The 51,876-nt window shown below is 39.4% G+C and overlaps 2 protein-coding genes across 2 annotated transcripts; both read right to left on the reverse strand.

Annotated features, from left to right (window-relative positions):
• Positions 1 to 8,846: 8,846 nt before the first annotated feature.
• Positions 8,847 to 19,643, reverse strand: nfil3-2 (nuclear factor, interleukin 3 regulated, member 2). The gene is made up of 2 exons (XM_036589641.1): positions 19,324 to 19,643; positions 8,847 to 13,149 (listed from the first exon to the last, which is right to left on the reverse strand). Exon 2 carries the CDS (start codon positions 12,471 to 12,473, stop codon positions 10,770 to 10,772), a length of 1,704 nt encoding a protein of 567 aa, XP_036445534.1. The 5' UTR covers positions 12,474 to 13,149; positions 19,324 to 19,643; the 3' UTR covers positions 8,847 to 10,769.
• A 7,568-nt stretch (positions 19,644 to 27,211) lies between these two features.
• Positions 27,212 to 31,714, reverse strand: nfil3-6 (nuclear factor, interleukin 3 regulated, member 6). Its single transcript, XM_036589428.1, has 2 exons — positions 31,403 to 31,714; positions 27,212 to 30,169 (listed from the first exon to the last, which is right to left on the reverse strand). The coding sequence occupies exon 2, from the start codon at positions 30,077 to 30,079 to the stop codon at positions 28,868 to 28,870; it is 1,212 nt and encodes a 403-aa protein (XP_036445321.1). The 5' UTR covers positions 30,080 to 30,169; positions 31,403 to 31,714; the 3' UTR covers positions 27,212 to 28,867.
• Between the last annotated feature and the right edge of the window lie 20,162 nt (positions 31,715 to 51,876).

The following is a 51,876-nucleotide window of genomic DNA, read 5'->3' on the forward strand; positions in this document are numbered from 1 at the left end:
AGTTATGGTGGCCCCATTTTAATATAAAGAAGAGAACTAATTTGAAACCTTCTGATTATGTTCTTTAAGGTTTTAAGGTTCTTCATATTCCAACGTCTCATTCACAGAAATGCTTCTTTAAAGGATCCTACATACACCAAGCATACTGTAAGGGTCTCATTCATAATTAACAGTGTAGACTATGTTGATGTAGCTAACTGAAACTCTGCTTGGAAACAATGACAATATGTCAATATGCCAATGTTAGCTTTGTTACATGACCAAAAACTACATCCGAACTCTCCTATAGTGTGACCATAGAAACATAAAAAAGTCATTTGAGATGAAAAATGATGTTTTCACAAAAACTGGGTTTTATGCTGCAATTTCCCATTAGTTTGAATGAAAATCCACCCCCCAGTGTTCTGTAACCTCACAACAGTAGTTACAAAAGAATGCATTTGTTGGCAGAGCATAGATAGGATACATTTTTTGGAATCCTTATAAGGCCCTCTAGCATTTCCACTGGTTCATTTGGCTAGTTAGTTTGTATTCTAATTCAGTTTGGCACTCATTCAGCATATCTTAGCTAAGGCAATCATTTTCTATGTCATTTTATTTCCTTACCTGTTTAACTAGTTTTGACTCATTCTGTACATGCTGTTCAGCATGTACAGCTATCACATTCAAGGAAGCAACCTCACAGGTACATGACGTTCATATGACCTGTTTCAAAACCAAACAAGCCATTATGCATTCACTCAGAGTCTATCAATCCTTCCGCAAACAAACGAGGCCAAAACAAACTGTTGCAACACAACACACATTGTGCGGATAAATTCTTTAAGGTACAGTCTGTGATTGTAGAACAACAAAGCAGTTGGAAGAACTAATAACTTAGTAACCTTAGGAAACATGTTTTGATACTGTTTTTGCACAATCACTGCAATTAACAATGCGATCAGAAGCTTTTTTATTGGCAATAATAATGGCAAAAAACATTTCCTTAGAGCTCTGGAAGCTTCAGAAAAGAATGGTATTTAAAATATATGGTATGCATGAAGGACTTTTCAAACCCATTTGTAGTTTAGAGATCCAGTGAAGCTTTTAAGTGGTGTACGTCACTATTTTACAATCAAAATGTGCTGACCTGTTTTTTCCCTTCAGTTTATACAAGTGTTTATTCATTCGTTCAGCATTACATAATTTTTTGTAATTGCCCAATTATATTATGTAACAGGAGTGCATAACTATTAATTACGATAGTAAATTAAGTAATGAGTTCCTGAATAGTGCAATAGTCTAAACACTGGCCCTATTGGCAGATCGCAAGTTTGATCCCTAGTGATGCCACAGCCATCCGTAGCTGGGAGTCCAAAAGAGCATAACTGGCCTCACTGTCTCTGGGGCAGTAGAATGGCCCACCCTCTCCTCACATCACTTACTGCTATGCAATCCAATGTGTGTCTGTTAGCTGACGTAACAGAACTAGCAGTTAGCAGTTAGCAGTTCTCCTCCAAGTGTGTTAAGCTGTCCCATAAGTTGAGCTGTCCAATGATGTTGCATTAGGGGCGTTGAAATTGGAAATTGGCCCCGACTATACGGTAACACACAGCTCTGCTAATAGCGACATAACCATGTCATAAAGATGTCATATGCTGTCATGAGTTGTTATGACACATTTTGCTCAGTAATGGTATCATTGTAATCACAAATGCCATATTTGTTGTAATTACAGATTATGTCACATGTTAATTTTTGCTAAGTGTACTCCAGGTAGCAGTCACAACAGCAAACATTACGTCATCTGTTATGATAATTATCAATAATGGTAACATTACACTGTTATATTACTGGACATAAGTTCATGACAGCATATGACATCTGCCATGATGTTTATGCCATGCTTATGTCAGTGTTATGTAACAGGGTTGACGTAAAGTTTAGAATTCAAATGATAATGAAATATGTACTCTTCTACTTACAAAAACAACTCGATTTGGCAGTGACTGCAATGCTATTGACTCAAAGGGAGTGTTCAGCTCCACTACCAAGTTTAATCAGGTGTGTTTGAGCAGTGTAATCACCAAACTGAACTGAACACTGGCCCCCAATCTGCACTTTTGACAAAATGCTCCACTTGTTTCAGTGGGCTGAGTGAGAAATGTTAGGAGCTTTATAGTGTTGTGGGTCTGGGAACTGAGCTTTGGTGGAGGGTGGGTTAAGTGCTGTCTCACTGTAGGCTGGGCAGGGAGACAGCAGTGATTCTGGCCAGCTCTCGGGCATTGCACAACACTGCAGTCTCCGCAGTGGAGGATCACCTCTTGCCAAAACACACACACACACACACACACACATACACACACACACACACACACACACAAAGAGGAGCAGAACAGGCTGCTTACACTGTATCCAACACTTTATTGTTTGATACATTATAAGCTTATTGTTTGGCTGCTATAATAAATTGTAATAATTTTGTAATAATACATCAAAACATACACTCTTTAAAAAGATGGTTGTTCAAATGTTCTTTAGTAAAGAAAGTTTTTCTTTATAGAACCATGAACACTCAGAGAATCCTTTGCAAGATTTAATGGTTCTTTGCATGGTGAAAGTTTCTTCACATGGAAGGAGAATGTGTTGTATATGGTTTTTTGAAAATGGTTCTATATAGCACCAAAAAAGATTCTTCTATTGTTTCAAGCTTGACATCGGCACAATAGAAGACCCCTTTTTGCTGCTATATAAAACTCAAAAGGGACCTTATACAACACATTCTCCAACCATGTGAAGAACCTTTCACCATACAAAGAACCATTTAATTTAGCTGAGCTGCCTCAAACTGTGAACCAAGACAAGGGAAAGCTTATACTTAACTAGGGTTTTTTTAACAATAGCCTAGCTAGCTAAAGCTATCTAGCTATCTGATAGCATACTAGTTTACCTAGAACAACCTCAATCAGCATAAAATTAAGCATGGGATATTCAAATGAGTTCATGAATATATAGCATTATATTATATAGCAGACTCATTATATAGCAGACTTTAAAGTACAAATGTTCACTTTGTAGGTATTCTTTTTCTCTGTAAGCATCCGTTTATCACTGCTATGACTGTGCTAATTTCAGTTAGTAACGAGATTCAGTCTCTATGGGATTTGCAGTGCCAAGTTAGCACCAAGCTAAAGGTTGGGTACCCTTTTCTACATTGAGTTTAATACTCTACAACTCTAGCATAACACTTTGATAGCTTGTAACACATGCGTGTAATATATTTTTACTTATATATTGCAGTTTTTCAGTTAATATTTTGGTAACCACTTAACTTAAACCCTGCGAGTGTTATTAGAGGAAACTGTTAGCCTGTTAGCTCTTAAAGAGTAGCTGTTTGTATTTTTCTGAAAAACAGAAATGAAATAAGTGTACAATTCATGCCCATTTAAACCATTCATGGAAACTTACAGGTCATTTAACTTTAGTAAGTAAGTGAACTCAACAATTGTTCTGATACATTGTAGCGTCGGCACAAAAGAAGACGCGGGAAACATTTCGGCCTGTGGCGGATGCCACAATATTTTATTCATGTGCAACCACTTGGCGCATTTGAACCATGTAAATTCAAAACATCATGTTTTTAGTTTCTTTCTGTTTTGTCATTAAAGGGCCTTTAGGGTTCTTCCATGAAACATTTACATTGACCTCACCATCTCCCATCGGCACAGGGCGGCTATTAAACAGAAGAGCTTGTTATTAGCAGGAAGTGAAAAATTACCGTTTATGGGTCTCTGCTAGTGGAATAGAAAATGAGGTCATGTCAACAACATGGAGAAGAGCCGCATTATGCTCCCACGTGTCTGCATGTGTGTGTGTGTGCACGGGCAGAGGGAGGGCTGTGGCAGGTGGAACAGTTTGGATTGGTGATGTTTATCTTTTCCTCTGCTTGCATAAAGAGGGCTAGATAACAGTGCATTTGCTCATTCTGCAGGATTTGATCCCCTGCCTGTTATCCCCTGTATTATAGCAGCGTGTAGAGCTTAGACAGAGCTTGGAAACACACGGGTTTACACTGTAAGTGTCTGGGAGGGAGCTCAAAGGCCTGCCTCTCTGGATTTTCTCCACTGTCACTGTACAGTAAATGGCAGCAATGCTGTGGCCTGTTCCAGAGTTCTTAGAAAAAAGTTGAAGCATTGTTCTACCTTAGGAAACAGCTCCAATATATACAGTACTGCACAAGAGTCAGAGGCCAGCCTTTCATTTATTTAATTTCCAGTCAAAACAATTTTTCATTGTCAGAAAAAACAGAAAACATATATTTTACAGAAAATTACACAGAAACCACAACAACTAAATATCAGGCTTTTTTTTTCAATATTTTTCAATAACGTTTTTCAAGGAAAATTACAAGGATATTTTTTCACATCTCTAAAGTTGTCTTACAAGTTGGATTCTCATGATGCTGACACTGGAAAAAGAATAGCTTGTACTTAATAGTTGTTTTGACTGGAAATGGAAAAGAAAAACAAAGGGTGGTCTCTGATGTTGCACATACAGCATCAGTAGTCATTTCATATTGCTGTGGTCATCATATCTTGCGTTAAACTTGAAACGAATGACTGCACCCAAGTTTATTTCTCAAAGAATGAAAAACATTTATGGAAGATTTCATATGAATAGAAACTAAGATCTAAACTTTCAATTCATTCATTTCATTCAAGATCATTGAATTGAACTTATACTGTCATAAAAAAAATCAAAACACTATTAAATTAAACATTTCTAATAAAAAAGGCATGTTTAAGGGAAGCTAAAACACTGCCCTTCAAAGCTAAATAGTCCAGTTAGGTACTTACTAAAGTCCAGTACTTAGAAATGTATGCATGTATATTTTCTTCTCCACTGAGTTCAGTTTTTCAGTGCTGGCTCTATCCATTAAGCAACATAAGCAGCGGCTTAAGGCCCTGCAGCCACCAGGGGACCCCCAACAACTTCTAGTTGAAAACTGTACCATTTTGTGGTCTGGAGCTGAAAAACAGAAAAGAAAAAGAGAAGATGAGAAGAAAAAGCTTAAAGATAAAAGTATGTGTTGTATTTGTGTAGCATTAATGCCATCTGTATGCAGGTAAGGCAAGTAGGGCAGTGTTATGTTGGCTTGTAGTTGGATAACGTGAAGTGGTTGATCTGGAGTCTGTCTAATGAAGCAGGTTCAACTTAGATTTTCTGACTGAGTTTCAGCTTTACAAAACAAACAGTGCGGTTGACTTGTTTTACAACTTCGGTAGCAACTTTCTCTGTTAATCAAGGTTTAGATACTCTGGCTGTAATTGATCCTCATCTGTGTGCACATGAAAATGTGAAGTTCATGACGAACAGACAATTGCGTAAAACACGAGGAGAAGTCGGCAAAGAATAAAAAAGAAAACATACCACCTAAATATGTAAGAAGTATTTATAATAGGAAAAAGCAACATTGGTCACTGCCACCAGGCCTAGACTGAACTAAGCTTAAAGTTAACGGGGTAAGCAAGGAATACTGCATGGTGAGACAGAGCCCTGGATCCAGAATGCTGAGAGGGTCATCTGTGATTTAAACTGTGACTTATTAAAACCCCAAACAAGCATCTAATCATTAGCAATTCACAAATTAGCCAGTTATAAATGTATAGAAGTTAGAGAACTTGTGGTAGTCATTGTTATTAGTTAGCGTCTAATTTTACAGCAATTCAGCTAGCAAAAAATCTTGCTTAGGGCCCCCAAAAGACTGGATCCTTTATTTACTTGCCATATTTGTCTCAATGTGAGCTCTACTGCCAAGGCAGATTCACTGTAAGTGATGTCTCACTTGGCCAATGAGACCATTTGTGATTCTGAGTCTGATTCTCTGTAATCTGATTCTCTTTGTTTGACTGTATTTGCTTTTGTTTCTGTCTGTCTGTGTCTGTCTCTCTGTCCTGCAGTTCTGTCCTGCTCCACTGACCTGCTGCCCCAGGCACAGAGGAGCAAGCCAGGTAATCCGAGAACCCCCTCCACGCTCCTAACTTTCCTCCATACAAGCCTCTTTATGATGCACAACCTCTCTCTCTTTCTCTTTCATTCTTTCACTCACCCTCCTTCCACCCCATCCCTCGCACCCTCCCTTCCACACTGACCTACTTTTCTACTGACCTGTTTATGCAAGCTCCCGCACGCTCCAATCAAATCGGAGGGAAAAAAGGGGAAGCGCAGCAGAATCCTGCCGTTGCCGGCGCCGTTGTTAGGGAATGTCACCTTGCCGATGCTGCAGATGCCGTGGCAACCGCGGCCAGAATGCTGCAAAGCTCAGGCTGCTGTAATACATGTAGGTGAACAAAGAGGGTACATAACGTTCAAGTGTGTTTTTGTTGGGTGCAAGGAAGGTATTGATGTGTCAAAGACTTGAAAGAATTAGAATTTTGAGCGTGCAGCATCCCAAACCCCCCTAACCCCCCTTCCCCACACACACACACACACACACACATCCTTGTTGTTTTGAGCATGACCTCATTGTAGATGCAACGAATAAAGGATTAGAGAGAGGCAGCACGTCCCAGTGGGAGATCTCTCTCTCTGTCTCTCTATCTATATATATATCTGTGCTTCTCTTTCTCTGTTTTTTTATAGGTCTCGTCTTCTCTCCTTCTTTCTCTCTCTGAATGTCTCTCCTTCTTTCTCTTCCTACCACTCCCTCTTTCACAGTGCCATTTTGTCCCCTAACCAAACTCATTTTGGCTTTGTGTCAGCTTCTGCTTCTAGGCCTGTGTGACCGTGTGTTTTAGCCCAGATTGTGTAATATTCCCTGTGGTGACAGGTAATCCGGCCAATAGTTTCAGTTTAACAAGCATGGCATCCAACGGAATGGAACGTAATTGCTCTCAGATTCAAAACTCACTTTGAAGTTCGGTTATTTGGATGCTCCATTCCTAGGCACCTGTTGGCCTAGTTTTGGCAGCACTTCGACTGTGTTATTACACATCCAACCACTTCTGCAGCTATGACCAGGTCAGTTGTCTCAGAGGAAACAGGGCCAAAAGGTTGTGTAACATCCTCATTTACTCTCTGGGCTCTGCAGCTAGCTCTGTGTGGTTCATTAACTTGACCACGGAGCTGGACCTGACCTCCTCCTCTGCAGTAAAAACTCAAAGTGGTGGCACACGGGCAGTAAACTTTGCCTGATTCACGCCAAGGCCAGCAGCTTGGACCAGCCTGCTAACAATGTGTAAGAATATAGAAACATAAGGCCATATAAGGGTGGGAGACGTGTTGAAAATGTAAGATCAAGATATTTGTTTCAAGATACTTGAAGAAGGCTGTGAGTACAGTGATGTCAAATTAAACTATTTAAGAAGGAATAGAAAGAAAACAATTGGATAAAATTTATAAAATGTAATGATGGGCTGACATACATGGTGTCATAGTGGGCCGACTGTTAACAGGCTGTCTATAAGTCTAAGGCTTTTCATGACACATGAAGATTATCAGTGTTCTAGAAGTACTGAAGATACCGACGGCGTACTTAGAAAAGCATGGCCTAATTCCTGAGGATAATAATATGTCGTCATATTGCACCATTTTACTGTAAAGGGAGAAAGGAAGAGGAAAAGTAAGAAAGAAACAGATTGATTCACCCTGTTATATCCTATTGAAGTTTTTGTCTTCGTTCTCCTTTTGAGTGATGAATCAGTCTTTGTCATATTGTAACGTGTTATACTGCCTTTTGGCTATTGAGTGATACCTTGTGTACTATTGTACAGCATTACAAGCCTTGCACACGTAGTAGTGTGGGAATTTGTGTTTATCTTATTGCACACTCATTGTGTGCGTGTCTGCATACGCGTCAGTGCCACTCTGCTGCAGTGCTGCGTTTGAGCTAAGCAGTAGGCTGGGTAAGTAGGGCAGTGTTACATCAGTGAACTAAGCACGCAGCAGTAGTTCTGGGACAATGTGTGTCAGTGTGTCAGCACGTCTCTCTCAGCTAACACGACTCAGGGCTCGGAACAGAATACACAGCCCACACCACACTGCCCTGTCTGTACAGGAATGCTGCCTTGTTTCAGATTACCAACATTCCTGCATTCCAGATGCGATCATTTGTTTAGCTCTGTGCTGAAATCAAAGGAACATTCCGTTTAGTTTAGAAGCATGATTCAGACTTCGGAAAGTTATGCACATAGCGTTACTAGGACATTATAGGTCCCAGTGCAACAAATCAGCATGAAAATTGCCTTTAAGTAAAGAACTTGCAATTTGCTTGATTGCTTGTTATTACTGGCAAGACTAACCAGGTTGGTGCTCTAATACAGGTTACAGGTAGATGTATAGTTTTAAGTTATTGTAGCTACCATAAGTCATGGGTGTAAAATTGTGTAAGGGGGTATAATAAAGCAATACAAGGGGTCTAATAAAGATGTTAAGCGGCCCAGTTGCCATAGGCCCCCCTGTGCTACAGGCCCCGTTGCAATTGCTCCGCCTGCATTGGTGTTATAGTTGCGCCACTATATTTTTAGCATTTTGAACACTATAACTCATGAGCTAACAAATGCATTAAAACACTAAATCATATTGTTAAATGTAGCAGTCAGAATTTAAAAGAATGATTACTGTTACAGTCGATCAAATGCAATAACTAAATGCATAAGTCTAATAAACACAGCTGATTATGATTACGATTCTAACACACCTAAACCTAACTCTAACCCAAAATCTAAACCTAATCCTAAACCTAATTGAGTTTCACCACATTTTTAGCAATGAAAGCATCTGTAGATCATTTATATGGTATTATAAAAATAAAGTGCGACCCAATTAAAGTAAGATGTTAGGACAAAGTAAAGACCAACATCAGCAAAGTTCAGAAAAGCAACATCCTTTTTATTTTTTTTTTCATTTTTGAAATGCACCCATCCTCTTTGCTGAATATTAGTGTTTTTACATCACATATCCATTTCAAAACAGAGACAGTGACAGTAATGCCACAGTCTGCTCTGTAACTACATACGAGTCTTTCTTTTTTTTTTTTCATTTTCATGAAACCATCAGCAAAAAACACAAACATCACTGATTTAATACACATTGAAAGAACAGGGAAAGAAGGGTTGAAAAGGGGAGGGGGGTGGGACTGGGGTGCCAATACATACCACGGTAAACAAGAGAAAAGGAAAACAGGACAACACTTTGCCCAAAAATCAAATATAATAAAAAAAACTTTATAAAAGCACAGAATACAGTGTTGTCCAGGGTAGGAGAAACTTTACATTTATACATAAGTGCCATATGTTGGACATGACATGTAGACTTGACTTAAAAATTAAGTAAAAAAAGGCAAGGGGATTTGTGACTCTACACGTACATAGGAATCGCAGTTTTTTTGTCTTTGAAATAATTTAGATTGTCCTTTATAGGAATATTTGTACTGGATCTTGCTCATTCTCTCTGATGCACAGTGAAATGTGTAGGGCTATAAGCAGAGAAGACATCCCTGCAGATTCTGTGAAAATGCAACATCAGCTAGCTCAAAGGCTTAACTGGAGGTTTCAAGGGCAGTGGGTCAAATTCATGGCTGCAAACAAGAGCTTCCTCCTGCTGATGTAAGTTGTATACCATTCAAATGAACCAAAGCTTGAGAGAGCAAGATGTTTGTTTTTGTTGTTAATATCTTTAGTTTTTATTTGTCATTGCTATAATTTGTGGTTGGACATATTAAATACAATTTTTCTTTTTTATAATCTTGTGTACTGTAAGTGCATTTTGGATTAATGGGCATGCTTTACCATAGGAGAACATACCCTTATAAAAAAAAAGGAAGGGAAGTACACTATAGCCTGTAACAGTGTTAATCTTGAAATTTAACATAACTCAGCATGGTTTTTTCGAGGATTTGGGGCATTCTGATTTTCTTAAAAAAAAAGGTAAGTTGCTGAAAAAAATGAGAACTTTCAAAGTAACGATAAAAAACAAAGAAAATATCAATTACTTTAAGTGGCGCCTCAAAGAGTAAACACAATGATACTATACAGTATTTCTGATGATGACAAACCGGTGAACTGTCTGAATCCTCTCTGCCTTTTTACACTCTTCTTTTTTTCTTTTTTTCAACAATGTTTTTGTTTTCTTCTTAAAATATATATTTATATGTAATATTTATATCACAGTAATATACAAACCAAGTTCTTGCACAAAAGAAAGCAGTGGTTGGGGTTGTGAGTATGTTTGGGTGAACAGGAATAGGGAAGATGAGAAGAAAGTAGGGTAGAGGTATGGAATTTAAAGCCATTGTCTTTCTTTGGTCAAGGGAATTCTCCCAGAATGCTTAGATGTTTGGTATGTTTTGTGGTGAACAGCCACCCTCTGATTTGGTGTGAAAATGGACACAAATCATTAGGGGCACTTAGAAGTTCTATATTTACAATTAGTGAGTGGGTTACAATGCCTCACAGATGGTTGATATTGCCATGTTTGTTGTTACATTGACATCATGTTATCAAATGGGGAAAAATGCAAACAGGTCAATCTTTCCTCGTCTGTTGTTTTCAGAGGAGATGCAGAAAGAGAGCAGTCTTTACGATATGATACAGTGCACGCAGAAGTTCTGCCCTCCTTTTGGTACTGACATTTCCATGTCCATGTCTCTGGTTCCCACTGGAGGTGGGAAGAGGCTAAAGGATATTGCCAGTGACTTGAAATCGGGAAAAGGGGAGCTGACATAGTCTCTCAAGGCATTGAAATAACCCCAAACACTGTGAAAAAATGTCCTACAACAGTGTCCCTCACTCTTAGTCATGCCTCTTATTCCTACTATTGCGTACACTGGGTTCTTTCTTCCCACAGTCCATCCTTTTTTCATCTGTTGAACTGGCCTGCTTGCAGAACCCTACATCTGGCTGACCTTCCCTCTCTTTACCACTTTGAAGATGCTGGCTGGTCTGAGGCAGGGCCAGGTAAGGGTGCTGAGGTAACTGGTGAGTAGTGGATGATTCTTGACTTGATGCTCCACCATTACTCAGGGCTCTGTGCTTGAGGCGCAGTTTGTGTGGTAGTGCTGTGCCTTTAACCTCTGCTTGGCTGTCTCTGCTTTGGCTTTGTGGGGAGGAGTTTGGCGCTCCCTCCAGAGGGGATTGCTGGTGGTAGCTACCTGTGTCAGAACTAGATGAGGACAGGCATTCGTCATCAGTGGAGGCATCTTTGTCAGAGCTGCGGGGATCACCATCACTCGAAGAGGTATCCTTTCCTGAGTGACCCTGATAGTACCCTTCAATCCTGGGACCTCCTTCATAGGTCAGCACTGGAGGCTCTTCATCCTGTGGACTGTGAAAGGAGGGATGGTACAGCTGTGTCTCTTCACCCTCCTCTTGCCTGCGGAGAAGATCTGGTGCCATACCATCACCTTTCAGAGTATCAAGGGCTAGTCGCTGATGTTGGACCCTGTATGCTTGCCTTTCTGCTTCTCCATCTGTGTAGTCATATGGTGGAGAGTCCAAAGTCTTTCTCTCGAGCTGTTTCGTCACCTCTGCTAGACTTTCAGTGCTTCCAGTAGGTCCCTCCGTTGCCTGGGACAGCGTCTGCGGCAATTTCTGTTGAGTCATTTCCTGAGGTCTTGAACTCTCTACAGGATATGAAATGCTGCTGGAGCGATACAGGATGACGCTTCTCTGAGCAGTTTGCACAGAAGGTGCAACAGCACTGATTATTGTCTCCTGATGCCGTCGCTGCTGTTGATGGTTGTGATATCCTGACTGAAAGGTATGTTGGTGATGTGGTGTGGGCAACTCACGGTGGACATTGAACATGACTTGTGTGCTTGTGCCATTTGCAATTTCCATCTCTAGCCCTGCCCCTTCCTGCTTGATGTCATAGCTCATTGGCTCCGGACTGTCGCGGGAAGAGCCATCAGACATATCTGAAAGAGAACCTCGAGGGGAGTACTTAACTAACTGGGCACGACCTTCCCCTCGGCCAGACTGCTCAGCCTCTGAAGAATCAGAGTTCATCATCACTTGAGAGCCACTGGAGTAGCCACTAGGATAGAAATGGCTGGAAGAAGCTGAAGAAGCATTAGATGTTCCATTAACTGTTCCTCCAATCTGCTGACTCTTCTCCATGTACGAGGCTGCACTAATGAGGCCAAACCGGAGTTTCAGCTGCAGAAGTTCTGTTTTTAGGCGTACATTTTCATCATTCAGTGCAATAACTCTGTTCTCCAGGACCATGTCATTGAGTCGTCGCTTTTCCCGAGAACGCTTGGCTGCCTCGTTGTTCTTGCGCCGCTTCTCCCAGTAAGAGGCATCCTTTTTCTCATCAGAGATAAACTCACGCTTGCGCCGGCAGGTCATGTTTGGCTTGGATTTTAAAATGCGTCCCAGGCGAGGGTTGCCCTCAGGTGAAGGAACAGTGTTGTTGTAGTCTGAGAAGTTATCTAGGTTGTCTAACGTGTTGCCTGTACTAGAATTTGCTGGGATTTGCGAGTTTAAGCTTTCCATTGCTCCTCGCTGGGATCCAGTTTGGAAGCTTGTTGCTACCACTAGAAACTCTTAGTGATAGGAATTTAAGGGATTGGGGTGAAGGGGAACGGTGATTAACAGAATGATGTTAAGATCTTCCTCCTTTTAGTAGCCTTCAGAATGACTAGGTAGCTGGTTCAGCAAAAACTTTATGAGGTGTTTCAGCTCCAGGAGAGGTGAACCTCATTGATTTTGTTGATGTTCCTTGCTGCTGTAATGTCCTTACTGTTTCAAGTGTCCAGATTGGCTAAAAAGATCAAGAAGAGGTGAGCCTCTGTGACAGTTTCCTGCATTTAAGTAATGTTCGAGGGCCTCAGCGTGAACAATGTTCCACCCTCCCAAGGCTAAGCACGCCAGCAAACAGTAATTTTAACACACAGCAAGTGGGACAAAGCCAAATGGAGTGGAAGTAGAAATATTCTTGATGTCTGGAAAATGTGACACGATTAGCTTAGAGCCTTCCTGACCCCTTCTCTTTGTTTGTTTTCAGTTTTTTTTTCCTTTTTCAACAGGGCTGTGTCAAGCTGTCAAAGATGTGCCCCAGTGCTCCAGGCGTATTGCAGGATGTAGGTCACTCAGTCTGTCTCAGCTTGTCAGCCTCTTGGGGAGGGGTGCAGCCTCTCTCTAAACCTCCAGCTGGCTGTGCGATAAAAGGCTGCGGACACAAAAAGGGGAAAAAGTAGATCTGTTAATCCCTTGAGAGCAGAAGAAGCACTCAATCTTCAAATACTTGAAGAAATAATTTATTTTTTAGTTTTTTCTCTTTTTTTCAGAGAGAAAAAAGCATTCCGTGCCTCCCTGTATGTCTGGAGAATCAAAGGATTTAAGAATGGAATGTGTTACTGTGTCTCCCTCATATTCCCTCACCTCATCCGGTGCTTAGCATGTCTGGTTTTAGTTGGATGGTCACCCTTGGCAACCACTGAATAGTCTCTTGTGCCCAGTAACCAGTGTCTGACCCCCTTGGCCTTGCTATTGATCTCCTCTGTCTGTGACCCCTGACCTATGCTCTCTGTCTGGATGTGGTCTATTATGATGTAATGGCAACAAAGGAGAGGGGCTTCCAAACCACAGTTTCTAACATTAAAACAAGGTAATATCCTACTCTGTTTTAATTCCTATGTGCCACAGCTCCACATTACTTACAACAAAAGCTTGCTTTAAATCCATTTGTTTGACTCACCAACTGTTAATGCTCACAGCATTAATCACCCTTTGTGCAAAATTCCCCTACAGGATTGAGAGCTGTAATCATAACTACATGTCTGGCGAGCTTTAGCGACAAGCGCATGATTTGTTTTAACATTCTGAAACATTAGCCTGTATTACATCATTGAGTGTGAGGGACCCAGGGAACCAGAGCGAGGCTAAAGTATAAGCTTTTGAAACGTTAACATGGATGTTACTGCTTCTCCTTTTTGGCTACATGGCTTGAACAGTCTGCTGAATAGATCTGGAATGTGGCCAGCGTAATAGATCTTTCAGGTGCGATCGTCTAGGGTTCCCTTTGTATCTGGGTCATGAGCTAGATTCCAAAACAGGCAGGCAGAAAAAAAAAACAGACAGGCTGTGTGTGGATATTTTCTGTGGCTAAACTACTAAAGCACTATCAGATGGTGGCTGATGAAGGGCAAGATATACTTATTTAACAATGAACAACAGACAAGAACCTAACTGATGAATGAGCACAAGACAGATGAATAGAGGTCAGTCAAAAAAGCTAAGCAGGTCACACTGCACACTTTTTGGAGAGCTTCACTATATAGGTCAAGCCTTTGGAATGGGGGAGGGTAAGGGAATGTTGTGTAGTGTAGACTGTGCTAAGACAAAGGGGTGCTCCCAAGGCCCAACCTGTCTAAAAGCAAATTCTAGGGCAATCTCAAACAACTCTACAGCTGAATATAATGTTCTATAATAGTCAGTTGTTCAAAGAAAGCAAATGTGCCTCTGTTTAACCGAAGGTGGCTGTTTTTCATGTCATGTTTTGGTTAACAAAGGGGTGGTATGTTTTCAGATGGACAGGCTAAGAGCTCATGTGACAGATGGAGCTTTGGTGATATTTAGCTGATGAATTTAATATGGGCCTCCTCATTTAATATTGTGCCCTGGAGTGCACTGGGACAGTTTAATTTAATAATACTTGAGACGTCAAAGGGCAGGCATCACAACGTAGCACTTGTGTGGAGAATGAAAGAATTTTTCTTGGAATTTTACCTTGTGTGCTTCCTGGGAGGATGCATTAGGAGTCAAATGCAACCTGCACTAGCCATAGTTTTAATTATAGTTGTATATTAGATCACTGTCAGGTAGGTTTAGTGTTCAATGATTGATACTGACATTTACAAAGATTAGAGATTAGAATTTAATATCTATTTATTCCCTGTCACGTTTTGTTATTTTCCGACCTGAAATTTATTCCCACTGATCAAATGCCTCAGCACTGAGCAGTACCATTTAGGCTCAAGTACATTGCTCTTCTGACTTCTAACATGCAAATCTTTTAGTTCATTTCTTACCATGCTTTTAAGCGTGTCTTGCTAGGTTGAGACAATATTCTTTGTGACACTAAGTATGGCATAACCTCAGTTGTATTCTTTTCCCATGTATCTGATTCAATATTATGTAACCACAGGCACCAACAAATGTCTCCAATGGGGTTAAAACCCAGTTCATCTCTGGTCTCATTTAGAGAGAAATTTCTGGCTATGAAAACCTCTTCAGAAAAGGGAATAGGAAATGAACGTAACACTAAAAACCTTGTCTGCTTCAGACTAATCAAGTCATTTTCTTGTGAACTTTCCCAGTTGCCGTTAGAAAGCTCACCAGTGAGAAAAGCCAATTAGGCCGTTGCCACATGTTCAAAAACAGCCAGACAAGGTTCACGCACTGGTTAATGCAATATTGAAAGGTTAGTGCACTGGGACATCAGAACTGTGCTGTTTGGAGCTCAGGGGGAAAGAAAGAAAGACTTTCTCGCCTGCTGGCCCACTGACCTAGAAACCGGGCAGCGCGTGAGGCAATGCTGGCTTCTTTCCCTGCACTCAAATATAGGTCAGGAGTACTTCGGCAAGAGCTGGAGCAAGAGAAACAGAGCGGGAGGGACAGAGAATTAGCTAAAAATAGAGGGAGGTGAGAAAAGGATTGAAGGAGAAGGAGACGAAGGAAAAGACGGAAAAGAGGGACGCAGCAAAGGGAGAAAAACGGTACATGGAGAGACCTGAATGCCAGCAGTTCTAACAAAGAACCACCCCACATTGCATAGTTTTGCACTCTGTGTAAATACTAAGCAATTTTTTTTATGTTTCTATTTGCATAAGAGCTTTTACATTCTGTGGAAGGTTAGGAGGCGTCTACATGTCTCACATTTTACAAATGAATAATATTTTGTGCTCATTTCCAAGCATTTGACCAATGAATCCTTTATCAGCCTAAAACAGCAGGTAGCCTAAGGTACGTCAATCAGATATGGTTTTTGCAAGCAATCAGAAATTAACAATACACTAATATACTTGTACTATACTGGATTCAACTTGAGGCACAGGAAGAAAAGCAGGCTAAAGAGATTCATGTCTTTGATGTTCAGCTATCTTGCATCTTCTAAAAGCTGCATGCATGAGTTACTCTTCATCAATGAACTGCATTTTAATGCAAGAACATCACATGTTCAAAAGACTGGGCATATGCAACCTGTGATTCATTAGCTTTGTATCTGTGTCAGAGAAACCACTTCAAGGCCAGGGCTGATACTCTCAAAGGTCCCAATAGTAACAGTAAGATCAGATGGCAGCAATGGTGATGTCAGGTCATATATGAGCACTCCTACCTTGAGATACTTAGTGGGGGAAAAACTTCCTCACTTTCCCTAACATATTTTCCTTTCATAAACACAGTAAAACCATGTGGAATTAATTCTGGTAAAGTGCAGCAAAATAATTATAATAATAGCAATAATAATCATAATAACAACTGTTGGTGGCAGTAATAATAGTACTATTATTGCTTGATTAATTATACATAATGAAAATGAATACATATTATTATAAAATATCATGTATATAATACGATAACTCACAAAATTACTTATTTTAATGGACACTGTTAAAAATAATACCTAAAATATATTATTATTATTGTTGTCATTATCATTATTATTATTATTGTTATTATTATTATTATTGAACATAAAACCAAATGAAACATTATGTTCTCTTTCTGGATGCACTAATAAAATAAAAACAGTGTCATATACACAAACACTAGGAGAGGCTACACAGGTCTGAGCTCGGGCGAGGCATGGAAACTATAATTCAGCTCGAATGTTTGGTGCACGTGTTGCTTCGGGGTTGTTTTAAGTAATGGAAATAACAGAGGACGGCGGTGGTGCAGGGTTTCAGCCAAGCGACTGACCCCTGGGGTCGAATAATGCTTGCCACGTGGGGGAGGGGGGGGCTCTTTTCTGCCCGAAATTCCCCGTCTTAACTTATCTTCCGAAGAAAAAGGGCGGCGAATCTCGGACGGCCGGGCTCAGATCCAGGCCTTCTATAAACACACTCATATCACCCTCGCCTCACTCGAACAAGGAAAAAAAACGCGGTCTGCCCCAGTCCATGTGTTCCTCAGTCACATGCGCTCTCTTGCCCTACAAAACTCGGTAATTTGCCTCTCCCTCTAAGCCACATTGGCACAATAACGACGCGCCTCCTCCTCGGCAAGTTTTTTTTCTCTTATAACGCCCCTTGCCAGGAGATCCCGGGAAAGTCAGGATCTTAGCCCGCAGAGCACGGAGTCAATAAAGTCAAGTTCACAGCCATACGCTTCAGTCCAAACAGGGGTACACACTGAGCAGCCTACAAGCTAAACAGATATAAAAAAAAAAGGACTGTAAAAACATAAAACACAGCCATGATGTGTAATAGTGACGATGGCTGCTAATGAACAATAAAAACAACAAATAAATCGTTTCATGTGTGTTGTAAAGGAGAAGGTTCTGGTGGGCTACATGAGGACTCGCCCTGTTTCCTCGTTGTGTGAATCTTCTTTGTTATGTCGGCGAGGTTTGTTTTGGTGGGGCTGTGTTGCTCCTGTTCCCGCCCTCTAACTAATATGACCTACATTCAGCATTAGCGCCACAAACGGGGGAACACAAACCCCACTTCTTCAGCTGTGTGCACCGCAACACTGCGGTGTTTCCGCCGATTGCATCATTTTTTTCTGCGGAGACAGATGTAACCGAATCGCCAAAATATAACATAAAGCGACCGATGTTTAGTCTTGCAAAGCAGAAGGTGTCAAATTGCATAACCGGCCATCTCCGCTGAGTGTAACCGCCTGTGCCTCGCTGACGTAATGACTTTGGGTTTGGTAGCTCTGCCACTTCAAAAATTTTACATCATTTTTTTACTTTTTTTTACGGTTTTATTGCAAATATCAACGTTAGGCCAGTTATTCACACGGCGGCAGCCGCAGCGTTTCCCATTTGGACACAGTGAGCGCCGCGTTCCGCCACACTAACGGCTCCGGTAAACCCGACCGATTAGCCTAGCTAACGTTACACTTCTTAATGCTGCTTCCCTTTTATTTCGCGTCAAGTCAGGTTTTTGAGAAAAAATAGCTCGAGTGTGGCTAAATTTAGATATTTAATTGGCCGTAAAAGCAGAGAAAGCACCAACACCAGGATACCCTCAGCTCGGTGGCTGCCTAACAAGCTACGTTAACCGTGACGTTATTTGTTCAGTGTTTACATCTCTACTGTAGCTTAGCTGACTGCACAGTGTATGACTATCTAAAAATAAATAAATAAAAACACAAGCACTTCACTCATTTCTACTGTAGGGGGTTCCCCTAAAACCAGGCGTTTAGTGTGCACTACATTAAGTCTCAGCATGTGTCTGTATCTCCTCCGCGGCTTTGTATGTAGACTAGGCTACGTAGCTTTAGCATGTCCATGCTAGGTTAACGTTGACCGCCACAAACCGCACGACTGCCCACAACGCGGCTCATTATTATAAACATTCAGGTGCTTTTCAACAGCGCAACCATCCACAACACGCCTGCATTCATTCTACATTAAGGGTTAAAAAGTCTTTACACCAAATAAGACATAATCACCTAAAACGACTCCTGTCAACTTATAACTAGTCCAAGGCACCGTTAGCTTACTTTTAAAGTTTGAAACATGACGGTAACTTCTCCCTCAGGCGAAGTCAGCAGTCCATAAAAAAGCCCTGCGCCTGTTGCAGGAAAGGGTTAATGGGGTTTGACTCGGCTAACATAAACACCCGCGTTAACCTCCACAGAGACCGGGCCACACGTGACGGCCAGAAGTGTGTCCGCGGCTCCCTGCTGCCATATGGAGAGAGTCACGAACGCCCTCGCTGTCTTTCGCACATGAGAACCACAAACCAAAACAACCGAGACTAGAATTAGGCTTAACAAAGGGACACTGCGCTTACAGTGTGCGAACAAGCAAGGTAAGCCCGGTACAGCGATACAGCAATACAGGCACATGGCCAGCGGCTCAGGCTTGTGGTCCCGCACAGGAACATGAAGCCCGGCGGGGGAGTGAGAGCCTCGCCTGAGAATGGAGGAAAAGGCACTAGATTTCCGAAGAGTAAGACAGTGCAGCAGCAAACAAAAGCCCGGAGTGAGTGGCTGCACAAAGTGCGCCAACACAGCGCTGTCTGTTAAAAAGCATGAGCAAAGCAGGAGTGTGAACAGCGATGTTCAGCAGCTTGCGTAATTGTTTCCATTCTTCAGCGCTGTGTAGCAGCCACTACACCGGCTGAACAAATAAGGCAAAATGTAAATAAACGTGAAGAAAAAGGCTCACCGTTGATGTTTCCACGCTAGTATCCAAATGAATGCTCGTCCGTCGCTCGTTTATCGGGCTCGGGGGATTTGACAAGGGCTTCAGCTTCAGCGCTCAGCTCGCTCTGCTCACGGCTTGAATGCGGGTATGGGTCTCAGTGGCTTCTCTGTATTTTGGTTCCTCGTGTTATGTTGTTGAACTGCTCCTGTGTGCTCCCTCCCTCCTTCCCTCGTTTCTGCCTGCCTGTCTCCAAATGTATGTTAGTAGGTCACTCGTTGCATAACAGGACGCTTTGGGTGCCTAGTCACGTTTTCGTCTCTCTCTCTCGCTCTCTTTCTCTCTCTCTCTCCTATCCTCGAACCCCGTTGCAGCGACAGGAGAGGAGGGAGGGACTAGGCGCCAGGCCAGGCGCTCAGATGCAGGGCGAAGATGCACATAACACGATTAGAGAGAGAGGGAGAGAGAGATAGAGTGAGAGAGAGAGGGAGAGAGAGAACCCGAAACCTAGAAAACAAGAGCGCGCGAGGAGACATTTTTAGAAACAAGCCCTCAGCAGACGATATAAAAAGAATTTTTTTTAAGACTGGGTGGAGAGCGATCCGTAGCTGTTCAAACAAGTCCATGATAATACGAATGAGGAATGTTAACATCTTTCTTTTTTTTTTATTTGCTGTTCAGCAGCCTCCTCAGCCCGAAGCACTCCTAGTGACGTAACTATTTTACAATCATTACATTTGAGCAGCATCATTCATACACAGAAATGCAACTGACTCAAAGTGCTTCAAAAACTGTGTATATAAAATAAGCATACATGGAAGCACAATGAACATTGAGGGTCTACATATACAGTGCATTATATGATACTTTATAATATGTTATACCGCGTTATACAACATTTGTTAACTTATTTGTACAGCACCTTACCTACATAGAAATGCAATATGAAGTGCTACACAAAAATGCACAACTAAACCAGACATAAATGAAAGAACAATGAAAAGAGGAACTGCACAGACAATGCATTAACATGTTTTACAATGAACTGTATGCCTTAATACTAATAACCTTATTTGTATGCCAGTTTGCATACACAGAAGTGCAATTCAAATGGCTTCACAGAAATATACAAATGGAATAAGCATAAATGAAGGAACAATTAACTGCTTAAATAAACAGGGCCAACCAGCAGGCCCAAAGTTTTATTACACACTTCTATAACCTAACAATAGCTCAACCAGTTTGCACTGAAGTCCCTGTAATTACTGAATAATACAACTTAGTATGTAATAAGCCTGGGATTTTAAGGGGTTAAAAAGGGGTCTACATATGCAATGCATTATAATATGCAGTGTTATACAATGTGTTAACTCCTTTGTGCAGCACTTCACATACATTAAAATGCAACTCAAAGTGCTTCACCTAAAACTAGCATAAATGAAAGAACAACTAAAAGTAAAAGGGTTTACGCAATGCATTATAATACATTGAACAGTCTGTTGCAATGCCAACATTATGCAATGCGTTTTAACGCTGAAAGATCAAAGCTAGTTCTTGTTATTGTTTACAAGACACATTATTCAGAGCTTAACATGTACAATCAGTCCACAAGCGGGGGAACGCTACCTGATCTCCAAAACAAAAAAACTACAGAGGGCTGTTATCTCGAACAATCTGCTATGAGGGTGTAGATCCTGCTGGCCCATTGACTTGCTTGCATTGCGTAACTGTCTCCTTAAACATTACATGTGGATGGAAAACTACATGTGGCACATTTAGTGTAATAGTGCATATTTTCCATTGGGCGGTGTTGTTCACAGATGATTGAACATGCCACAGCTAAATGTATCTTACTTTATCTGAGTACTTTATATCCATATAGTAATCAGCTGATGTATTTTTTTGTCTGGTGTCTGTCTGGTGGTGCTAATTTAGGCACTAGAAATAATCATGGGTTTTTCTTTGGTAAATTATACCACATGCACCAACAAGACCTTTATTACTCCTTCATTACTCCTCTAGGCAAGACACTGAATGATTAAATCTTTTGTAAATCTTGCCTTGTTGTGACTCACGAGTGTCTGTCAGGAAAATGACTAATGATAAGTCATGTTCCATCCCAAATTACAGACAGTCCGATGCCACCTCAGCACAAAGACTTGGATTTGCTTTGAAATGGGCTATATTGGGCGTTGCTGCAACGTCCAGTGTATAATATATCACAAACCCTTACAACAAAACCTGGTATTTTTGGCAAAACTTTACAGGAGAAGAAGAGGATGCTCTTAACTTTAATGGACATTAGTACAAAATTTTATTACAAAGTAATTTTGAAATTCATCATGAATTTCATCATGAAATGTTCACACATTATAAAGAGCAGCTGGCGTTTCCAAATGGCACCAAACAACAACAACACTAGTAATAATAATAATGTTGTTATGAGAAATTTGACAGCGATTATATGGTTTCATTAAGCTGTCCTCTCAAGCCCAGCTCAATGCACTGTTGAAAAAAATGCATCGATGATTTTTTAAAAAAATACAGCCTCAGAAGCTGAACCCCTTCTTTTTCTCCTCATCCTCTCATTCTTTCATGAGTAATGGCATTTAATGTGGGCATAAAGAAGCAAAAACATTCCAAAATCCTGATTGACTGATCATCCATTTTCTTTTGTCAAGGAATGTCTGAAGATGGAGACGGCCTTGAACTTGCCACCTCGCTTCCTCCTCCCCCTCTTCTCCTTGGGCACTCCCAACCCCCATTTGCACCCCACCCAACCCCACCCAGCTTCAGTGGAGAGCAGTTCCCATGGCAACTGTCGCACTGCCTGCCTAGCAACAGGCGCAGTCTCCCACTGAATAAAAGTGGGGCAGGGGGGAGTGGAGTGAGGGGGCAGAAGGGGCGAGGAGGCTCAAGACTGCGGTGTGTGTGGTTGGATGGGGAAAAGGGGGGGCTTCATTAAAACAAGCTCTTTTGGCGCGACCCCAACTGTCATTCATTGCCTGGCACCCCAGAATTGTCTAATTTGCTTAGAGGCCAGGCTAGTCCTTAAATGGAGGAGGCTAATAGAATTTGCCTAGTTGCTTGAAAAGAGCATAGGTCACGTGTCTTAGATTTGGGCTCATATTAGGATGAGAACATTTTGGACCACATGGGGTTTTCATATTCTTCCGCAGGAACACGGGAACGTTGAATGATTTTGCTAATCTTGAATAAAATCAGCCTTGTAGGCCTACTGTTGTGACGACAATAGGAGAAGTGGTAAGACATGTACTGATCTTCTGATAAGGGTCAGGACAACATGGTAGGATGCTGTGACACTTTCTTCTTTCATTTTCAGCTTTAATGAATTATAGGGTTCATTAGAGCTTTGGTAAAAATATGCATGCTGGTTTCATTTTATAAAAGAACGTAGGACAGGTTCTAATGTGAGCAAATGGGCACGTGTGTTTCTGCATGGATAAAATACATGACATCAACACAGTTGTTGCCAGAATTGATTTTATTCATGCAGAAATGATGCACACATTCAAATCAAGTACATTTGATGCATTATTTATTTCAGTGCATATTAACAGAAACTACAGAGACATCCGGCTGCAAAAACCAATAACTGTTAGCCTGATGTATTTAAGCTGCAATTCTTTTGTTTATGCACTACTGTTGTTGTTTACAAACAGTATCAAAATCTATCATATGCAAGCACATGACAGATTAAGTTAGCTGCTGGGTGGGTCTTCATAAATGCATATTCATATTGCATAAAGTTGATGCACACAAAAATACTTTAAAATCTCTCTTTACATTGACTTACATGAAAAGTATAGACAGTTTTTGCCTTCTCCTGTAAAGTTACTATTTTATGGAGTTGTTTTTCTTTGGGCAGCTGCGCTATAATACTCTGCATTTCATCACTGACTGCTTCAACAAAGAGCTAATGAGAAATCAGGTTTATTTGCTGCCCTCTTGTGGATGAAGATGATTTTACAGAAGAAAGTGTCTCACTAATTCTCTTTCAATTTAAAATAGGTCTGTTCTCAACTAATATTTTTACTAAATTAAGTTTGAACTGTATCATATGCATTATGTGAAAAATGTACTGTTTTTCCTAGTTACATATTTCTTGCAGTTTGTAGTTATTTTTCTCAGCTTCATTGCGGTGCGTACCTTCCAAAGGACAGATTTCACAAATATTCCAAACTGGTATTTGATGACATATTTATTGTTTTCTTTTTTTCAGACATCTGATCAGTTGGAACAGAGAAAAAAAGAGCCAGTAGTTCTACATTTTAAAAAATACTATCAAAAACTGAATACAGTGAGTTTTATTCATTATTTGACATACTATGTTGCCCTAAATCCAGCTAAATGGGATTAATTTTACTGTCTTTATAATGAAACATGCAGTTGGTCAGTGTTCCCCAAGTACTGACTGACTATACACAGCATGTCCAGAAAAGCCTATTATATTGTATTGTGAGGTAATTTATCACAATAACAATATATATATATATATATATATATATATATATTGTCACATTGCCCAGACCTAACTAATATTTAGTTTGCAGTGTCCTTTTTTGTGTGTGTTCAATTTGTTTCCATTATGTTGGTGAGAGCTTCTGCTTTGTGATTGGTCACACTTTCGACTTTTGAGGTTTAGCATTTTGTATTAGCCCAAAACTGCATCAAAAAAACAGAAGATGTACTATGAAGTTTTACTTTTATAGGTTTAATGACTTTTATAAGTTACTCAGTACTGAAGCAGTTTTTTTGACCTGGTAATTTTGTACTTCTCCTCAAGCTGTTTGTTGGAGGGAAATAACAATATTTTTACTGGAGTTTGGGTATAGGCTCCTCTACACACCACTGGTACCTTATATGGTCATGTTCTGATGCAGACTGCTGACACAAACTAGGCCAATGGTCATAGTTGGTCATAGTCACCCTTTTAATGTAGAAAACGTTCAAAAAGAAACAACAAAAATTCACAAGTTTTGGTTTGGACAGCAGATAATGAAGTAAACTTTAATTAATACAAAATCAAGAATACTTTGCTTCTTTCTTTCTTTCTTTCTTTCTTTCTTTCTTTCTTTTCGTTGGGATCAACTCTCCAAATGGCACATACAGTGCTTTAAATGTGCTTCATTCAAATGATGTCTACACAGTTAATTCCAAAAGTAAGTCAGCTGAAAGACAGTATTGTGTTACTGTATTTTATACTTGTAAAAAATATGTATACACATAAGTGAAGTAAATTCAGTGCATCTCTTGTTTCCTCAGTCTGGCTTTTTTAAATTCCAAAAATCTCAACAAGACGCAGGTCAGGGGAGGTTTGGAAAAATTGACTTCTTCAGTCTTAAACAATTCTAACCAATAACAGTAATTAGAAACCATTTTGTGTGTTGAGTAACTGCCTGTGTAATTAATACCTTTCCATGAGAAAAAAATGCAGAATATGCTGATACAGCTGAGGTGCAGCAGACCAACATAGTAATAAACAGAGAAAAGCTCAGCCTTTTAGGCCTCAGGCCATAAAACTTAACTCTAACACGACTTACATATGAGCCTCTGACCTGTCTGGGCGGCATAACCAGCACATCAGAAATTCACAAGTGTAATTGCTACTCACCTTCTGTGTCTTCCAGTAACAGGCTGTCTGACTGTGATTGCTGGCAGATGGAGGAGTGAGCTGTGTGTGGGGGGTGTAAGCCCCCTGAGCCCTGTTCATTCCCCCTGAGAGTGCTGGACGAGCGCCAACCCCAGGTGGAGCTCTGTGGTCTGTCAGAGGCAGGTTTCTAGCAGGGTCTATCTGCACGCCACACTGGGGAAAATGCACAGAATTTACAGGAATCAACTGTTTACACCATTTCCTCATAATTGTCTTTCAGTTTACTTATTTACTTATTCTTGGTTATAGTTAAGTTCATGTGGAAGAGATGTACACACATCTGAATATGTATACTTTTGATTTAAACAGCCATTCAAAGGGTTTAAAGTTGAAGATATTCTTATCTAAAGACTTCAAATTTGTTTTTAGGAACAATAAAAATAGTTGATGTGAGTGGCACTAAGAATGATGTGTTGAAAAAAAGAAACATATTGAATGAACATCTAGAACACAAAGCATTATTGTTTTTCTTTCAGAATAAATGTTTTTCTTTCAGAATAAAGTAATTTTGTTGATCCAACATAATCTAATTAAACTGAATTGATCTAATCTGCTATCATTCTTACAGCTCAGTTCATTGAAGTTGATTTACTAGTGTTGATTTAACTTATGTTGGTCCCAGTCAGGTTAGAACAACATCGGCAGTAGAGAATATGGTAAAGCACAACAATAAGGCTGGGCAATTAAGCAAACTATAAGCATAGGAGGAAAGAGGAAAGACAACACAGAGATGGTGAGTAAAAGTAGAGGAAAGACAAGCATAATACAAATAAATGGAGCCCTGAGTCAATCAAATCTTTGAATATAAAAGCAATAATCAAAAATGTCTCCCTAACTCAGATTAGCTCAGTAATGTGGGGGATGTCCTGTTTTAAGTACAACAGGCTCTTGTCTCTTATGATGGCAGGTGGATGAGGCTGATCAATGCAATTCATTCTCTTTTATTTGACTCAATTGACTTTGGCTGATTTAACACTTAGGATAATAATGTTCTTTCAAACCTATAACTTTAAATACATTTTATAAACTGGTCAGATTAGTTTATATCAATTTGTTTCCCCATAATGTATAAGAGCCAGTTCTATCTTTTTTCACTCAAGTGAAGACCTTGAATGTCTAGAACAGGGGTGTCCAATCTTATCTGCAGAGCGCAGGTGTGGCTGCAGGTTTTCATTCCAGCAAAGCGGGAGATCACCTGATGAAATGCTTAATGCCTGAGAGGAACTGATTAAACTAATGGAATCAGGTGTGCTTCAGCTCGTTTAGAGTAAAAACCTGCAGCCACATCGGCCCTTTGCGGATAAGATTGGACACCCCTGGTCTAGAACCTCGAGGCAGATACTTTGACGAAAATGACAAGAAATAAATGCAGTTTGCACAGCGCTAATTGATGCGGAATACAATTCCATACTTCCATATCTGTTATTTACACCACCTTTCAAAATTCAGAATCACAGTTTTAGTCATATGATACTACTTCTTAGAGGTTTTAACTCATTTGTAGGAAGGTGTAAAAATGTTAGACGTCTAGAATGATGAACAAAGCTGTAGATGATTCTATGATTGAGAAAATTGAGAATAAAGACATATTGAAGAAACAATGAACAATGAAATGAACATTGCCTCATATTTGAAAAGTGATCTGATTTAGACACAAAAGACTTACCAAGAAAGAAACTGTCAATCACAATATATTATTTATTATTTAATAACTCATTTTAAAATTCAAATATTGAATAAAGCCTCTCAAAATAGTCTCTGGTGTCTGGCTTATAGCACTTCAATCTACACTGTTTAAAATATTATTGAAAACGTTGCAGCAGTTATTCATATGGCAATTGATCCAAGACTTTAACACTTAGCCTCGTAGGTCCAGTACAAAACTAATCAAACTTCAGACACATTAAATTTCAAGACTAATACTTTCATGAGAATCACTAGAAGTAGATTACACCTTTATTATCATGTAATAACTGTTCTTATATTATGTGCTTTAATTTTACATGCTTGAATGACAGCTCTAAAAATACCTTGGTATCTAGTTTATATTATTCAACTCTACCTGATTTTAAATAGAGTGACTAAAGCAGTGTACTCCACTACTCATTCATTCCTGGCTGCATAACACTCTTTTACAGTGTAATAACCTACATGAAGTAATAACTTTACTTTAACTTTGAATATATTCTTATATAATCTAGATCTGACAATGTCTTTTTGCAAAGAAAAGCCAAACTGTATGTTGTCAAATATTTATTCACATATATAAAAATGTACACTCTGTACACACAGATACATACACAAGGCAACACCAAATGTTTTAACACCAAAATACAAATTACAGTGTTTTTCTTAGTAGTTACACATCATCTTTGTTACAGATGGAAGTAACAAGTTGTATGGGGGAAAACACCTCCAGTCATGTAAATGATGATGTGCTGAGCTACTGTACCATGATGTGCAAACACCTAATACATTCTAACCACCACAGTTCATTGGTTAGTTTATCATATAATCCTGATCATGTGGTGTCACCAGATATAATGACTCTGGACGCTGATGTTACCTGAATTCTGCTCTGTCTTTTCTTTGTCAGCTGATATTGCAGCAGATATTGGAATGATATTGGTGTAAAAGTTGGCAATTTATGAACAAAACACTGTTATTTTGCTCCTCTTTCGAATCTGCACAGCTATATGTAAACACAATCAGCAACAAATTGGCTGCTTGAGCACTCTCAAATCCATCTCAACCTGTCGTTTAACAGCAGAGTTGACACGTAATACAGGAATGGTGTGTTGAACAAGGATGGAGCACTTTGGTTTTGTGGACTCACAATGACCAGACGCACTGGCTTCTAGGAGTCTAAAAGTCATCTCTGGGTTCAGTCACAGTGTTCGAGGAGGAGGGTGAAGTGGAGCAGAACTGGGCTAGATCAACAGGTGTGTCTGTAGATGTGTGGTTTGTGAGAGCGTATCCTATCAGTATGGTTGATCAGTGAGGCTTGTGATGGGCCTGGTGTAAAGGACTGTAGTGCACAAAGTTAAAGTAGGATCTAGCACACGGTTTGTGAGGTTGTGTAGATATTAGTCTAGTATACATTGATACACTCTTAAAAATACAGGTGCTATAAAGGGTTCTTTGGAACAGTTCCAAAGAAGAAACCCATTGGTTTTAATGGATGGTTCTTCAAAGGACTTTGTAAATGAGATATGTGAAAGTGAACAACCATTTTTAAGTTTAAAGAACCTCCACATAATATAAAGGTCCTATCCTAATTAAAGCTTTTTCCTAGAACTGCATGTCCAAGCCTAGAAGCAATTAGGAGCCTTTATTTTTAAGAGTGTAGCAATGTCCAATCTGTATTTCAACTCCCTGCTTTTACTTCCTGTTATGAAAAATAGGAAAATAAAGTGAAGGAAAGGGACTGTGACACACGTACATTTTCTTCAAAACCACAAAGGTGTTTTGTTAAGTCAGCAGTATACTTCAAATGAAATCAACATTTAGAACCAAAGTGGTGTCTTTTGGGCCAAAACGACACAGTGGTTTGTGTTCATATGGTGTGGAGTGCACCGCTTGCTGAACAGAACCTCTAATTCAAGTTTATTTTAAGTACATTTACAACAGCGTGTTTACTGGTAGTTGAATTTCGTTTAGTTCTGAACTATACTGCCAGCTTTACACTTAAACTGACTTCAAACATGCCTTTTAGGGCTGAATTTCAAACTTGTACAATAATACAATGGCTGCTCCATCAGTCACTGTGCTCCTAGTAATGAGATGTAATGTAATAAGAAATGTGTGTCAGTATTTATGGCTGGGTCTGGCTCAGATCAGATCACATTCCCTGCATTCAGTCTGTTGGAAAGAACTGAGATCTTCAAAGTCTCCCTAGTTCATTTTGGAGAGCTGCTCAGAGAAGAGCTTCTTGAGCTGGGCCACCTCTTCACTGAGAGAGCTGAGCTGAGATTTGAGCATGCTGTTCTCCGTGTGGTAATACGTGTCGCTGTAGTTTGCAGGCAGCTGGCTGCTACCGTAATTGCCAGCCGGCCCACAGTGAGGATGAGCGAGCATCTTCCGAGCTTCGTCCCCCTCCTGCTGCCAGTATCTTGCCCCTTCGCCAGCACCCGATGGGAAATGGTTTCTGGGACCATCTCGTCCACCCATGGACTGCACGGGACTGCGCCGGTCGTTGGGGTTCTCGCCGTCACCACTGCCCGGACATTTGAAGCGCAACTTGTGCGGGAGGCTCTTCATGCCTTCCACAGGCTCACCCCGACTGGATGTCATGGAAATGTGCCCAGTTGAGCCTTGTGCCCCAAGGGTATCGGGAACAGGGGAGTGGTGGTACTCGTAGCCCAGCTCCTCAGCCCGGTTGGGAGACAGCTTGCCATGGTCGCTCAGCCTGTCCTCAAAGAACACTGGACTTCCGACACTGGAGCCTCCAGGTGTGGAGAAGCCCGAGTCTTCCGATATGCTGCCAGCGTCTCTGATACCTCGTCCCATGTGGGGCACGGCATGTGCAGAATTCAGATGGTGCACCATAGGAGTGGCGGGATGAGGCCCATCTTCACGAGGCATGTAATAATGTGGAGCGGCTGGCTGAGGACCACAGGGTGCAGTGGTTAGAGGAAGGATGGGAGTGTTGGAAGGGTCTTTGACGAGGCCAAAGCGGAACTTGAGCGCCAGCAGTTCTGCCCTTAGCCTTGCGTTCTCCTCCAGCAGCCCCAGCACTCGGTTCTCCAGCACCATGTCGTTCATGCGACGTTTTTCGCGGGAGCGCTTGGCCGCCTCGTTGTTCTTCTTACGCTTGTCCCAGTAGCCCTCATCCTTCTTGTCCTGAGGGATGAATTCGCGCTTGCGTCGCAGTGAATTTCCACCTGGTGACACCTCTTTGCGTTTTAGGGCCGACGTGCGGCCCAACAGCGAACGTGCCAACAGGCTGCTCGAGGTCAAGATGGAGACCGCTTCATCTGTGAAGGACATTGTACCACTGGGGGCTGCAACGTCCAGCTCCAGCACTCCTGTGGCGACCGCCGGCTCCACAGCTGGAAGGACTCCTGAACTTTGCTCTCTCATTTCTTGAGATCCCTCTTCAAACATCCTTGTGACCAGTAGATGGTTGGGGTTTTCTTCCTTGCTTTAGGTGAATGCAGGTCAGCTTCACTGTGGTTGGTCTAACAACAGCTCCACCTGGTGGCCAAGAAGGGAATTTAAAAAAAGAAAAGCTTTAGTCATTACGTAAGATCCGTTACAACACAATGTTATGTAACTCCATTACATCGTTCCAGCAAGGCAGAGTACTCTTTGTATAACATGCTGTAATGTAGAGCAAAAAGCCATTAGGCCAGATTTATTATTATTTATACTTGCTGGTAGAGGTCAGCTATTTTGTACACCAATTTTAGGGAGCCAACTGTTGCTTGGGTAATATTCATCACTGGAAATGAGTGATTTTAGCCTGTTGATTTGACAGCACAGGTTTGCAGTATGAATCCAAATAAGCCCAAAACCTAAACTTCCTTCACACTGCATGACTTCAGGTAACAGAAAGGTTTCTTCAAGGAATTGTTCAGCTGACCTGCTAACACAGACAGTCTATGTGAGCCTGAACACCTTGTCAGTTGTGACGTACCGAGTGAGTCTATTCAAGGAATCATCGCTATTGCACAACACAGAGACTCGAAAGACCGGCTCAAAGATTCAAAGTCGAACTGATAGTCGCACTCAGTTCTTTGGTTAAGCACTTTTCCGAAACTTCAGTAGCCTGTTTCAGTTCTATTAAAGATGCGCCCAGGTAAAAAAAAACTCTACATGTTGATGGTTGATGGACCGTCTCGTTTTACGTTTTATGTCTTGATTCTTTTTAGCCAAACACCGTTGTTTTGCATCGTTAGCATTAGTTTAACGTGTAACACAAACGGAGCCATGAATTCACCATGAAAAGCAACATTAACCATGAAAAGCAATATTCAGGTCCAAGTGAATTCATTAACCATATTAAACGGTACGTTACAGTATCACGCTGCTCTACAGATAAAATATCAGATAAAGTGTTTATAATGTTATCGCCCTGTAGAGCTCCTGCTTTACTTTACGCTGTTCCACTCAGCTGCTCTCTCTCTGTACTGGGATACGCGTTCAACTTACTCAGCTCATTCACGAAACGCCGGAAGGACACTCTTCACCACAAGCCAGTGTTGTGGGAGAAAATTATACGAACCGTTATGCGTAGCTTATGTAGGAGCGTTTCAAACAGCCACTTTCTTTCAAGTGTACTTTCGCATTTTGTAAAACAGTCCAGTGTTGTCCGTGTCTTTGTACGTCTGTGTATCAATCATTGTAACAACATCCTCACAGTAAGTACCTCCAACTGTCTCTCAATGTATAACAACGCAGTTAGACTGATAACGTGTGCGCCGTTACCTTTAAAACGTCCGCCGTCTCCCGTTCAAATGCTCCAGTGAAAAGCCCTCTTGGTTCAAAGCGGGTCAGGCTGAAAGGCTGTGTTTAGAGTAGTTTGTGTCCCGAGTAGAGACGTTAAAGAAGACGCTGCCGGAACTAAACTGTTAACCGGTGTTATCTGTCGTGCTGCCGCCTTTCATCGCTCGTGTGTGCTCGACTCTGAACGTCGCAACTCCTATTTGTAGCTTTCTTTGGCGGAGTTCAGCCGAGGACGCTCTCTAACCTCGCCTGAACCGCGGGGCTGCGTTTGGGAGCAGTTGATAGAGCCGCGCGCTGTGTTTGCTTTTCCCACCCGTATTGAGGCAAACCGCGCCTCCTGCGCGAGGATTGGCTAGTAATTCATGTTCATGAGCGGTTTCAGGATTGGCCAGCGAAAAAAAAAATATATATTTTTAAGTATATATATCTTATAGCTGTGCAAAACAAATGACTGTAAAAATGAGAATGAGATAAATAAAAAAAAGGCAACAGTATTTCCCTTGTTTACTTGCTTTTATTAATAAGCAGATGCTCTCAAGGCAGACCACTTCACTCCAACATTTAGCATTCAACATTAACCTAAATGTTTACGTTAGGTTTTTAAACGTTTTATAGTTATAAATAATGTGTATACCCATCGGACTGTTTATGTAGTGGTGTGTTAGGACCAATTTGAAGGGTCCACAAAAATATTAGGGGCTCCTGTCACCATTGCCCCTCACTTGTTACACCACTGAGCTCCTCTGTCTCTTCTTATGTCTCTCATTTGCTATCTTTTGTTGAAACCACTGTCAACAATCAAAACTAGCCATCTAGGTGCACACTATCTGGTATTTTTCTGTGTTATTTACATACTAGTTGCAAGTGGTCTTCTTTGTTACTGGCTAGTAAACAGTCAGATGTCTAGGATGATTAGCTGATAACCACTCCTACGCTGTGATTGGTTGATCGCGGATATCTCTGCGCTGGGACTGGCTGCCCTGTTCTGAGGCTCGTCTAGTTGTCCTTCACTGAAATGGGCTAGTAGTTCATCCAATTCTAGCGCAGGAGGACCGCTCGAGAGTATGAACAGCCAGCCAATCCTAACCGGAGGAGGCGGGCTTTGTCGGAATACGGGTGGAGACCCTCAGTAGTTATGACCCCCGCCCGCCCCCCCCGAGTTCACCGCGTACTATCGCTAATCTCTCCCTCGCTACAGCGTTCGTCAGAATAATCTTTTCGAAACCATTAAGTAATATTGCTCAATCGCCCCCTCCCGCCCCCTCTCTGCGTCCTCACAAAGCACGGCTATCCTCAACAGATGAGACATCTATTTTTAGAGACCTCTGTTTTCCAGCGCCGGTGACGTGATCATCCACTTCCCTTTTTAACGAATGTATTATGTGGACGTGGTTACAAAACGGTAGACTACAACACGAGCTGTTAAAGATTATTCATAGCAGACATTACTAATCGCCCACTGTTTAAAAGTTAGGTGATTTAGTGACAGCAGTATAACAGCACCGGTAGTTGTTGGTGTTGGTTTTAATGCTAAGAATATCAGCATGTATTGGGTTGAAAGCTGTGCTCGTTTTCTTCTGAATGGTCTGCACGGTTTAGCTGAGCCACTCGGAAAACACAATAATTGCACTTTTTTTTGTTTACTTTACTAATTTGTAAAAAAAATTACTAATACAGGTCTGGTAAAACATACCATTTCTTGCACAGGGTGTCCCAAAAAATTGACATTGTTTCGTAGTCTAATAGCAGCCAATTCTCCCTCAAATGACCTCAAATTTAACAACATGTGTAAAGACTAACTAATTAATTTTTAATGTTTTTTTTTTCAGGTTGAAGAAAGGCGTTCACTAGAAATGAAAAGGCATTTTGTGTGTTAGAATATGCTCAAACACAGTCAAACAAGAGTGTGCAGCGTGCATTTTCAAGAAAATTCAATAAAAATGCACCAACTGGAAAGCAGATTTGGACATGGCACAAAAAATTCAAGGAGGAAGGCTGTCTGTGCAGGGCAAAGGGATCTGGACAACCACCAGTATCGAAAGATATTACATTTGTGAAGCTTTGTGAAATCGGTTATAAAATCTACATCCCTCTGAATTTCTTATTCAAATTTTGATAAATAAATCTTGTATTGTTCAACATGACGCCTATTTAATTTTGTTTGCCCAGGACATGTAGTTACTCAGATATTCACATCTCAAATGATGTCAATTTTTTTGGGACACCCTGTATAATCCTTAGTTACTGGGGTAAATCTAGTTATAGTAAATCAGTTGATTTGGATAAGTCCTACTGAGTGAAGCAAGAAGCTTCCTAGCATTCTTAGTGGTTTTGTTGATTTCTGCTAATTAACTCCTATTTTTCAAATTTATAAATATTCTTCTCTTTTCTAAATGTTATTTTTGTGTCATAGCATACTCTTATGCTAAAATGTAAAGTTTAGATGCATTTTACAGTTTTTGTTATTCTCTCCATGATGATGTTTTGTGTTTAGCTTCACTGGTTCAGACTGGAGCCATGAAAGCTCACACACTGGTAAATATGCATTAGACTACTGGGGTCTTCAGAGATGGGTCATTTTAGTCTCATGTGAGTCATGTATTTGTTACTGTATGAAGGAGTCCAATGGAAACCATTTATAGTTATTGGACTGAGTTGACCTTACTTGCTGCAGAAGTGTGGATCACTGGAAATGAGAAAGTATTAACTAATTTATGGTTATTTTGGCTTGAACCTATTAAAGGGGAACTCCACCCATTTTTAAAAACTTCTGCATTAATAAATGGTTAAGATGTAAACAAAGTCATTCAGAGTGGTTTGGTGTAAAATGCTTCGTTCTAGAGAAAATTACAGAGGCAGAATTGTTCACAGTAGTAGTGATAGGAACCAGACGTCTGAAGTGTTTAATTTCTCTAAAACCTCGCTCACAGGAAGTTATTACATGAAATGGTTACGAATGCATTGTCTGGTGTCAGACTCATTGTTTTACAATAGTTTTATGATAAGGTTTTGGCTTAAAATGTGTTGTAATACATTTGTTTTAATCCATCCATGGCTGAGGGATACAAGGTGTGAGGCAAAATAGTCAGATTTACCGCTATTTTACCATCATCAACATTACATATAAAGACTCAGAGGGTCCACATGCAGGTTCACTGGTGGCTTTGGAGAGTAAATAAAAAGGCTGTATTTATATTGCAGTCATTGTGACTCCTGGTTCCTATCGCCACCACTGTAAAGGAATCTGACTCAGTAAGTATCTCTAGAATAAAACATTTCACATCAAACTACCTTGAATGACTTTGTTTACATCTCAGCTACTGAATTATGCAAAATTGTTGAAAAATCAATGGAATCCCCCTTTAAGTAACTTTACCATAATTGTTCAAAGCAGAGACTGTGCATGACTTTTTAAGTCAACTAATTTAAATCTACAGTCTACAATCTGCCTTTGTAGCCTAAACTCAGGTCATGGTTGCTTAGTTTTCTTTCTAACTGCAGAGTGCATCTCTCAGTATTACAATCAGGATTCCTGAGGTCGCCCTTTTCAAGAATGTGTGGTCAAATAGAAGTAACAGGGGCCTCATCACAGTAAGCTAAAGGGTCTCTTGTTAGCCCCATATGGAAATCTGATGGACATATCTGCATAATACATGGATCATACATACTGTATGGCTGTAATAATATCTGTCAGAAATGCTGTTTAGTGGTATTCAGTGAGAAAGATACACAGCTCTTATACCAAGAAACAGAATTTTACAGCAAGGTCTAAATCCGGTTGCTAATCGAGTACTGTTTAGCCTCTTAAGACAATCTGTTCCTGGCCACTTTAGGCCTTTATGTGCAGCCACGAGTAAAGTATGTGTTTTTCCAAATTCTTTAATCAAGGCTCAAAAAGGTTTATACTCTTATTGAAGTAGTCCAGCATTTAAAAACCACAGTATAATCTATTCTTTCAAAACCCTTCTGATTCCATACTATAAATGATACAGTATCAGTGGTACATCATTTTCCACGATTAACAGCATCCCATGTTTTGTATAAATGTGTTAGAGTTGTTGAAGTGTGTTGCTGTGTTAGCATTAGCTGGATTCACCTTAAACACCCTCTGTGTGTAATTCTCAGCAGATTCCCACTCTTCTGATGTCTTAGCCGGAGGTGACTTGTCCTCATTTCCCCATGCTCTGATGCCTCGGTTCATTAATCAGTTAGTCTCAATGAGAGCCTTGAGGTGCACTCTTAAAAACAGATGCTAAAAAGGGTTCTTTCAACTAATGACGTTAGTGATCCATGGTTCCCTGAAGAACCTTCAAATGAATGGTTTGTTAAAAACTCATTCTTGTAAGTGAGATAGATGGGTGTGATGAACAATTGAAGTTGAAAAAACCTACATATACCAGTCTTGGATTTTTATAGCTAATTCAGATTTCTTTACAGCTAAATTGACATTTTTTCAGTCTGGTTTTTATTAGCCTTTTTTTCTAAACCAGCAGCTCACACTATGTGGGCTATATGGACACAGTAGCACATTTTCAGCACTTCTTCTATTAGCCAGAATCTCAATATAGGTAATCATATACAAATAACAAATTATTGGCTATTTAAATAATAATCAAATAGCTACATTGAAAATAAGAAGCAACTCGCTATTTAGCACACTGGGCTTGCAAGATTTTGCTACAATAGGTGTTGCAGTGGCATTCAAATACAGTGTGAATGTACCTACCTGGCTCATATTACTGACAACATAAAACTGCAACACAGATCAGTCAAAATCAACATAATAAACTGATCGATTGCTTGTCTGGAACTAAAAATGACAGGTTCCAATCATGTATCCTTATTTAATAACAATTAAAGATTGTTCTCTTTGATCAGTAAATACAAGCCAAAGAACCACTGAGGAACTTGTAGTTTTTGATGTGTATTTCAACATTGCGCAACACCTACATAGCATAAAAGGAAGCAAGATAGACGCCTATACTTACAGAGGATTTATATGTTCATTATTCACTGTTTTGAGTGATAAAGCCTCTTTGAAATCCTGTTGTCAGAAACTGTTTCTCAGAAATAGGCATTCCCAAAAGCATTAGCATCTTACAGAGAACTACAGTTTTCTATGAAATTAAATGATTGAGGATGAGCTTTGCAACACTTGTATGCTCTCTCTCTCTCTCTCTCTCTCTCTCTCTCTCTCTCTCTCTCTCTCTCTCTCTCTCTCTCTCTCTTTCTCTGGAAAACCCATCAAATTAATTTCTCCCTCAAGGTTTAACAAAACAAAGCCCCATGACCCCACCTGACCCATTGTTTCCATGCCGACCAAATGCACTGAGGCTGTTTACAGATCACCGCAACTGTTTTTTAATATTTTAGCCATGAGATGTCCCCAGGAAAACAGCATGCATGTTTACAGGGCAGGCCATGCTATCATTCTGAGCTATTCAGTGATAAAAAAACAAACAAGGCAACAAACAGCCTGACCAACGCACCCAAAGGCTGGATAATCTCTCAATCCTTCATTGGATGAGGTCGCTAAGTCTCATGGGTGGGTTTGCATGGCTAAGCAGAGGGCAGGATGGATTCAGATGTCCATCTGGTCCTGAATATGACATGACATGAGTTGGATGAGAGAGGTTTGTTTTGGGAAAACAATCAGGGGTGCTCTATTAGTCACTCTGTCATTCAGATTACACTCAGATTTATATACCCCCCCAACTCCCCGCCCAACTCAGCTGCTGTTCTTCCATGTAACCATTTATTTGTCTATGACTTTACACACATCTCAATTTTGCTCTTGATCTTTTGTTGCTGTCTTTTGTGCTGTTTATTACAGATAATAGATATTGTGAATTTGACCCTCTTATTTATTTGTCACTTCTATTTTGGTTAACTTTAAACAAATATACCTGAGCATAATCACTTATTTTACTTTATATGGTCTGTCAGTTCTGGCTCTCATTTCGAGGTGTTCGTTATAGAGTTTTTACGACATTTGGGTAACAGTTCAGAGTAGGGGGGCCATTGTATAGCCCTTATTAAGCCTTAGCAAGCCAGTTTTTGGTAATTGAGTGGCTGCTCCTTACTACTTTATAAAGCAATAATTAGGGTGATTTAACCCCTTAAAATCCCAGGCTTATTACATACAAAGGCTTATTATTCAGTATCTACAGGGATTTCAGTGCAAGCTGGCTAAGCTATTCTTAGGTTACAGAAGTATAGAACTTTGGCCTGGCCTTATAACCCCTTAACAAACTATTACACACTTCTATAGCCTAAGAACAGCTCCATTAGTTTGCATTATAAGCATAATAAGTCTTACAAGTCTTATAATAAGTGTGAAATAAACCTAGGTTGTTAAGGGGTTTAGCATTTCCCAGAGCACTTTTATTTGTGTATTATACGTCAATACTTTTGCACAACGTTTTAGATGTCTGTTACAGCCTTATTAAGCCTTTTTAAAGCTAATAGGTAGCTAACATATCAACATAACTGTGTGTCTATCACTACTTTGTTAATTAGAATGAATTAAGCATTTTTCAAAGGACTTTGTATATTATACATCCTAATCTTGTGCCCAACCCTTGCCTAAGAATTGGTTCAATCATGTGCTTATTTTCTTTTATTTTTTGCTGTCAGTCAGGCCTGGAGTTCCCATCGGAAGGACCAGAGAACTAAAGCACATATTAACAAGTATTAGACGTTCTGCATTTGCTTACAAACATAGCCTTTGTTCTGCTTTATAGCATAACCATGTCCTTACAACTGACTTCATCCAAACAGTACCTAACAGAGCCAACTGTACAACCTAACAGTATGTTTGTGGTTTCTGCTCAGCTTGTTATTACTGAGCTTTAACTTCTGGAATGCTTTAAAATGCTTCTGGCAGTATTCAAAATATTGCATTTCAAAGGCTGAATTGATTATGGTATTGGCATGGACACCACAGTTATGAAGGGTATTTGTCACATTGTACTCATATGCTGTTTAAAAGTTTGGAATTGTTCATCATATACATTTTTATTTTGTTCAATAATAATGTATATACATTTAAAAAATAGACACTACAGGTCCAGCACTGCATACTCCTTGGGAACCAGAACCTATTAAATCAAAATTATATGTACTATAACTATCTTTATACAAAACAATTTTCATTGTAATTAAACAGTAATATTGTAATGTGGATATTCATTTTGTCATAGCTTCATTCTCAGTGCTATACAGCTTTCTCAGAATTATCTACAGCTCTGTTTCATAATTTTTAGCTTCATGCTAACTATATGAAACTTGTGACATTGCATAAGACTTAATTAGCAGTTATTGGCTTGATGATTCCAACAAAGATGATACCAACAGTCTTCTAATTATGGCATAATGCCTCTGAATGACTTCTACTGCGTGTCATTGTTATTGTTCACTGTTTCATTAATATCTGTTCATAGAAATTAATGATGGTCAGTTACTAACAAATAATTTCTATTGGCCCCCTTGTAGTCCCTGTACTGTTTACACTACATCAAAGACAGCTGATGTTTTTAAGCAGCATAAAACAATAAAATAAGCCCTGAGAAGAAATTATATTACGAGGTTTTGATATAACAGGTGCGACATGCTCTGCCAGAGGTATGAATTCAATTCACTTTATATGATAAGGGCCTTCAAAAACAATTAAGGTCTTTAAGTCATTTTTGATGTCTTATCAAGATCAAGAAGTCCAAAGAACTCAGTGTACTTAAAAAAGTAGATCAACATGAGTAGCAGCTCCTCTAATTGCTTCATGACTGATGATTACATGTATATTACTCTGGCAGTTATTTAGGTCATTATGCGTGTGCATAAAGGGACTACAGTGTTATCTAACCTTTGGCTTAGCAACTGATATCCCTACAATCGCTTTATAGACTTATTTTATAACTTATTAAACATCTGTCAAATTTGGGCATCTTTCCAACACAACCCATCAGATATAACCTAAAAAACCCTTGGCTTTTATGACCTTTGATCATAACTCACCGTGTCAGCTGTATTGTTTCATAGGATTCAGGGGCTACATTTCTGCAAGTCTTACACTCTTAAAAATTAAGGTCCCAAAATGGTTCTTTGGAGTGACACCATAGAACAGGGGTACTCAATCCTGGTACTGGAGATCTACCACCCCACAGAGTTTAGTCTCCAATCCTAATCTATCACACCTGATCCAGGTAATGAAGGCCTTCAACTCTCCCTGGACCTGAACTCTCCACAGTGGTAGATCTCCAGGACCAGGATTGGGCACCCCCTGTCATAGAAGAACCCTAAAGGTTCCCTAAAGAACCTTTCTTTAATCAAAGTTGCATACAGTGAAATGTGATTATAAAATAAGTGTGCATAAATTTCATCTTTGGCATTTCTGTACAATAAAACTGTGTGTGTTAATTTGAGCTTGACAGCTTGCAAAAATGCTTGATTTGCAGTTAATTTACCAAAACTATTATAAATATAATACTATTAATAAGAATAAAATAAATGCTTATAATTTTTGCACTTAGTGCAATTAATAGATGCACTTAAAAACAAATGCTATGTAAGTATTTCAATGTTACATTTAGACATATTTCACTATGTCTTTGCTTTATACTGACACCAGCCAAAAATGAAATATACAAAACATAGCTATTGCTTTTGTTTTTTTCACATTGCCAGTAGTCGTAATTTTAACTCTATAAGGTTTGCTCTGTAGTGGGAGCAGTACACTCACTGCTCAATCTCAAACGCCGCCTACGAGCACAGCCATCGGCTCTTTTTATGGAATTATCTGCATGCATGAGGGTGTGCTCCATGTAAATGATATCTAAATGAGGTACTGGCAGGCTGGCGCTTGATTTCACACACTGAAACTGACCCATCATCTCTGCTTGTTTCCTCATCATACAAAAATTTCATGAATCATACACAGAGTAGTTAAATTAAAGGCGATCACAAAAAAACACAAAAAACACACACAAAAAAATAAAACAAATAAATTAATTAATTAATTAATTAAAGGCGATGAAATCTTGCAACTTTGATGAACTGGGGATATTGAGATGTATAGGTATGAAGAACCCAGGGTTCTATAGCAGTAACATCACCCACAAATACATTCTTTCATGGCAACTGTTAAAAGATTAGACAAGCTTTACAGAGCAATTGCAAAAATTCAATTTAGTCTAACAAGGGAACTGTAGCACACAACATTTCATAAAAACTGCATGTGAAAGATCACACTGTGCAATGCATGTGAAAGGCCACACCATGTAATGGAGCTAAGTTTAGCATGGTGGCAAATTTGCTGTCATTTCCACCCTGCCTGTAGTTTTGATTAACACAGTCCAGCTTGGTAGGATTTCAGACTGGAAACCACAATGTTATGTAGCGACTCTAAACAAAGTGCACTGGGCTGAATTGTATCTTTGCCAGCATTTTATAAATCTTGTCCATGTTTGGGGGCTGAGCATGAATAGGCCAATTAAAGGTTTTTCCTAGAATTGTATGTCCAAGCCAAGAACCCCTTAAAAACCTTTGTTTTCTAGAGTGCAGAGTAGGAGTAGTATTGTTGCCATGATTATCAGCTGCAGTCCTGGGCCAATACTTCCAAAGCGTCTTAGAGTAGCAGTACTGATCCAGGATCCAATTTCTCCTTGACCAATAGTATTTCTCTAAGAGGCTTTGTAAATGCCACTGCAGGTCATTCTTGATCTTTTTACTGCGTTTATCTGCCCATGTCTGTCCTCCCGCCACTCTTGTCTTTCAGTTTATGCCCTCTTGATCTTGAAACAGCATCAGAATGTGTGTGAGTGTATGTTAGGGTGTGTATGTGTGTGGGAGCTGTGGTAATCCAGTCTCGCCTGGCTCCGTCTCTAACACGTTGACACACTTAGCCGCTTAACCTCAAAAGCAAACAATGTAAACAGCAGAACAGTTGTCAGCAGTCATGTGCTGACTGGTGCACTGTAATCTCATTTAAAGATTCTAATGAGAAATGCAAGGAGGCTCAGTGCATGTACACCAAGGATAACCTGTGGAACGCTAGGCTCATTATTCAGAAATTCATTTTTAGACTTGTTATTCAGTAACTATGAATTATTGTTATTATAATATGAATTATTATTATTATAGACCCTTAGAGTGAAATTCTTGTGGAGACCTTCTTGTGGAGATGAGGTTCATATGACTTCAGTTAACAATATAGCATAAATGTGCTGAAAATAAACACCTGCAGATGTTATGTGGCAGCTGAGTGAACCGCAAATCAACACACTACGCAACAATGGTTGTGATTGGTCAGTGCAAAAGAGGTGTGCCATCATCCAAAGATGGATCAGCCAAAACGAAACCATGAAATATGTAAGCTTGTAATCTCGCAAGCACAACTGTCACGCGAGCTCTGTTTCACTGAAGGTACACTGACACATTTATGAAAATGTATTGCTGTTGCTAGGGTAACCATTCAAATGTAATTGTAATACATGTAATTAAATTACATTACAATCTCAACAGCTGCATCTACACTTCTGACTTTTCTATTTTTGTTTCTGCACCACCATCACGTCACACGTGTCAGGCTCCAGTCCTTGCGGGTCATAAAGACTGCAGACTTCAGCACACTATTCACACAGCTAATTAGCGGGGCCTTCATGAACTGAATTCAAAGCGTTTGAAGGTAGACACTAATCTCTGCAGCACTTTGGCCTGAAAGGTCCCCAGTTTGACATGCCTTATCTAAGTGTGGGCCCTATTATCAGGAGATCACAATTTCATCCCATCCATGGCTGGGAGTCTAAGAGACCATAATTAGTCTCGCTCTCCCTGGTGGGGTACAACAGCCCTCATCTCCCCAATCAGTCAGCACAATGCTAGCCAACACGAGTGTCTATTAGCTGATGAAAAGAAATTGGCGGTTAGCATTCACCTGTAAGTGTGTTGAGCTGTCCAATGTTGTTTTATTAAAAGATGTGGTGGTGCTTCACGTTTCTTGGAGGAAGCATGTGCTAGAAGAAATATTATGTATGTGTTATATATTTATATATTATATTTACTGTAAAAAGTTTTCTTAATAGCACATTTTGTAGTTATCCTTCCAAAGGTTAATATATTTAGCCAACTTTGATTTGTTTGTTCATCCAACATTAACTGACAAAAACTACTTACTACTTTTATGACTGTTGGAAGACGCCATCATTCAGAATGAAACTGAGGTAATTAACATAGCAAGAGGAGTCTTATCCAAGGACTTACAAGCAGAGATGCTGGGTGGAGGGCAGCAGTGCTACTCACTACCACTTACCAACTGTAAGCCAAAAGGCAAGAATTTGTTTATTAAATAGCAATAAAAGCATTACCATTGTGGTCCTTGGCTTACAGTTTGTATAGCACACCAGGTAACACCTCTGGCCTCCACACAGCAGACTGGGGTTTGATTCCCTGTGGTAACAAGTAACTGAACTAGTTTTATTCAACTCTGATTAAATGAATCCTTCACTCAAAGTATTTATTTAAGTTGAATAATTTTTTTTTTTTTAGGTTGAACTGACGAGCCTTTCTTTCTACATTGCAGGCAATAACATCATGCTGTACCAATTAGCACCCCTGAGCAAAACTCCTAATACTACATTAATTTACCTCTGTAACACAATTAGACTGGAAGCCATTCTGGATAAGCATATGTCCCAGATGCTGTTATGTAAGTTAAGTGTTTTTTTTTTGCCAGGCTAATGCTGGGCAAACAAACAAATCTAAGTTGTTTAAACAGATTAACATTAGTAAGGATGACTTCAAGCACAGCTGTTGAGAAAACGCAAAAATCTTCATGCATCATCTTGCCTTAGAATTTTGAGTTCTCCCATCAGGTTTTACAGGGTATATTATTATTTGCACTAAACATGACTGTACAAACAGCAATGAGCTTTTTCATCATGTTCAATTAAAAAATATTATCTTTTCTACTTGCAAACACAGATGTTGATTGAAAGTTCAGAATCTGCATTTCTGACAGAATGTCTCCACTTCTTTAAATGAGCTAAAAAACACTTAATATCAAATTATCAAATTATATAACACTTTTGTTATTGCTGGCAATAAAATAAAGTATCTAACTAACTGGCTTCAAAAAAGTCACACCACTGACAACAGTCTTTGCTGTTTGTGTTTGAGTGTTTTGCTGGCCTGGCCTGCTGCTCTGGTAAAGCAGTTGGAGTAAAGTCTGTCCCCAGCTGCCCTCTAACATGTGTTTACCAGTTCATGTGAGGAAAACAGATAATCCTCATAAGCCCTCCCACAATCTCGCTCAGCCACCCACACGCCCTCTCAGCCTCTTTATTACATTCCTTTATGGATTTTATTTTCATGGATTTCTCTAGGAGCTTTCCCCCTTCCACACAAATGAATGTATGAGATCTATGTTCTGTAAGCCTATATGCCCTCATAATACCCTCTTAGTACAGCTTTGTCATATACACTTTCCACACAGGCCGTTCACTTTCTTAGCTAAACGAGCAAAAAGCAATGCTTTGAATGCTTCAAATGTGTAACATTTCCACATGAATAATATATATATATATATATATATATATATATATATATATATATATATATATATATATATATATATATAATTTAAATATACCATATACATATATATATATATATATATCAAACAAAATCTCGTATCTCCAAAATGGAAACTTTACAGGAGAAGGACAAAAATACTATTAACATACATATATATATATATATATATATATATATATATATATATGTGTGTGTGTGTGTGTGTGTGTGTGTGTGTGTGTGTGTGTGTGTGTGTATGTATGTCTCTACAATGCAATACCCAGCATGCATTATATAACCACTAGAAATCTCTGTGGTATCAACCAATCCTGACTGCTAACCTCAGATCTCTAGGCTCATAAATACAACCAAGCAGGGGTGCCGGTAGGAATTCTGGACCCCCTGAAAACAGTAGGCACTTTGACTCACCCCATTTCTCTTATAGCAGAACCTGCCAATCTGTCACAACATGAGTAAATATCAATATACTGCATAAAAGTGCCCAAATGTTTGAAATGCTTCTCAAAAGCTTACATCCTGCCTGTGGAAGCAAAAATCTCTTATGAACTTTTTGGCTAGTATAGGATAGATATATTATTCAAAGCCCACCCCCAAGTTTACCTCACCCTCAATTTCAAGTTAAACTTTAACATTTCAGTGGGAGAGAAAAATGACATCTTAACACAGAAACAGTACTATTTGAGGGAAAAAACACTGTAAATTTGCAGTAGAACATGAGTTATTTCTACACAACTCTGCTACATCATTTACATTTGACAACTGCAGTTACTACAGCATAAACTTTTCTAACACAGTCTTACCTTTAAAAAACTGAGTGAAAGTGTCTTCTCACTGTAGTTCTTTGTTTCTCCTGCCATTATTAAAGCCCGATTGTGTTTTTTTTTTTTAAATGCTTGTCGTTCTTTTAGACCGTGACCAGGCTAAACTACTGAATGTTTATACAGAGGGGCCCACTGGAGGGCGGAGAGGATGGAAGATGCATGGCACTGTACCTGAAAAATTCATATTTTATTATTATTTAATAAATGAAGAGTTTCAGTTATGAATGTTTAAGTACGCCTTTGTGGGCCCTCATCTTTTTGAGGCCCTTGAAATCATACACCGTACATGCCTGCAGTGAGATACTGAGCATCCTAGCAGTAACACACACACACACACACACACACACACACACACACACACACACACACACACGTGTATATATAATATATATATATATATATATATATATATATATATATATATATATATATATATATACGTGTATATATAATATATATAATATTTGTGTTGTTTTTCAGTTCTAATTTTTTAAAGGTTCTTCCCACCTTCAAGATACATCATCAGAAAAGCTCACTCTAGAGACTACTGAAGCACTGCTGAAGGATGTGAGGGAGCATGTTTATAGCAGATTTTGCAATGGATATATTTTTAATTTTAACCAGAATGTTCCTTAAACCCTAAAATAGCAGTCTTCTTATTGAGTTCAAAATCTAAAGACTTATTATGCAGTTACACCTACAAATTATTTAGTAACTACTGTGAAGTTAATATCCATCATCATTTTCAGAACTATACCTTGTAAGTCATTTTTGGTCTGGTTTTTTATTGTTTTTTACATAAATCAAAACTCCTGCTGCCCTTTACATTGTGTGAACATTTAATGATGAATGGACCAAAAGAAACAGCAATGAAAGTTCCTATGAGACGGAAAAACTGAAGTGTGGTCCCACAAATGGACAAATGAAAAGGGTTAACCACTTAACATACATATTATTACATCCTCAGGCTTATTATTCAGTAACTGTATGGAAATCAGACGGAGTTACTCTTAAAGGGCCCAAAATCAATTTTCCCATTTTTGGGATAAAAGAGTGTGATATACTATGTAAACACTGACAGAATGTACCAGTTACTCCCCTATATAAACCAAACTTTAAAGTCAGCCCATTTTAAATCTGCTGTTTCTGTGCTGTCATGAAAAAAAAAAAAAAATCATTTACATATATCAGCCTACATCAATTTAGCCACACCCGTTCATGCTGAAATTATAAGGCATGTTTCAGCCCAGACTGCACAATACAGGGAAGCCAGAAGAAAGGTTATTTACATATATCATTGTTAAAGGATTTAATTCTAAAGGACAAAGATCGGTTTGAAAACAATCATCCTCATCTGAAGCTGTTAAGAACGCTGCCACTTTAGAATGTTTTAAAAAATTACTGAAAAGTCTTCTTTTCAGAAGAACTCTTTTGAACATTTAATATTTTGTTATATGGAGATAAATGTATTAGCACACATATATAGATATACATGGACAAAAGTATTGGGACGCTTACACATTACATCTACATGAGCTTTCATGACATTCTATCCTAGATCTATAAGCATTAATTTGGAGTTGGTGCCCCCTCTGCAGCTATAACAGCTAGATCCACTCTTCTGGGAAGCATTCTACAAGATTTTGGAGTGTGACAAGAGGGACTGGCTTGCATTCACCGTTCTAATTCATCTCAAAGGTGTTTGATGGGGTTGAGGTCAGGGCTCGGTGAGGGTCAGTCATGTTCTTCCACACCAAACTCACCCAGCCGTACCTTTATGGACCTTGCTTTGTGCACTGGGGCTCAGTCATGCTGGAACAGAAAAGGGCCCATTATACATAGTCCCTGTATATATATATATATATACTTTTATTTAACTGGTATAAGTACAAAGAAATAATTTTTAACCCTTGAATTTGATTTCTGCAGCACACTCATTTGGGATGGAGGCAAAATAAGAGTGAAATGTTAATTGAATATTCATTATACTGTTTTGAAAGTTTTCACAATAAGCAGGTAGATTGGTAACAGGTGGGGGTATCATGACTAGGTATAAAAGGAAAATCCACCACAGGCTCAATTTTTGCAAGCAAAGATGTGTTGTGTCCCACTACCTTGTGCCAAATGTCATGAGAGAATTGTCAAACAGTTCAAAAACAACATTTCTCAATGCAAGATTGCAAAGAATTTAGGTCTTTCATCATCTACTATACATAATATTGTGAAATGATTCAGGGAATTTCAGTCTGTCCAGTACAAGGCTGGAAAGCACTACTGAATGTGTGTGACCTTCGAGCTCTCAGATGGCACTGCATGAAAAACCATCACGCTACTGTGTTAAACATAGCCACCTGAGCTCGAGAGTACTTCAAAAAACCATTGTCACTTAACACAGTCCTCCGCTTCATCAAGAAATGCAACTTGAAACTCCACTACACAAGAAGAAAGGCAAACATCAATTCTATGCAGACACGCCGCTGAGTTCTCTGGGCCCCAGCTTATCTCAGATGGTCCAAAAGACAGTGGAAATGTGTGCTACGGTCAGATGAGTCCACATTTCATCTTGTTTTAGGGAAAAATGAATGTCACTGTGTCCGTCCCAAAGACGAAAGGGGCCATCTTTTCTCAGTGAAACGTGCAAAAGACAGCATCTGTCATGGCATGCGTGTCTTGCACTGTTGTGTAGCTGAAGTCTTGTTTCAAGTAAGAATGGGCAAAAATTCCACTTGCAAAGCTGCAATAATTAGTATCCTCAGCTTCAAAACGATTACATGTAAATAAAAGAAAAAGTGATGTAATATAAAAACTTTATTTATTTTATATTTTGCTCTACACCATTCTATAGTCTTTTATCCATGGATAAAAAGGCTTATCATACATGGGATTATATTATTATTATTATTATTATTAGTAGTAGTAGTAGTAGTAGTATTTATTTTTTATTTGTTTTTTTTACGTGTAAAAGAATGACACAGACATCATGAGTGAACCTCGGGAGAAAAATAAAAGTAGAAAAAATTTTGTATGTGGCCTTTAAAATAGATTGAGGAAGGAAGCCTGGACTTTCTGGCAGCTCTTGGACATTTAGGAGGTGAAAGGCAATTGGTTACTTTTTGCTTGCTTGCTTTTTGTGAAAATAAAATGAGTTTGAATGGTATTATGGTACTGGAAAACCATGCACAGATGTGCTGGGTGTGTCTTTACAGATCTCTCAGTGTTTATGCCTTTATATTTATGAGCTTTTCTCCACAGGCTTTGAGACGTATATCTCTGGCTAAAAATAGAGCATGACTCACTTTGGGTAACTTGTGCTCAGCTTGCATAAGAGCACCCTTGATGTCACTGGCGACATTAGAACACAGTTCTAGCATTTTTGGTGCCTCAAAGCACAAACATACATGCATTCTTACTTTGCCCTTTCTGCTCATGGACATGCTTCCAAATCTATTTCACAGCTGTTAGTTCCTCCTTATATGCCATAACACAGTCCATGCACCATCTTTATGTTCATTAATGACCACACAGGCACATGTACAGTCCATACAGGAGTGCTGCTGCGCAGAAGCCCTTATTTAGGTTCCGTAATAATGAGTCTTGATCAGCATGCACTCACAGGGGTAATTAAAAAAGAAAAACATTTGCAGCTGTTGAGAACAGAAGACCTAGGACACCTCTTCCTTCCTCATCTTTCTATTCCTGGATCCTAAAATACGTCAACATGTTGCTACGGCAACCGCTGCCAGTTGCTAGGAACAGGGGGGGCGTGGAGTATTATGAAATAATCATAAACAACTCAAAGGGGACATCAATAATATCACTTATGCGTCTGAAAGCAGGACTTCTAAATAGGGCTTTTAACAACTGCGCTATCCTTAGAAAGGAAACAGAAAAGAAAGCAAGGAAGGTTTGAAAGAAACGTGCCAAATAGAGCATATGGTTCCCTAAAGAACCAGCCAGTGGATGGCTCTGTGAAGAACAATTTTTATAATGTGACTTGTGAGTCTGAAGAAGCTTTTTAGTTTAAAGTTCAAAAGAACCTAGGTGGGAGTTATGGAAGGTATTTTTATACCAATTAATGTTTAATTTTTTCTTAGAACCATCCTTTCAAGAACCTTTTAGAACACAAAAAATAGTGTATGTGCTTTATGTAATTATGCCACACATTTGCATCCAGTCAAATAGAGTAGATTCAACATACACCAACCAGCCATATCATTAATGCAGCTTCTGTATTTTTACACTTATTGCCATTTTATCAGCTCCACCTACCATAGAGGTGCTCTTTGTAGTTCTACAATTACAGACTGTAGTCCATCTGTTTCTCTGCATACTTTGTTAGCCCCCTTTTACCCTGTTCTTCAGTGGTCTGGACTGCAGTGCTGCACTGCAGTGACACTGACGTGGTGGTGGTGTGTTAGTGTGTGTTGCGCTGGCCTGAGTGGATCAGACACAGCAGTGCTGCTGGAGTTTTTAAACACCTCAGTGTCACTGCTGGACTGAGAACAGTCCACCAACCAAAAACACCCAACCAACAGCGTCTTCTGACCACTGATGAAGGACTAGAGGGTGACTAACACAAACTGTGCAGCAACAGGTGAGCTACAGTTACTGACTTTACATCTACAAGGTGAACCAACAAGGTAGGAGTGTCTAATAAAGTGGACAGTGTATGGACACAGTGTTTAACTCCAACAGCACTGGTGTGTCTGACACACACACTAATACACCACGACCACGTCAGTGTCACTGCAGTGCTGGAAAAGATCTACCACCCAAATAATACCTACTCTGTGGTGGTCCTGTGGGTGTCCTGACCATTGAAGAACAGGATGAAAGGGGGTGGTTTTAACAATATGGCCAGTCAGTGTATGCAGTTGTAATGTCAAAATACTTTTTTTTTAATTAATTTTTTGAGTGTGTTAATGAAAAAAGAAATATTAATGTTGAAAGCTTTGTATTGAACTCTTACATAAAAGCTTGGAGGAGATTTTACAAACTGTAAATATACAGTAATTTACTGGCAGCAGAGTCAGGTAGTGTAATTATTATTTACAGCACTCATACTGTAATGTCTGTTTACAATAATTACATACTGTACTACGTCTTCAAATACAGTACAAAGCTGTATTTTTAGAAGACTACATATGGTCAATAGTATACCGAAATCAACAATATCCTTTTTTCTGAATGTCATATATACGCATACACATAATAGGAAATGAAAGAGTTAAAACAGCAATTTTAAATTTGTAGTTAAATTGCACCTTAAAATACCAACAAAAAAATGTATTGCTGCATTTTTTGAAAATAACTCACTCCACTGATTCTCACAGTAAAGATTTAGGTTAAAGTATTTACTAAATGATTTACTGACAAACTGCAAAATTCAAAGTAAAAACATATTGCTTGTCTAAGAAACTCCAAAGATCAGTGTTTAAGCTTGAGCTGCATAGTGTAAAAAATGTGGGAAAGTGAATGTACACCATTGTAAGCTTGGCACTAACATAACAATGCAAATCCCATAGAAACCGAATCTCATAGTTAACTGAAATTAGCAGCAGTAAACAGATATGAAAAAATGAAAAAAGATAGTTAAAGTGAAAGTTTCTACATCAAAGTCCGCCATATAATGACATACATAGGAAAATGATAAAAAACTTTAAGAACTTATTTGAATATCCCATGCTTTATTTTATGTAGGTACAGGTGATGTTAGGTAACACAACATGCTGCTAGATAGCTAGCTAGCATTGTTGCTTTTACATTGGATCACAGATATTCATGCAGCTCAGCGAACTCTTAACAATTAAGCAATAGAAACTGAAAAACAAGATCAATTTGCAGTGGAGACGAATATCCTGCTGCTTCAGAAGAGTATTTTTGGTGCCTAGTTTTACAGTAAGGCTGCTTCTACTGCATGTTCTGATGTATTATTCTATATTCTTACAATAATATTACAGTAGCCATACAATAAGGTGTTTGAGACAGAATAATTTGCCTGTCGGTAAATGTAAACTGTAAAGATGGGATGCTGTATAACACATTTAAAGTATCATACTGGCTTGAAGACAGTACAATATTGTTGAAGCTGCAGAAACTCTTTACAGAGCAGTCTTATGTTTAAGTAAAGGCTACTGGACTTGCAAGCTCTGTTGCTGTATCCAGCAGCCAGTACAGACCCGAAGACCTAATCATGTGAACTTTTTCAGCCTGTTTAGTGTAATAAACAACTCACACTTCAGCCACAGAAGTGGCTTGTAGTCTCTAAACCTCTAAAATCCTAAGTTTATTATTCAATTATTTAAGGAATAGTTCAGTCAACAGTGCTAATAACAATGACAGAGAATAGCGACTGATTAGCATTCTGAAAATGACACAGTGTTAATTGATTGCTACTACCTTACATTCATCATATGTGTATATGAACTTCATGACTTATTAGTCAGTAACTCCAGTGACGTATTGAATAATTACAATGTAACTAATGTGTAAGTTCTATAGTTATGATGGTAAGGAACTGAAGTGAGTCTGTATACCAGCTCTTAGAGTTTAAAGGGTTTGAAGACACATTCAGAACAGAGATTAGTGTGTTCTGTTGGTGAAATCTGTAATTTGTCTCTCCTTGTTTTATTGGTATCTTATCACGTACCATAGAAGATTAATTGAAAGAGATGTGTGTATTATTGGCTTTTTATGATTTCACTGTTCAAATAACCAGTTGTGCCATTAAGATCCGGTTAGAGTTTGCGTCATACAAAATAAATCACATTTGAACTGGTTATATGCGACTCTGATCGATGTGCCCTTTTGTCCTTATGTGACAGGCTTTGTGAAAATACTCAACCTTTCATAAGAGGCTTATGGGAAGGGCATTATTTATGTGTTTATGCATGTAGAAGAGAATGCTTATACCTCAGTGCAACAAAGACAAGTGTGTGAGTGTGTGAGCTTGTTTTCATACATTTTCAGGACAAAAATGCCTCAACACTGTAGTGAAACCAGAGCTTGGTTACTGGTTAAAATTGGGGTTAGGTTTATGTTAAGACT

This window comes from Colossoma macropomum, unplaced genomic scaffold (genome assembly GCF_904425465.1).
Source record: "Colossoma macropomum unplaced genomic scaffold, Colossoma_macropomum, whole genome shotgun sequence".
NCBI lineage: Eukaryota > Metazoa > Chordata > Actinopteri > Characiformes > Serrasalmidae > Colossoma > Colossoma macropomum.

What these genes read in the sequence shown, in the direction of transcription:
- nfil3-6 (XM_036589428.1), bottom strand. Translation starts at nt 30,079, where the DNA reads ATGTTTGAAGAGGGATCTCAAGAAATGAGAGAGCAAAGTTCAGGAGTC.
- nfil3-2 (XM_036589641.1), bottom strand. Translation starts at nt 12,473, where the DNA reads ATGGAAAGCTTAAACTCGCAAATCCCAGCAAATTCTAGTACAGGCAAC.